General features: G+C 46.4%; 1 protein-coding gene across 2 annotated transcripts; it reads right to left on the minus strand.

The window, feature by feature from the left end:
* Nucleotides 1-12,207: 12,207 nt before the first annotated feature.
* On the minus strand, nucleotides 12,208-52,642 carry LOC141191534 (uncharacterized). 2 transcript variants are annotated; one of them, XM_073661427.1, is made up of 7 exons: nucleotides 52,582-52,642; nucleotides 25,468-25,617; nucleotides 25,163-25,342; nucleotides 24,951-25,074; nucleotides 24,770-24,867; nucleotides 16,695-16,785; nucleotides 12,208-14,645 (listed from the first exon to the last, which is right to left on the minus strand). In XM_073661427.1, exons 2-7 carry the CDS (start codon nucleotides 25,543-25,545, stop codon nucleotides 12,868-12,870), a joined length of 2,349 nt encoding a protein of 782 aa, XP_073517528.1. In that variant the 5' UTR covers nucleotides 25,546-25,617; nucleotides 52,582-52,642; the 3' UTR covers nucleotides 12,208-12,867. The 2 variants fall into 2 exon arrangements, with proteins under 2 accessions (XP_073517528.1, XP_073517527.1); XM_073661426.1 differs by having other exon boundaries at nucleotides 12,208-14,648.
* Nucleotides 52,643-72,089: the final 19,447 nt, after the last annotated feature.

The raw sequence follows: 72,089 nt of genomic DNA on the forward strand, positions 1-72,089 counted from the left end.
CTTCTGGGAGGGTCTTTCTGGACGGATCAAGGATAAGCTAGCCGGTCGTGACATCCCTTCCACCCTGGACGACCCCTTGTTATTAGCTACCCGGATTGACATCCATTTTTTGGAACGAGCTAAGGAGACTACCCAGGAGAGAAGATTTCCGTGTCTCGCTCCTGTATTCCAAAAGCCTGCCTCCCAACCAGCAATTCCCCGGGCATGCTCACCTGAACCCATGCAAATTGACCAAACCAAGATGGTCAAGTCGTGCCAGGAGACGCGCAGAGCCGAGGGGAGTTGCTTCTACTGTGGCAGTAAGGAGCATCTGATCCGTTCCTGTCCGGTGAAGCCGGGAAACTCCAGTGTCTAGGACCGCTTGGAGAGGTCGTCCTAGACAAGAGTAAATCCTCTCCGTCCTTGACTCTATCTGTTTCTATTTCCTGTGGTGAGACCCGCTTCTTTGAGACCGCTCACCTGGATTCCGGAGCCGCTGGGAATCTCATTTCTCAGGCCCTTGTGGAGCGGTATCAAATTCCTACCATACGTCTGGCTGAACCGTTGGCGGTCGCTTCCATTGATGAGAGACTTCTTCCGGAGACCATCTTGCTCATCACAGAGCCTGTAACCCTTCAGGTGGGAATGCTGCACTCGGAGAAGATCTCCTTTCATGTGCTGTCCGGTCTCTCTCACTCCCTCTTGCTTGGTCTTCCCTGGTTTCGGAGACATGAACCCGTCCTGAATTGGAGTTCAGGTGAACTGCTCTGTTGGGGGCAGGAATGCCATGAGTCCTGCCTGGTTCCGGTTCGTCCAGTTCGACCCCCGTCTACCCCGGCTAATCTACCTGGTCTGCCGGCACCTTACTGGTCCTATGTGGACGTCTTCAACAAGAAGGAAGCAGAGACTCTACCACCTCATAGGCCATATGATTGCCCCATCGACCAGGTACCTGGTGCTTCTCCTCCCCGTTGGCGAATCTACCCCTTGTGGCTGGCTGAGACCCGGGCCATGTCTGAGTACATAGAGGAGAATCTTGCTAGGGAATTCATCCAGAAATCTACCTCCCCGGCTGGAGCAGGATTCTTCTTTGTTAAGAAGAAAGATGGCTCACTACGTCCCTGTATCGATTACAGGGGTCTTAATCAGATTACTATCAAGAAAAAGTACCCCCTGCCTCTCATCTCGGAGCTGTTCGACCACCTTAAAGGCGCGAAGATCTTCACCAAGCTCGATCTTCGTGGGGCGTACAATTTGGTCCGGATCCGTCAGGGAGACGAGTGGAAGACGGCATTCAACACCTGGGACGGTCACTATGAATACCGCATGATGCCCTTTGGTCTCTGTAATACCCCAGCCGTCTTCCAGGAGCTGGTTAACGACATCTTCCGTGATCTCCTGTAATCTTGCGTGGGGGTTTACCTGGTCTTCTCTCCGGACCTGCCCACACACCGGAGGGATGTTTGTCAGGTTCTGCTAAGGCTCCGGCAGAATCGCCTATATGAAAAATTTGAGAAATACCTCTTCGAGCAGACCTCCTTTCTTTTCCTGGGCTATATTATCTCCGAGACTGGTTTGCGGATGGATCCCGAGAAGGTTTCTGCAGTCTTAAAGTGGCCCTTACCGGAGGGGTTGAAGGCGATTCCTGGGCTTCGCAAATTATTACCGCCTCTTCATCCCACATTTCTCCTCCCGGACCGCTCCCATCTCCACACTCACCCATAAGGGAGCAAACCCCAGGGAGTGGACTTCCGAAGCGGAGGAGGCCTTCGTCTCCCTGTTTCTGCCGGTTGTACTGTCATTTGGGTGGTCGCTGACCACTTTTCTAAAATGGCCCACTTCATCCCTCTGCCTGATCTCCCATCTGCATCTGTGCTCGCTAAGGACTTCATCCATCATATCTTTCGTCTCCACGGCCTACTCCTCCACATTGTGTCTGATCACGGGGTCCAGTTCACTTCGCACTTCTGGAGAGCTACGTGCAAGCTTCTGGATGTCTCCTTGGATTTTTCCTCTGCTTATCACCCTCAATCCAATGGTCAAGTGGAACGTATCAACCAGGTCCTTACCAGCTTTCTTCGGCACTTCGTCAACGCTCACCATAACGATTGGGTTGAGCTCCTACCCTGGGCCGAGTTCTCCTATAACAATCATGAGAGCGAGTCTACTTCCAAATCCCCGTTCTTTGTGGTCTACGGTCAACACCCCCGGATTCCGTTTCCCGTCTCTTCTTCAGTGGACAATCATGCTGCGGAGTCTCTTGTCAGTGAATTTTCTATTTGGGAGGACACTAGATCTGCACTTCTTCAGTCCTCCGAGCGGATGAAGAGACATGCTGATAACAGACGTCTGGATCCACCTCAATTCCGTCCAGGAGACAAGGTCTGGCTCTCCTCTAAATATGTTCGTATCAAAATACCATAGTATAAGTTGGGTCCGCGGTTCATCGGCCCATTCGAGGTTTTGAACCAAATCAATCCCATGGCTTACAAGCTAAAACTCCCGGCCACCCTACGGATTCCCAACTCCTTCCACGTATCTCTCCTCAAACCAGTTGTCCTTAATTCTTTCTCTGACGATCCAGGTACCACCCCAGCTCCGGTCTCCGCTGAGGACGTCTGTGAGGTAGAGAACATTTTGGCCACCAAAAGGGTAAGAGGAAAAACCTTTTTTCTGGTGGATTGGAAGGGGTTTGGCCCAGAAGAGAGGTCTTGGAAACCCAGGGAGAACATCCATGCCCCTCATCTTCTTAAAGAATTTCTTGCAGGCCTAAAGAAGAGGGGGCGTAAAGGTGGGGGGTACTGTAGCAGGGGGCAGAGACGCCGTCCTCCTTACCGCCGCGGTCCTGGTCCGGCGTCTTCTGGTCCCCCTGCTGCTGCGGCACGCAGCTTCCTGGGCACGGTGCATTAGCCGGGGACTCTTTAGGATAGCGCGTGTGGCCCCTTTAAGAGGGAGTGACCCTCTTAAAGGGGCCATGTGCGCCGTCCTAAAGAGTCCCCAACCAATGGCCGGAGGACTTCCCATATATAAGGCACCTCCTCCAAAATGGAGGTGCATGTGCAATGGTTGTTGTTCTGTATGCTAACACTTGCTTCAGCCCTCAGGTCCCGCTGCCTGTTAGTCCTGCTCGCCAGACTGCCTGTCAGTCCTGCTAGCCTGTCTGCCTATCAGTCCTGCTCGCCAGTTACCTGTTGTGCCCGCCTGCCTGCCTACCTGGAAGCACCTGCCAGTTACCTGTCGTGCCCACCAGCCTGCTTACCTGGAAGCACTTGCCTGTTACCTGTCGTGCCCGCTAGGTTGTCTACCCGGACCACCCATCAGCCTTCCTGCCGTGCTCATCCGCTGTACCGGTCAGTTCCTGCCATCTGACCCATGGGAGTCACCTGCTCTTATACAAGGTCAGTCCCAGAGTGGCACCTGGTCCCCCAGCTCGGTCCCTCCCTGGTTCACGGAGTCGATTGAGCCGCCGTGCGACCTTGAGTAGGTACTTAGTCATGCCCCTCTGGTCCCTCCTTGCACCGCAGCACAGAGGTTCCACCACCCGAACCCGCAACATTAACATAATGTGCATACAATTATTTAAATTAGAGTCCCATTCAAGTGTAAACGTATTTTCATTAGGAAATGTTTGTAGAACTGTCCATGTCCATAATGGATCCTTCTGTTTGTCTAATAGTTTGTAACATGAGCCGTTACCTTGATGATAGTCGATTGTAAAAGTATTCCATGATGTAGATATATAGATAATTCCCTCTGCAGCCGGGCTCTCCTTTGACAATTGCCAGACCGGGAGCCGATTCCAATGTACTGCTGCTGTATCCAAGATAAAACACTAGGGAGAAAGTAGTGCAAATAGGGTCTTACCCAACAAACATTTAAGAGTATTTGAATCATATTGTGCTAACCTGATCGGTATTCTTTTCTTTGGCGTTTTAAGTTTGATGTTCAGCTGCTGCAGATTCATGGGTTTGTCAAAACCGATGAATATCAGGATGTGGAGAAATTTGTGGATAATTCCCGTGCTGCTGGTTTATTGAAGACGTCAATTCAGAAACGTTTATTAAATATAATAATTGAATATGGAACGTGCAGATCTCTCAGATGTTTTTTTATATCAATTAATCTGTCTCTTTGTTTCTGCACTTCTATAGAATAATCTGGAAAGATCTAGATTTTGGACCCATTGATTGTTACATCTGGGTGATCCCTTGCCTGTCGCAGGATAATATCTCTGTCCAGGTAGCGTAAAACTTTAGCCAGCGCAGGTCTTTGTGGAAGCCCAGGAGGAAGATGAGCACCCTATGAGCTCGTTCTACAGCTTATAGGAGGGTTAAGGTTTCAAGCCTGATTATTAATTTCAGCCAGTTTTCAAAGAATTCAGTAGGAAAGGAGCCTTCTATTTTTTCAGGTACACCAATAAGTGGTATATCATTGAGCCTTGACCTATTTTCAAGTTCATCTGCTTTGAGCAGGGGGTTGGACCAGATGACCCAGGAGGTCCCTTCCAACTCTACCATTCTATGATTCTATGATTCTATGTTTCTGCCAGCTGTGCTGATATTTGCTGTTCTGCAAGCCTGTTCTCCTTGCTTTTATTGGCTATCTGGTCCTCAATGGCGCTAACTCTGCCTTCCACTGCCCCTCCTCTATTTTCTGCAGTTTGTGTCTGTGACGGATCAACTCCGTACTCCAAGATTTTGCCACATGGGGGTTGTCGTAGCGCCTATGCAGCTAATGGGACATAATGTTATAAAGTGGGGTGAATATTGTGGATCACATATTGTTGGACATTCTGTGATGTGACCGAAGCACTCCTGGCCCCCACCTTCCTGTGCTCACTTAGCAGTGGCAAACAGACAATGTGCTGATTAATGGGTTGTTGCATAACTGCTGTCTGGGAGCCTACTCTGGGTATTATTTGGTGAGAACAATGGGTGCTAAAAATAGCTTGTGTGATTCTCTATAAAACCTGCTTGTGAGAATAAAAGTTAGTCCATCTTGGAGACACTGTGCGATAGTCATATTTTATATATCCCAATGTAAGAAAAGCCTTTCCATGTCAGGGGTCTGCAGAAGAAGATTGGACATCTGCAGATGGGGTAACTAGCTCCCGTCACACTGGTGGCAGCGGTGCGATGCGGTCCATCTTCTTCAGGAACCAAGGACTGAATGGAAGACATCTACCGGAAGCTAAAGAGGAATACGCTGAAGAACCTTGTGGAAGCTAGAGGGTTAACCGCCAGCAACAAAACAAAAGCGGATTTGATAGCAGCCATTATGGAGCTCGACAACGCAACAACCTCCAACGGGAACGTGGAAGAGACTGAATTCCAGAGGGAGGTAAAGAGCAGACTGGCACTTTATGCTCCCAACCAGGCAGTACAGATCATAGATAAGGTGATGGCTGATACGTACTGATCTGGATGAAAAGATGGAGATGGAGAGGGCAGAGCGGATGGAGCTAGCCAGGATGGAGATGGCAGAGCGGACCAAGATAGAGCTAGCCAAGATGGAGATGGCGGAGCGGAGAGAGAAGATACAGCGAGCAGGGGGAGCCCTGGCTTCCTCCCCGGTACCAGCAGGAGTAAGCCACAAAAAGATCCAATACAATGCCTTCCGACAGTTGGGGGAGGCAGAGGAAGACATTGATGGCTTTCTGCAGGACTTTGAGCGGCAGTGTACCCTTCATAAAGTGGAGCCGGAGGATTGGGTCCAGATTCTGGCCAGAAAACTGACAGGCCGGGCAGCGGATGCCTATCGCACTGTATCGGATAAGGACTGTATGGACTATAAGCGAGTCAAAGAAGTGATCTTGGCCCGGTATGCACTAACACCACAGGCATACCGTCAAAAGTTCTGCAAAACCACAAAACGGGAAACGAATACCCACACAGAATGGGCCTGTAAACTATGGTGGTCACTGCTACAGTGGGTACAAGGTAGCAAAGCAGACACGAAGGAGGATGTCCTACAGCTCATCGCGTTAGAACGATTCTTTACTGGGTTAACTCCCGAGACGCAAGAATGGCTTCGGGACCGACGACTCTTGAGGAGGCCGCACGGCTGACCGATGAACATTATGATGCCAGGAGGGCCCAATTGTCAGGGTCCAAAACTGTCTCAAGGGGCCCTCCCATGGGTCTGGAGGCCCCTAAACAGAAGCTTGGCGGGGGACCCACCAATACCCCGGCCTACCAGAGTCCTCCTGGGGTGTGATGCCACACCTGCCATCAGCTGGGTCACCTGCAGAGACACTGTCCCAACCGGACCCAGCGCACCCAGTGGCCAAAACCGGAAATGGCTACCTTCAACCAGGCCGCTGTACACTGCTACCAAGGCGAAGCCAACCCGGCATCGGTGGCTATGGCTAATTATGGGATGGAAGAGATAGAGGGAGTGCTGCATGAAGTGGACCCTGTGCAGGCAGCCCAGGCAGATAATCGACAACAACATCGACAGTCGGTGTGGATTAATGGGAAACGGCTGCAGGGATTAAGAGATTCTGGAGCTACTCTGACCCTTGTGAAGTCACATCTCGCCCAAGGCCAAAAGACGGGTCGGACAGTGGCGGTCCGAGTAGCTGGGGGAGCCATACATCGACTGCCCACGGCCAAGATTCACCTGAACTGGAGGGGTCGGGGATGGCCTTGTCGAGACCGGCATGAAGAAGGATTTGCCTGCAGATGTCCTGCTGGGAAATGACTTGGGGCCCATGTTGTCTTCCTTCTCGGTCGCCCCCCTGGCTGAGACATATCCTGTGACTACCCAGAGACAAGCTCGAGCTGCGGAGGCGGAATCACACTCGGAGGAGGCCCAGGTAAGACACTACAGCCCTTCGCGTATTCCCATAGCCAGACACATTTCATGGGACACCCCAGCAGAATTTAGGAGGGAGGTACTAGAGGATCCCTCATTGCAGGGTTATCGCGGGAAGGCACAGGAGGGGAGAGGGGTACTGGAAGGTGAACAGTTTATATGGCATCAGGGACTCCTCTACAGGGGTTACAGAGCAAACTCACTCAGGGACGAGCCCCACTATAAAACGACAGCTGGTAGTTCCCAAAAAGTATAGGCAGGAGTTGCTGCGAATTTCTCATGACATACCCTTGGCGGGGCACCTCGGAGTTAGCCACACCAGGCATCGTCTGACACAAAACTTCTTTTGGCCAGGGTTATCCCATGATGTTCGTCAGTACTGCCAGACCTGTGACAGTTGCCAGCGCATTGGCAAGAGGGGAGATCGCTGCAAGGCCAAATTACATCCCCTTCCCATTGTGGAGGAGCCATTTAGCCGAGTAGCGGTCGATCTGATAGGGCCGTTAGCCAAACCCAGTCCATCAGGGAAAAGGTATATATTGACAGTGATAGATTACGCCACGCGGTATCCAGAGGCGGTTGCCTTACCTAACATACTGGCAGAGACGGTGGCGGCTGCTCTGCTCCAGGTTTTCTCACGGGTTGGATTTCCCCGGGAGATTATCTCGGATGAGGGCACCTAATTTACGGCAGAGGTGACCAACCAACTGTGGAGACTGTGTGGTGTAAAGTCCATTAGAAGCGCCCCATACCATCCGCAGACCAATGGGTTGTGCGAGTGCTTTAACGGAACGTTAAAACAACTCATTGGGACGTTCACCAGGACCTACAGGGACTGGGAGAAATTCTTGCCACACCTCCTGTTCGCCAATCGGGAGGTGCCCCAAGAATCTACGGGGTTCTCCCCAATTGAACTGTTATATGGGAGGCGGGTGAGGGGGCCTCTAGACTTAGTGCGGGAACTCTGGGAAGGGGAGGAAACCATAGCAGGAACCCCTATCGTGCCCTTCGTGCTGGAACTCCGGGACCGCCTGCAGGAGTTGACTCAGGCTGTGCGCGTGAACATGCAGGCAGCCCAATGGCGCCAGCTCGTATGGTAAGATCAGAGGGCTAGAGAACGCACCTTCGAGATAGGACAGAAGGTCCTGGTATTAGAACCGGTTAGGCAGAACAAATTCCAGGCCGCATGGCAGGGGCCTTACCGGGTAGTGGGGAAAATAGCCGACACCACTTACAATGTCGCCGATTGTGACGACCCCAGGGTTATCCGCATGTTCCACGTGAATATGCTGAAGCCCTACCGGGAGCGCCCTGAAAAGGTAGCTGCCATCTGCGCACCCGAAACAGAGGATTTAGCCGAACTCCCCTTGCCTGATGTCTTAGGTGAGAGGACTCAGTCGAAAACCTGGGACCAGGTACACTTAGGAGAAAACCTAGGGGCCCGGGAGAGCAGGCCGAGGCATTGCTGAGGCAGCGGCAGAGGATGTTCTCAGAGAGACCGGGATTCACCCGACTTGCACAACACAAGGTTGAGACACAAGATCAGACCCCCCTGAGACAACCCCCCCTTCCGCGTCCCGGAGTCTGTACGAGAAGGGATGCGACAAGAGATACAGGAGATGTTGCGTTTAGGGGTCATTGAGGAGTCAGATAGTCCCTGGGCGTCCCCTGTAGTGTTAGTGCCTAAGAAAGATGGGACTACCAGGTTTTGTGTAGACTATCGAAAGCTAAATGAGAAAACTGTGATGGATGCGTATCCCATGCCGCGTGTGGACAAGTTGTTAGACCGGCTGGCTGGGGCAAAGTATTTGACCACCATCGATCTATGCAAAGGCTATTGGCAGATCCCCCTAAGTCCTGATGCTATTCCCAAGTCTGCATTTCTCACCCCGTTTGGCTTATTCCAGTTTCGGTTTATGCCATTTGGGATGAAGAATGTCCCCGCGACCTTCCAGAGGCTGGCTGACCGGCTTCTGGTCTCCAGGACTATGCTTGTGCCTACCTGGATGACATCGCCGTCTACAGTGCGACATGGGATGAGCATCTAAATCACCTAGAGACAGTATTGGATAGGATCCACAAAGCCGGAATCACCCTGAACCCCAACAAGTGTCATGTAGGCAAAGCAGAGGTGCAGTATTTAGGACATTGGGTGGGGGGTGGAAAACAATGACCGGAACCCGCCAAGATTGAGGCCGTAGCCAAGTGGCCCACCCCACGTATTAAAACCCAAGTCATGGCCTTTCTAGGGACAGCAGGGTATTATAGGAAATATGTCCCCAATTACAGCAGCATTGCCAAGCCCCTCACTGATCTGACACTTAAGAACCTCCCCCGCCAGGTAACCTGGACCCCCGAGTGTGAGGAAGCCTTCCGCCAGCTAAAAGACGCTTTCACAAATACCCCGATATTGGCCGCACCCGATCCAACTAAACTTTACCTGTTCACACAGACGCATCTATGTTTGGGTTGGGGGCAGTACTGAGCCAAGTCGGGCCGGACGGCCAAGAACACCCAATAGCTTATCTGAGTCGGAAATTACTGCCTCGAGAAGTCAGCTATGCGGCCGTCGAAAAGGAATGCCTGGCAGTAGTATGGGCTGCCACGCAGCTCCAACCATATTTGTATGGAAGACAGTTTTCCCTCATAACGGACCATAACCCCCTGGTATGGCTTAATCGGGTCTCCAGGGACAATGTCAGACTACTACGGTGGAGTTTGGCGCTACAACCGTTAGACTTCACCATCCACTATAGACCCGGCAAGCAAAATGGTAACGCCGATGGACTAAACCGACAAACTGACCTGCTACCAACCTCATGAATCGTGGACCTCCTCCAGCTGATCCGTCGGGGAGTAGACTGGGCAGGCCGATCCTGTCCGGGAAGGGGGAGCATTGTGACGGATCAACCCCGTACTCCAAGATTTTGCCACATGGGGGTTGTCGTAGAGCCTATGCAGCTAATGGGACATAATGTTATAAAGTGGGGTGAATATTGTGGATCACATATTGTTGGACATTCTGTGATGTGACCGAAGCAATCCTGGCCCCCACCTTCCTGTGCTCTCTTAGCAGTGGCAAACAGACAATGTGCTGATTAATGGGTTGTTGCATAACTGCTGTCTGGGAGCCTACTGTGGGTATTATTTGGTGAGAACAATGGGTGCTAAAAATAGCTTGTGTGATTCTCTATAAAACACTGTGTGATAGTCATATTTTATATATCCCAGTGTAAGAAAAGCCTTTGTCAGGGGCCTGCAGAAGAAGATTGGACATCTGCAGATGGGGTAACTAGCTCCCGTCACAGTGTCGTATACCTGCTATCTCATCTTTAAGACCACCAAAATGTACATTGAAAGCAGATGGAGAGAATTTACAATGTACCACTGCAATGAAAACGTCTTTTAAAGTAGGTTCCTCAGGTACATGTATGTCCCATTGGTGCAGATTAGGCCGTCGGGCAGTGAGTATTGTACCACATGCAATTTTGTGGTCTTTTCATCCCCTTCAATGCGGCTGCCTCTCCCATCTCCTGCACACCCAACTCCTCCACTTGGAACCCATGCACAGGTGTGGGTAGCTGCTATAAGAAGGCCACTGTCACCTGATGAGACCTGCGTTTCTGTTCAAGCAAATTGCTACAGCCTGGCCACCACTTCCCTCCGCCTCGTCTCCCCTGCTCAATCTGTCTCCAGCATGACAACCGTGGTGTCATCTTTGAGCTGAGAGCCTGCTTGTCCCACAGTCTTTGTGTGGCTTTTCCTGGTCATTTTTTTTCCCTGGAGCAAAGTACCTCCACACTCAGAAAGTTAACTGGTAGATGTATGACAATTTTCAGGACGGTCGTCAGGTCTTATATAGGATAAATAGCTAGATGCTCGGCAGGAGCTCTGTGAGGAGCTGCCCACTTTCTAAAGACTATAATACTTTTCCAGCAACGGACCACCATTTTTGTTAATATTATTATTGTGTATTAGTGATTTACTTGTTATGTTTTATATAGTTCTGCTAACTTGTCTGTATGTGCACTAGATTCACTTGTAAAATGTCCAGCATTCCACTAATCTCATCTTTATCTCAGGAGTCCATTGTCTCAACAGCCAATAATCTCATTAGGGGACTGTAGATTGAGACACAGTGGAGCAGTCATCACAGGGGGTCTTACATGCAGTATCAGATGAAGGCTTCTAGACTATTTTTCATTGTTTTTAGCTAACAGTGAATGTTTAAGGGGGGAGCATGTGATCACTTCTGACCTGGGAGGGGACTGAGCCCAGTGGAAGAAAGGACAGACATGTTTGAGGGAGAGTTGTGTGGAAGGATTGAAAGGAAGAGGATGGAGACCGTGGACTTGGAAGGAGGAATGGATAAACATGTTACCATTATGGATTATGTTCTTTGGATTTACACTTTCTTACAAGGACTGCTGCTACGGGATACATGTGCTTTCATCGTTTTATCTGTCGTCTAGAGGATCATGGACTGTGGCTACAGACTATAGTAGCTGGAGATACGAAATCTGTGGGCCAACCTAAAGTTGGGAGACAGTGAGTATGGCCTTATACAAAGCCAGTGGAACTACTGAACCCAGATTGGGAATTTGAGGACTGAGAGAACGGTATTTTGGCCATTTTCTTGGAATTGCTTTGTTACCGTGGCTGTGATCAATAAAATGTTGTTGCATCGTTAACCTGCCTAGGTGATTACTTACAACCTACAACCTCAGATCTTTACAAGCTCCTACATCTGCTTGTTCACATATGTCGTCAGGGTTGTTGCATGAAAGTACTGCTGCTTTCTGTGTGAGTGGGATAGTCATGCAAGAGAATATTGCTACAAAAAAAAGGGACTGGCCTCTCTGACATTTACTTCAGAAAGGGAGTAAACTGTCCTGCATCCAGAAGTTGAGGATCCACCTAGGCAATGGTGGTAACAAAATCTTATCAAGTTGGGCCTAATGAAGAACTTTGCAAAGGCTATGGATAAAAATGTAAAAGCATTCATGCATCTGATTGATAATTTTCCAAGGTTAAGTGAAGCAAATATAAAAATAAAAGAAGGAGTCTTTATTGGACTTCAGATTTTTAAGCTTTTTCAAGATGAGGAGTTTCTTCAGTTGTTGCAGGGCAAGGAAAAGGCTGTATGGTCTAGATTTGCATTTGTGGTAACTAACGTTTTGGGAAACTCAAGGGCAGATACAGTAACTATGAAGAGTTGGTGTCATTTCTCCTCAAAACATATAAGGATCTTGGCTGTAACATGTCCTTAATGATTAATTTCTTACATTCTAGACTTTTCTTACACCAAACTGTGGAGTAGTGAGAGACGAGGGTTGTGAGAGATGTAACCAAGATATTGCAGCTATGGAGAAAAGATATCAAGGAAAAAGGAAATCCATCAACACTTGCAGATTACTGTTGCATAATTTTAATAGATGATCCGATACAGGAGTACAAGAAACAAGCAAAAAACAGTTGTCACTGAATGAGGACTAATTTTGTAGTGCAATTTCTGTAACTGTTTAAAATTCGCAATAAGGTTTAGACAGGTTTTAGTTATTTGAATTGTTCTAAGTTTTCTCTAAATAAATATCAGGAAAGTGGCATAACAAAATATTCTGCATCTGTATATTTACAAGAATAATAATGTTTCAAAGTACTGAAGCTTTTATCATTAATTATATGTAGCAGTAAAAGGAAAACTCAATTGTCCAATTTAAATTCAGGAGGTCAAACTCATTAAGAAATGGCTCAGTTCATAGCAGAACCTGACAACTTTTAAAAATATGTAAAACAGTGTTACATAATCTGAAAGGTCATTGAGCTAGGTTCTTCAGCTGCTCAGTAAGGAAGTGCAGCCTCTGTACAGGTCCCAGTACCTTCCTCTCCTCTGCACCAATCAGCTAAGTGTGGGGCTGGAGGAGAGAGCAGTTCTCTCACTGATCAGGAAGGACACTGTCTCTCATTGTTCTCGGTCAAAGGAAGCTACCTCCAGTCTATAGTATGCACTCATTTATTAGAAAGATTTTTTCTTGCTAAAAGTGTGTCTTTTCAAGTAAAACATTTTCCACATTAAGGATATAAAAAAAGCTTCTCCCCTCTATGACTTCTCTGATGTCTATCAAGATGCGCTTTCCGGTTAAAACATTTCCCACATTCTGAACAGGAAAAAGGCTTTTCCCCTGTGTGAGTTCTCTGGTGACTAAGAAGATTTGATTTCTGGTTAAAACATTTCCCACATTCTGTACATGAAAAAGGCTTCTCCCCTGTGTGAGTTCTCTGATGTGTAACAAGATCTGATTTCTGGGTAAAACATTTCCCACATTCTGAACATGAAAAAGGCATCTTTCCTGTGTGAGTTATCTGGTGTCTATCAAGATGCGTTTTCCGGTTAAAACATTTCCCACATTCTGAACATGAAAAAGGCTTCTCCCCTGTGTGAATTCTCTGATGTGTGATAAGACTTGATTTCACTGTAAAATATTTCCGACATTCTGAGCATGAAAAAGGGTTCTCTCCTGTGTGAGTTCTCTGGTGCCTAACAAGATTTGATTTCCCTGTAAAACATTTCCCACATTCTGAACAGGAAAAAGGCTTTTCCCCTGTGTGAGTTATCTGATGTCTAACAAGAGCTGATTTGTTGTTAAAACATTTTCCACATTCTGAACATAAAAAAGGCTTCTCCCCTGTGTGAGTGCTCTCATGTGTAACAAGATCTGATTTCTGGTTAAAACATTTCCCACATTCTGAACATGAAAAAGGCATCTTTCCTGTGTGAGTTCTCTTATGTCTATCAAGATGCGCTTTACGGTTAAAACATTTCCCACATTCTGAACATGAAAAAGGCTTCTTCCCTGTGTGAATTATCTGATGCTTGGTAAGACTTGATTTCTCTGTAAAATATTTCCCACATGCTAAACATGAAAAAGGCTTCTCTCCTGTGTGAGTTCTCTGGTGCCTAACAAGATTTGATTTCCCTGTAAAACATTTCTCACATTCTGAACATGAAAAAGGCTTTTCCCCTGTGTGAGTTCTCTGATGTCTAACAAGAGCTGATTTGTTGTTAAAACATTTCCCACAGTCTGAACAGGAAAAAGGCTTCTCCCCTGTGTGAGTTCTCTGATGTGTAACAAGATCTGATTTCTGGTTAAAACATTTCCCACATTCTGAACATGAAAAAGGCATCTTTCCTGTGTGAGTTCTCTGATGTATATCAAGATGCGCTTTCCGGAAAAAACATTTCCCACACTCTGAGCAGGAAAAAGGCTTCTCCCCTGTGTGAGTTCTCTGATGTCTATCAAGATGCGCTTTCCGGTTAAAACATTTCCCACATTCTGAACATGAAAAAGGCTTATCCCCTGTGTGAATTATCTGATGTTTGATAAGACTTGATTTCTCTGAAAAATATTTCCCACATTCTGAACATGAAAAAGGCTTCTCCCCTGTGTGAGTTCTCTGGTGACTAAGAAGGCTTGCTTTCCTATTAAAACATTTCATACACTTGAAACAAGGAAATCTATTCTTTGCTGTGTGAATTTTTTGATGTTTAAGAAAAAACTTTTTGAGGGGAAAACTATTTCCATATACTGACCGTGAAAATGGCTTCTTAGCTTTAGGAGCAGTTAGTTTTTTAATGCTTATTTTGTGACTTTGATTTTCCTTAGTAGTCGGTAATGAATCAGAAGATAGGACCTGTTTGAAAGGATAAGATGACAGATCTTTGCTGTGAAGGGATGATGGTAAATTTGGAGTAACAGCATTCCCTTCAATTGTATCCTGTGAGATCTCCAGCTCATCTGATTTGAAAATTGAAGATGTCAGCCGTCCCTCTGATCTCCTAGTACAGTTATCTGCTAAGTAAAAAAAATATATATTTGTATAAAATATTCTTGAAATTTATATTTTTGAACAGTTCTACTTAAACTGTTGGTACAAATGGCAAGTTATGTAAAAATATTGAATTATTCACCAAGACAGTCTGATAGAAAATCTCATAGCATGAACCAGTAGAGCTTGGTGTTCAACTGTTTGTTCATTCTGCCTCCCAAATATGAAATATGCGAAAATAATACCAATAAAAATTTCTACTCATCTCACAAAAAACAAGCCTCCACTCAGGCCCTTCATCTGTCAATGGAAAAACAGAGGTTTCCACATGATTAGTGGCTCAAAAACTCTTGAAAAGAAACATGGCTTCCATAAACCAATACAGCAAAATCCGCTCTTCCAAAGTCAAATATGATCCCTACTTAACTCAAATGGAAAGCACCGCACCCTACTAAAGCTCACGCATAATGCCGGAAGCTGCCTGATACAGCCTTGTTCTCCGCTGGTTAGGTCCTCTGTGTTCAGCTCCCGTGTTGTGTATTTTCTTCTTAGTTTCTTCTTGTGATCCCAGCCCGTTTACTGACTACTGTCTTCTGATTTCGTATTTTTTCTGCCCTCCTTGTTCTCATCCGGCAACCTGACTATTCTTCTTGTCATCTCACACCACAGAACAGCAGGCAACATTAAGTCCAATCCTAGGGGTCTTTGTGTAAGTACAGATCAATGTAGAGGGGTTAAAGGGTGATGGGCAAAACTTTGACTATAGACAATAACACATCTAATGGAAAGATAAAAAAAAAAAGCAACTAGTGGTGAAACCTCTCTGGGATAATTAAGAGTATGCATCTTGGTAGCTCCTGGCAATTTAAACTATAGTAAGGGCCAATATTTTCTGTCAGATGAGTATCAAGAAGAAATATACATTTAATGCAAACTTTTTATAATAGTGCAGAGCTGAGGTGTCTTAAATGTAAAACTCGGGCATTTGGAAGAGACAATGGAGACCTTTTTTGGAAGACTACCATTGAGTTACAGACTCACATAAGTGAGGCAGGCCAATCCCAACACAATCAAACTATCGTACAGAATGAACCTGTATAAAAAAAGAAGACAGAATAAAAAAAAAACACTTTACATCCCCAGCAAGAATGTATGTTTGGGAGAGGGGGACTCCAACACTAAATCAGAGTTGCACTTATTTATGGTAGACCGTTGGAGCTACTATGAGTCCTGACCAGAAGAGTAGAGAAAGTAGTAATGCTCCCCATTTCAGGATAAATTGTATGTAAATTCTTTAGGATCGATAATATAATTTATGACGTGGAGTGAATCCATGAAACCAGGGCTCGAGTCATGCCTACATATCTCCTGCAAGCATGAATACATTTTTTACAGCCATCAGCCACTCACAGCTTAGAGATATATCATGGCAAAGTTGTGACGTTTTTGTATACTTTATCTATTTGAAGTTATTTGGTTTAAAAATAAATTGAAAAGTCAGGGTAAAGGGAAACTCCGTTGTTATTATACAGAAATTCACACTTGGCCCTCACTGCACGTTTAATGTTGCCTATCATAAAAGCGAGGTTTGGTCATAAAGACTGGACCTGGTCTTGTAGGGACCATATGAGCACATTCAGCAGCACAGAAGGGAGAGAAGGAAGATTCATCTAATAAGATATCAGGGTTCTAAGAAGCCAACAGCGTCATTACCCTCTGCTTTTTCTCACAGGCCCATCATAATATTTTTCTTCAAGTGATTTTCTAACTTGTCAGCACTTTCTACATATGCTGTCATTTGCATTGGTAGTTTACAGATCTGGGCAGGTAACAGTCAGGATCTTCTAATTTCAGTTGGTAGGTGGATCTTCCAGGTTGTAAGTTCTATAGAAAAGGGATTTCAATGCCCAAAGTCATTTGAACTGTTTTTGGTGGAGGACAATATTTTGGTCTAGAGGCAAAATGGTGATCACACGATCGTGATACAGCTGGACTACATGACCAGTAAACCAGCCACAGCCGGTGACTGAGAAGAATCTGTGACTTCTCTGCATTTAGTGGTTACTACTCACCTGGACGGTTATCTGTAGGAATCTCCTCTTTACACCGCTCATCACCCCTCACATATGTCTTTGTAGTTTTAATATGGTTCAGATCTTCACCCTGAAACAAATATTGTACAAGTCACAGACAGATGGAGAAGTCACATATATGATCAGTAGTGATGAGCGAGTACCGTAATATCCGTAATCGCTATACTCATAATGAGTACTTTGCAATAATCGCGTATTCATTCCAAATAGCGAGTACAATGTAAGTCAATGGGAAATGCTGGACCCTACAAAGAGGTCTGGGGGCCTGAGGAAAAGGCAGGAATGGATAGGAAAGTGATGAAACAGAATGGGAAGAGCCTGGAGAATATGCCTGCATTTCTGACTCACATATGGTTTCTGGGAATAAGTTTGTCGCAGTATTACGCCACTTTACAGACACATAAGAACAACTACCAAACCTAACCTAAATTGCATTTAACAGGCCAAAAAGATTATGAAACAGTTTTTCCTGCACAATCACTTGTATATAAGGCTATATAAACTAGAGAAACCTAAAAAATATCCTTTTAGCCTTTGTTCACACATAATGTTGTGGCTTTTTTTCGCCTTTTACAATTGGGAGGGCCCTGAGTTATACATTTTGTAGGTCCCTCGGACATAAATCATTTTTCAGTTCGCTATTCCCCAGCAGTTTACAAGCACAGCTAGAAAGTACTAGTAGGTATGTAGATCTTTTACTTGAGAGGCCTCAGGTAGCTCTGTAACATGCGACTTGGAGGGACAGCTGTTACTTAGACATTTGGGCGGTCCCTCCATCATTGACACTCAGATAGTGGAATACATATTCAATAGCAGTTTACAATGTGCCCATTGTAGCGTTGGGCTTGACCCTCCTCCTCCTCTTCCACCACCACCACCATGTGATACTGCGGCCCTAAATTCAAATGTTCAGAGGCCTTTTAGTAGGCAGGAAAGCTGAGTTTTGTGAGAGCCCTCGTGTGGCCCTGTAACATACATTTTGAAGTGCCCTACTCTAGAGATTTTGGAGGTCCCTCGTGTACATCTGAGAGTGCCATCACTTACTCATATTGTAGGGCCCTCACTGTATTATTTAACTCATTTAGGGGCAGAGACTACAGAGAAAATATCCAAGAGAAATGGAGTACTAGTAGGTAGCAGTGAGTGCAGCCTGCGATCTTCAGGTATGGCTGAACTTAGTGAACCGGAAAAATAAAGCTGCACTAGTTAACTGGATGACGAGCTCAAATACAGTGCCTACAAGTAGTATTCAACCCCCTGCAGATTTAGCTGGTTGACACATGCGGAATTAACTTGGCATTGTGACATTTGTACTGTAGATCAGCCTGGAAGTGGGAAATGCACTGCAGCAAATTTTTTTTTTTTTTTTTTTTAAAACGTAAAAAGTTAATTCAGAGTGTCATTTATTATTCAACCCCTCAAACCACAAGAATTCTGTTTGGTCCCCCTAAAGTATTAAGAAGTAGTTCAGGCACCAAGAATAATGAGCTTCACATGTGTGGATTAAAGATCTCTTTTGCCAGCCTTTCCTGACTATTTAAGACCCTCCCCAAACTTGTGAACAGCACTCAGACATGGTCAACATGGGTAAGACAAAGGAGCATTCCAAGGCCATCAGAGACAAGATCGTGGAGGGTCACAAGGCTGGCAAGGGGTACAAAACCCTTTCCAAGGAGTTGGGCCTACCTGTCTCCACTGTTGGGAGCATCATCCATAAGTGGAAGGCTTATGGAACTACTGTTAGCCTTCCACGGCCAGGACAGCCTTTGAAAGTGTCCTCCCGTGCCGAGGCCAGGCTTGTCCGAAGAGTCAAGGCTAACCCAAGGACAACAAGGAAGGAGCTCCGGGAAGATCTCATGGCAGTGGGGACAGTCAATACCATAAGTAACGTACTCCACCGCAATGGTCTCCGTTCCAGACGAGCCCGTAAGGTACCTTTACTTTCAAAGCGTCATGTCAAGGCTCGTCTACAGTTTGCTCATGATCACTTGGAGGACTCTGAGACAGACTGGTTCAAGGTTCTATGGTCTGATGAGACCAAGATCGAGATCTTTGGTGCCAACCACACACGTGACGTTTGGAGACTGGATGGCACTGCATACGACCCCAAGAATACCATCCCTACAGTCAAGCATGGTGGTGGCAGCATCATGCTGTGGGGCTGTTTCTCTGCCAAGGGGCCTGGCCATCTGGTCCGCATCCATGGGAAGATGGATAGCACGGCCTACCTGGAGATTTTGGCCAAGAACCTCCGCTCCTCCATCAAGGATCTTAAGATGGGTCGTAATTTCATTTTCCAACAAGACAACGACCCAAAGCACACAGCCAAGAAAACCAAGGCCTGGTTCAATAGGGAAAAAGTCAAGGTGTTGGAGTGGCCTAGTCAGTCTCCTGACCTTAACCCAATTGAAAACTTGTGGAAGGAGCTCAAGAATAAAGTCCACATGAGACACCCAAAGAACCTAGATAACTTGGAGAAGATCTGCATGGAGGAGTGGGCCAAGATAACTCCACAGACCTGTGCCGGCCTGATCAGGTCTTATAAAAGACGATTATTAGCTGTAATTGCAAACAAGGGTTATTCCACAAAATATTAAACATAGGGGTTGTATAATAATTGACCCACACTTTTATGTTTAAAATTTAATAAAATTCAACTGAGCAACATAACTTTTTGGTTTGTAAGATTTATGCTTCTGTTCATAAAACCTACTCTCGTTTGCAGTTTGAAGGCTCTAACTTATTTGCATCTTATCAAACCAGCTAAATCTGCAGGGGGTTGAATACTACTTGTAGGCACTGTATATCACTTGTGCAAGTCAATGGACAAAGGATATATGGTGCTTCCCTCGAGGATGGATTGGTGAAGCTTCTCCAAATGGCTCAGTTATTTTTGATTGTTAATATTCCCCAGATTATATAGGAGGAGAAGACTTCTTGATATTGTACTACTTGGTCCAGTGCAGAATGTGCATCGTACTTCCAAAAATTACTCCTGGGGGCTGTGTCATAAGTGCAGGGACATTCCTTGACAAGGGCATCCCTTGTCAAACATTATCTACAATGGAGTACTGTAGTAGTTATGGCCCTCAATTCAAATTTTCAGAGGGCCATCAGTCGGTCATCAACAGTCAGTGTAAATTTCTATTGAATATGTATCCTCTATCTCAGTCACAATGTGGCACAAGCCAGGCATGTTTTTTGCCAAATGGGGTGACTGACAGTACATTTCTATTGAATATGTATTCCCTATCTCAGTCACAATGCGGCACAACCTGTGACTAGGGCCTCAAACTTCCAATGACAAATATTAGTTTGGTAGGACCACTGTACAATGTGCATAGGGTTTGTAAAAATTAGCCCAATGGGCTGAATCATGGTTGACGCAGGAAGCCACCATCCCAAGGGTCTCCAATCACAAATAGTAGTTAGGCTGGAGTAGGAATACTGTCCTGGTTTGTCCACTGCACAATGTGCATAGTTTGTAAAAATTAGCCCTATGGGCTGAGTCATGGTTGACAAAGGAAGGAATCTGGTTTTTATGAGAAGGGGGTGAGGTTAACAGCAGTAGCATGAATCTGCATGTTTGGTGAATTTAGGTTGGCTTGCTGTCATCTGGAGGGATTACAAACTGTGGAGATATCCAGTCCTTGTTGAATTTAATCAGAGTAAGTCTGTCTGCATTTTCCATGGAGAGGCGTGTGCGCCTATCAGTGATGATTTCCCCAGCGGAACTGAAAACACGCTCAGACACCACACTAGCAGCCGGGAAGGCCAGCACCTCCAAGGCATATAAAGAGAGGTCGGGCCAAGTGTTCAGCTTAGACACCCAATAATTAAAGGGAACTGAAGCGTCAGAAAGGACACACGTATGGTCACTTAAAAGTAATCCTTGACCATGTTCTGCAACTTATCCCTCCTTGGCATTTTTATAGGCACAGATAGCCCTTGCAGTTTTGCTGGTTTATTTAAAATTGGCCAATTTGGGCACATTTTCCCCCCACCTCCGTTGGAGCTTGGGTTCGTGTATCTCCCCATTATCCCTTGGTGTTGAAAAGAGCTGGTACCTATGCCACCATCATTATCTGAAGGTGATATTTTCAGCAACTGATCCACAAAGGCCCTCTTAAACGATTCCATTGTACAACCCCTGGCAAAAATTATGGAATCACCGGGCTCGGAGGATGTTCATTCAGTTGTTTAATGTTGAAAAAAAGCAGATCATAGACATGGCACAAAACTAAATTCATTTCAAATGGCAACTTTAGGCTTTTAAGGAACACTAAAAGAAATCAAGATTAAAAATGTGGTACTCAGTAAGGGTAATTTTTTTCAGACCAAGCAGAGGGAAAAAATTATGAAGTCACTCAATTCTGAGGAAAAAATTATGGAATCACCCTGTAAATGTTCATTTCCAAAACTAACACCTGCATCAAATTAGATCTGCTCGTTAGTCTGCATCTAAAAAGGAGTGATCACACCTTGGAGAGCTGTTGCACCAAGTGGACTGACATGAATCATGGCTCCAACACGAGAAATGTCAATTGAAACAAATGGGTGGATTGGACAACCTTTCAGGGTAGGATCTGGTGTCCGTCAGTGCTGTCCTCTTAGCCCTTTGCTTCACGCCTTTGCAATTGATCCCTTCCTCAGAAGGATCGATTGTGGATCGTTGGCAGGGGTGCGGATGGGCAGGGCGGCGCCGGAGGCTATCTTGAGGGTAGTGGCCTATGCGGACGATATCACCGTATTTGTTTCTTCGCAAGAGGAGGCAATGGTGGTGATGTCAGAAGTGGAGCGCTACTCTGAGGCATCCGGGTCCAAGGTCAACCAGGATAAGTGTGAAAGTCTCTGGCTGGGAGGCGGAGATCCCATGTTTGATCTTCTGGCCACCCTCCCCGAACCCCAAGAACACGCCAAAGTCCTGGGCACTGAATTCGGCAAGGGTGATTACCTCATGAAAAACTGGGAGGCCAGAATCAAAGATGTCGCCCAAAGAGTGGACCAATGGAAGGGTTGGTCTTTGAGCCTGAGGGAAAGGGTTGACCTGTGCAAAGCTTTCCTGCTCCCCTTGCTAATCTACCTGGGCAGCGTCTGTGTCTTGCCAAAGCCTCTCTGGACACGGGTCTACAGTCTGTTCTTCCAGATGTTATGGGGGAATAGACTGAACCTAGTCAAGCGGGAGGTCACTTACCGCACAAGGAGACTAGGGTGGTTGGATATGGTGAACCCCGTGGTGTTCCTAGTGAACACCTTCTTGAAAGTTAACGTGGCAAACCTCTGGAAGGAGAGGGCTCCTCCATGGGTATTATCCTGCAAGGGATGGTTTTAGCCATCAATCTTCAGGGGGAAGATTGAAAGATCCTCGCACACTGCATGGGCATCTCCCGGCTTATGTTATCCCGGTTCTCAAAATGATCCACCGGTGGGGTCTGGGAATATGGGGAGTGAGGTCCCTCCCGAGGAAACTCCTTGATAGGAGGGTCTTGCTTTCTCATTTTCAGAGTCCATTGGTCCTCAAGAACTGCCCAAGTCGGGATCTGGAGGTTGGGTTGAGTTTGTTAAATTCTAGCAGGATCCCCAAGAAGTACTGGGACTTGACTTGGTGCTGCTTCCAAGGTAAGCTGTGTGTAAGGGGCAATTTGAAGTACAGGAGCTCCGAGGAATTGCCCCCTGTGAGGCTTGTGCTAACATGCTGGAAAGCATGGAGCACTTCCTGCTTCATTGTCGCTTTAATACAGAGGTGTACAACAGGGCAGGAGATCCATTGGTTGGTCACGGCTGGCTACTCTGTCCTATGCCGGGTGGGCCTATGGAGCGTTCGGAGACCATGGGAGAAGGTACCGAACCACTTTATTCATAATAAGTGTAGTGGTCAAGTATTTCACGTGGAAAGCACGAGTTTTAGTTTTGACGCAGAGTAAAATCCTAAGTGCAGATGAAGTTTGTAGGAACATCCTAGGTGACCTGGTGAAGGTACGTTCTCTGAAGTATGAAAGACTGGCTTCCCAGAGGGCGGCCCGTCTCTGGAGGGGCTTTTCCTTCAGGGTGCCTTAGTCCGGTAGTACTCCTATATCCAGGTGGTGGGCTGATGTCTTTTGTTTTGTATTTATGTCTCCTGAATAGGTTTGCAAGCATCGAACTTGAGCCTTGTGAGAATGTAGGTTGCCTTTGCCCTGGCCTCTGCTCAACTTGGTATGGCAGATGCTACAGCCTACAATGTTTTTCTCTGAAGGACTTTCAGAAAAAAAAATTCCACACAGCAGCTGAACACCCCCTTACCCTGACTTGGCGGACAGCGGGGGTGCTCTTGGGAACAGTTGACCCAGTTCTCACTCTGGGCAAACCATGACCCCTTGGTGCCTGTGTTGGTGCTACATATCCATCTTCCTCTGTGTTGCTGTCATGGCTACGCATGCCAATGGTCCAGGTCGGATCAGTGGACTCATCATCGACTACCTCGTCTTCCATCTCATCCTCCTTCCCAGTTGACATTGTAGGCTGACCTGATAGCAACTGTGTCTCATCATCATCAGCCTCCACCTCTGGAGACAAAAAATAATGTTCCGCCAAGTGTCTTTCTTCTGGCCATAGGTCCTCAAATACATAAGCATCAATGCACGCCACCTCCTCTTGTCCCTCTTCAATGCTGCACAGTGATAGTCCAGAGCCAACCAAAGGATACATACCAAACAGATCCTCGGAGTGGCCAAGCTTGGGGTCATATGTCTCCTGTGACTGATAATGGTTGGAGGAAGGAGAACCAGCTTCAGGATTGGATGGGCCAGTCTTCTGTGTATCCACAGTAGACTGTGTGGTCGTGGAAGATTTGTTGTTGCCTGACAAATGCTTAGAGGCCTTTTCTGCTATCTGCTCTCTTTTCAGAATCTGCTCTCACTCTTGTGGCTTCCACACACGTTTACGTTCCAGACTGGGAAATTTTTCCAGGAACATAGTGGATGCATCAAGCTGCTTCTGACCTGACACAGACTGAGTGCCTTCTCACGCACCATTGACACATCCCTTAACAACAGACTTTTTTGGCATTTTGGGTTTTGTTGACAGATTTTCAGATGTTGATGGCACAAGCCAAGCTAGCTGTCATAGCCAAAATAGTGGTTCAAATGGCCTGGTGCGTGCTTTGTTGCAGGCAGTAGGAAATGTTTGGACTACTGCTTTGTGTAGGGCACAAAACACTTTTTTTAGTGGACTAATATGGACAGAAGGCAGGCTCTGACCCCTAAAACAGCAGGGAAAACAGACTGGTGCTAAAAAAAAAAAAAAAAAAAAAAAGGCAGCACAAAATGCTACTTCTGTGTGTGCTGGCAAAATATTGCTTTGCCTCTGACAGGAGGTGTTTTAATATGGACACTGGTAGAACGCTACTTAATACACTCCCTACCTAATACACAATCTCTCCCTCCTTGTACTCTGACTTTGTTGTGTGTCTTCAGCTCTGAAAAGAGCTATTTTTTTGAAGGTATTATGGAGCTAGTGAGCGGCTCCTTTAAACACAGAACTAGCATACACTGCAGGTAGCCCTTAAAAGGGCTTTTGTTTTACCAAGAGGCCTAAACACTCTCCCTAGCAGCTCAGCAATCTCTCCCTATGCTTATAGAATGCAGGCTCCAGATGCAATGTGCACAAAATGGCGACGACAGGGCTTGAATAGACCCTATGAAGCTGGGTGGCCAGCCAATCACAGTAATGCCACAACCAAGATGTCTGCGGCATTACTGTGAATGGTTATGAAGCCCAGAATGTTTAGTGGCTGCAAAGGAGGCGCCAAAACTGCAGGGCAGGACATTCGAATATAGCGAGGCGAACACAAATGCTCGCAATATAACAAGTAACCTGAACACTGTACTATCCGTGCGTATAGCGAATACACTCACTCATCACTAATGATCAGCTCTAATCCAGCCATCTCCACCATTCTCATTATACAAGTACAAACCATACAACTCTGGTGGATAAAACAAGACCGAACACAAGACCTTCACAACCGTATACACATCACAGGAGAGATCTCATGACACCTTCTCTCCATGTACCTGATAATCCTGAGGAATATTGGGATCTTCTTGTTTACAGTCCTGTGGAAGAAGAGGATGTGGACATCTCTCTGGTGTTGTCCTCTTACTGGATAGATCTAGAGGAAGCACATACAGGGACTGAATTCATTCCTTACATATAGACAATTAAAGGCTGTGTGTATTCAGTCCTGTCTATTACCCGGTGATGTGAGGGGCTGGGGAACCTCCATCTTGACGTCCTTGTACAGATCTTTGTGTCCTTCTAAATACTCCCACTCCTCCATGGAGAAATAGACAGCGACATCCTGACATCTTATAGGAACCTGACACATACAATGATAGTTATCCCTCCAATCCCTTCATAGCTTTACTATAAAATGTCCCAGCATTCCTCATTCCTAGCAGTGTCACCTCTCCAGTCAGCAGCTCAATCATCTTGTAGGTGAGTTCTAGGATCTTCTGGTCATTGATGTCCTCATGTATCAGGTGGTGAGGTGGAAGCTCCGTGATTGGGCTCAGGGGTCTTCTCCATCCCTCAGACACAGGGTCCTGACAGCGTTCACTAGAGGTCTTCTTCACTACTGTGTAATCCTGATTATGGAGAGACACATTCATAAATCTCACTACGAATATTTCCAGAATCCTCACCTCTCCAGTTCTGTCTGTTATTTCCATACATAAGAATGATGTAATGTGACGTCATCAGAATCTCTCACCTCTCCAGTAACCCAGAAGAGGATCTCTAGGGTGAGGTGCATTATTTTCTCAGCCATCTTGTCTGTGTCCATATTCATCTTTGATGCGTAATTCTGGAAAATTCTCTTATATAGAAGATATTCACTGAGAGGATCCGATATTGTAGAGACCTGAATGCGAAGTTGAGCAGATGTAACGGCACAAAAACCCTGTGTAATAATACAATTACTGGAGATAATAAGGGAAACATTTGAGGAGATTTATGTTTTACAGTATCTAGTTTTCTTCTTTACATCTACTAATAAAGCCTATATATTTTAGGCCACAGACAACAAGTAGTTTCTTCCTCAGAATCTGCAAGTGAATACCTTTCCCATAGACTCATCTTCCTTATTGCTAATTCTAATCTCATTTACCAACACTGGAATCGGCATTAGCAATACTGCAGGAGATATTGATTACACGTGATATGAGAAATAACTACTTTATGATTAAGACAAAATCTTCATCTTCCACTACGGCTCTAGATACATATTTGGCCAGAGTCTGTCACTGACTACATCACAACCGGCCGTCTATATGTTTCCCGTCTTCACCGGACTGTCATCTTCTATCACGTTAGAGCTCAGGTCTGATTCACACTTCGAAGTTTGAGGCATTTATAAAAGCTTGTTTGTAAGACCACAAAGACAGGAGTTATTTGATACCAAAATTTCCATGTACAGTGTTTTATGGGGTTTCAAAACAAAGTGTGAATATCAAATTGAAATCATTGCTGTTGAGATTTTGTGCAAATTTCAACGCCTCCTCCTGTGTGCCTCCCCATATCAGGAGGAGTTCGTCGATAAATCGACCGTACCATATGATTTTTTGGGCTGTAAATATTGCTCTCAAGGTAAATGTGTTGCTCCTCCTATTTGGACATTAATCCAATGACGGTGAAAATTTGCTGCCCATACTTACTCCCCTCCTTTGTAAGAAAAAAAAAAAAATTTGATTGTCAAAGCAGAAATAATTATGATCCAGAAGAAATTTAACTGACATGTTAATGAAATCTTTTATTTCTACTGTATACGTGCTATAGGTATCCAAGTATTAGCTCAGGCTAGTTAATGCTACACTGTGTGGTATGGATGAATATAGAGCTACACATGTGGTCAAAATTGTTAGTACCCCTCGTTTAACCCCTTACTGGCCTGGGGTATATGAGTACGCCCCAGGCCATCACCCCCGGTTCAGCACGGGCTTCGGCGTTGAGCCCGCACTGAACCGGGCACATTTCAGCTGATTCTTACAGCTGACATGTGCCCGCAACAGCCTCGGGTGGAATCGCGATCCACCCGCGGCTGTTAACCAGTTAAATGCCGCTGTCAATCTCAGACAGCGGCATTTAAAAGGGCCGCGCCGGAAGTGTGTCACTTACCAAGCCCATTGGTGACCCCGTCATGTAATCGCGGGTCACTGATGGGTGGGCATGGCAACCCAGGGTCTGCAGCAGACACCAGTGGTTGTCATGAAAAGATTGCCATAAGTGCCACCTAGTGGTCGGCGCTAATAGCACAGGAGCATTTCTGCTACATAGAGGTGATCTGCTCATCGCCTCTATGTAGCAGAGACAATCAGACAGTTGCTGCTTCTAGTCTCCTATAGAGACTATAGAAGCAAGCAAGAAGTGTAAAAAAATGTTTTTAAAAATATAAAAAGTTTAAATCACCCCCCTTTTGCCCCATTCAAAATAAAATAATAAAAAATAAACCCCACACACACATATTTGGTATCGCCGCGTTCAGAATCGCCCGATCTATCAATATAAAAAAATAATTAATCCGATCGGTAAACGGCTTAACAAGAAAAAAATTCCAAAAGCCAGAATTACGCTTTTTTGGTCGCCGCAACATTGCAATAAAATGCAATTATGGGCGATCAAAACATCGGATCTACCCCAAAATGGTATCAATAAAAACGTCAGGCAAAAAATAAGCCCTCGCCCGGCCCCAGATCCCGAAAAATGGAGACGCTACGGGTCTCGGAAAATTGCGCCTTTTTTTTTGGAATTTGGAATTTCACTACTTAAATAAAAAAGAACCTATACATGTTTGGTGTCTACTAGTGTTGAGCGAACATGCTCGACACTGCTCGGTACTCGCCCAAGCATCACGCTACTCGGGATGTTCGGCGAGCACCGAGCATTTCCGGGTTACTCGGGCGGGAGCTCGGGTCTCCGCCCAGCATGTTTGGCGCTCTTTACAGAGCCAATGAACATGCAGGGATTGCCAGCCAGTCACTGTAATGCCGCAGCCATGTTGTTTGTGGGCATTACAGTGATTGGCTGGCCGCACAACGTCACCTCGAGTATTTAAAACCGGGCGCTGCCATCTTGGACACAGACGCCCGGGATTAGCTAGTGTAGGGAAAGTGCTGCTGAGCTAGGGAGAGATTTATACTGCAAAATAGTTAGTGTAGGGTCTCTAAAGGCTGCCAGATCAAACAAACAGTCCTTCTCAGGACTAATATCCATCTCAGATATCAGGCAGGCAGGCTGTATAGGAGACGGAGTGGTTATACCAGCTGCATTACAGTCCTGTGTGCTCCTGTTGCTGAAATTTCTGGACTTCGCTCCAGGTCTCGGGGGGCCAGGAAAAATCCTTTTTTCTCATCTAAATCCTCTTTTTTTTCCCTCCTTCACACTGTACAAATACCCGTCTTATTAACCTTTTGGTGTCCCCCCCAAAAAAAAAAAAGTGTGTCTGTGACAGTTCAGACACAAATATATCTGTTTAAAAGAGTCTGGTGTAGGCCAGAGAAACAGAAGTGTGGTTTTGCAGTTCCACAGTTCAAACCTCTGTATTATCCACTTTTGGGCCATTTTTACATAAAAAAAAAACCGTTTGAGTGTGTCGCACACTGTTCAGCCGCAAGTATATATATTTAAAAAAGTCTGGTATACACCAGTAAATTATAACTGTTGTTTTGCCGTTCCATGGTAAAAAATCTCTATTATCCAGCTTTTGGTATTTTTTCCGTTAAGAAAAACAGTAACGGTTCCTCCCTGATTGTTCAGATTGTTTAAAAGAGTCGGGTGTAGGCCAGAGAAATAGAACTGTGGTTTTCCTCTTCCACGGTTGTAATCTACTTTTTATTACCCTTTTTCCATTGATAGGTGAAAATGTGCCACAACCAACAGCCACATCTTCTCACTCCCAGTTCTTGACCGAATTACTAGGGAAACACAGAACAACACCAGTATTGCGACCTGATCAGTGTGAACAGGTTATTAATTGGATAGCAGATAATACTTCCAGTTACCTGGCCACCACCAGCTAAGGTCGGTCTTCCACACGGTCAAATGTTAGTCGCCGTGAGTCTCGACCGCATACTCCTCCTCACCCTGATGCTCCTTCCTCCCACCATGCCGAGTGTCGTCAGACAGCAACTGATCCCACACTGGGACACTCTGAAGAGCTGTTCACTGGTCCATTTCCAGATTTGTGCCCCTCGCCTGCTCCGCTTGAAGTTGTGGAAGGGGAGATCCCATTTAGCGATGCCCAAATATTTGAACAGCCACGGCCACAGGAAGTCGACGCTGGCAATTTGTCACAAGAGGTGGACGATGACGAGACAATTGCCAGGAAGTGAGGAGGAGGATCGTGGTGCGCAAGTGGAAGAGGAGGAGGTGGTGGATGATCTAGTAACTGACCCAACGTGGCAGGAGGACATGCAGAGCGAGGCCAGCAGCACACAGGGTGAGGGAGGCAGAGTACCCCAACAGGCAGGAAGAAGCAGTGTGGTGGCCGCATACAGAAGGCAAGCAACAGTTCCCCATAACACCAACATAAAGGACATTGCCAGTACAACCTGTAGGTCTTCCAGAGTCTGGAATTTTTTTAAAGACTCTGCTGATAACCCCAAAAAAGCCATTTGTACCACCTGCCAGGCCAGCATCAGCAGGGGTGACAAAACTACCCCTCTGACCACCACCAGCATGATCAGGCACATGGCAGCAAAGCACCCGACTTTGTGGGGTGAACCCCAGGGTCCACGACCAGTGTCAGCGGGTGTCACCACTGCTTCTTCCACTGTTGTGCGTGCAATAGAACCCCCTGTTGTGTGTGCAAGGCAATCCCCTGTCCATACTGCATGCAAAGATGCCCCCTACTCTCAGTCTTCACTTGTTATGGCAGTTTCTCAAGAAACAGCATCAACGTCCACGTCCCACCGCAGCGTTCAATTGTCCATATCCCAGACCTTTGAACGAAAGCGGAAATTCGCAGCCAACGCCCCACAGGCCACAGTCCTAAATTTGCACATTTCACGACTGCTTGCGTTGGAAATGCTGCCTGTTAAGCTGGTGGAGACGGAATCCTTCCGCAACCTTATGGCGGTGGCCGTCCCTCGGTACTCGGTCCCCAGCCGACACTATATTGCCCGGTGTGCCATCCCCGCAATACACAAGCACGTGTCCCAAAACATCTGCCGTGCCCTGAACAACGCAGTTACTGGGAGAGTCCACCTGAAAACGGACACGTGGACAAATGCTTGTGGCCAGGGACGGTACATCTCCCTGATGGCATACTGGGTAAACATAGTGGAAGCCGGGACCCAGTCGGATCTTGGGACGGAACACATCCTCCCCACACCGAGGATTGCGGGCCCTATGTCAGTCAGAGTTGCCCCCACAGTGTACAGCTCCTGCGCTTCATCATCCTCCTCCTCCTCATGTTCAGCCTCCATCTCAGATATCACCACATCAGTTACAAGCTGGAAGCACTGCAGTACTGCCTCCGCCAAGCGGCAACAGGCTGTGCTGAAACTCATAAGCTTAGGTGAGAAACCTCAAACTGCTTGTGAGTTGTGGACAGCTGTGAAAGAGCAGGCAGATCTGTGGCCGAGACCGCTGAACCTACATCCAGGCATGGTCGTGTGTGACAATGGCAGTAACCTGGTGGCGGCTCTGAGGTGAGGCGAGATCACACACGTACCATGCCTGGCTCATGTGCTTAACCTCGTGGTTCCACGGTTTCTTAAATCGTACCCAGAGTTGCCAGATCTGCTCGTCAAAGTACGCCGCCTGTCAGCTCATTTTCGCAAGTCAGCTAAAACTTCCGCCGCCCTTGCTGTATTGCAGCAGCGTTAGCAGCTTCCGGCACACCGACTGGTGTGTGATGTCCCCACACGTTGGAACTCTACCCTCCACATGTTGCAAAGGATTTGTGAGCAGAAGAGAGCAGTTGTGGAGTACCAGCTGCAACAAGGCCGTCGATATTGAGGTCAGACTCCACACATAAGACCTCAGGAGTGGACCTGGATGTCTGACATATGTATCATCCTAGAAAGAGAAATCTGACAGATTTGGGCAGTAAATATGTAATACACTTATTATATATGTTATATTCCATTGTATTGTATCACCCACCTCGGACCAAACAATGACATGCATAAAAGGGGAAGAGCGAGAACTCAAAAAATTGGTGATCCATCACAATTGTATATAAAAGGTATAAATTTTATTAGAACATCACAATTGGGGTGAATAAACACATACAAAGTCACACTGTGGATTAAAATGATGCACACAGTGGAGACAGAAATTTCATACAACTATGATTGTCATGAGATGTACAATAATCAGATTACCAATATTCATAGTGTAGTAGGTATTCCTAACATGGTAGGCATCTGTTCACATTGCCCTGCACACTAATGCTATGAAACATATATCACATTACAGTACTTAATATAAATCATGTCTATCACATATATCACATTACAATAATCAGCCTGTGGGCAGGTGGATATCACCATATACAGCAGGAATTACCTCAGAATAGACTGTCACGTGCGCACCAACCCCGACGCGCGTTTCGGCGACCAGCCTTTGTTTATTCACCCCAATTGTGATGTTCTAATAAAATTTATACCTTTATATACAATTGTGATGGATCATCAATTTTTTGAGTTCTCGCTCTTCCCCTTTTATATATGTACCATCCTGACAAACTTTGAGGAGTCCACCAAGATGGTGAGTGGCGATGACGCCATCATTAGCGTCAGCATCCCACTTGTCTGTCTTTTGCAACGCTCTCTGCAGAGAATTAAAGAGGAGGCATTGCAGCCAGAGTATGATGAGATGGATCAAGAAGCTGTAGCGGGCGATTACACACAGCCCAGCCTCATCTCATCCCAATGTGCATTGGGGGACAATGAGGGAGAGGAGGAGGAGGAAGAACAGGAGCTGGTATCATGCGCTGTAGATGGTAGTACCTGTACAACTGTCATACCGTCGGTTCAGCGTGGGTGGCCTGAGGACAGGGGGAGGAGGAGGAGGAGAGCATGGTCAGTCGTCAACTTGGTGAGGTCACGGAAGTCTTGCCCGTTACCAGTCTGGCAAGCATGGCTGACTTTATGTTACGCTGCCTTAACTGTGACCCTCGCGTTGTCAAAATGTTGGGTGACAGTCATTACTGGTTGGCGACACTTTTAGACCCCCGCTACAAGGAGAACAAGGAGAACTTTTACTCTCTTATTCCTGAGGAGGAGAGGTCTACAAAAATGGGGCAGTACCAGAAGGCCCTTGCTGCAGAACTGTTAAAAAAATTCCCATCTGAACACGCTAGCGGCAGAGGTCACAGTTCGTTGCCCAACCAAGGCGTACATGCGAGAGAGAAGCAACTCCAATCCAGCAGAGGCAGGGGAACACTGTCAACATTCTGGGACAGTTTTCTCAGACCCTCCCTTCGGACAGACCCTGAGGCGCGGGGTACTCTCACAAGGAGTGGAAAGTTTCAAAAGATGGTGAGGGAGTACCTTGCCGACCGTACCAGCGTCCTCCGTGATTCCTCTGTGCCTTTTAATTATTGGGTATCCAAGCTGGACACTTGGAATGAACTTGATCTGTACGCCTTGGAGGTCCTGGCCTGCCCTGCCGCTAGCGTGTTATCGGAGCGTGTTTTTAGTGCAGCTGGGGGAATTATAACGGATAAGCGTACTCGCCTGTCAACTAACAATACTGACAAGCTGACCCTTATCAAAATGAACAAGGGCTGGATTGGGCCAGACTTCTCATCACCACCAAATGACAGCAGAGTAACATAAAGTCAAATCCACGGTGTTATTTCGGGAGGTGTATTCTCATGCACCACTTCACACCCACACATGGGTATACGCTTCCTCATTTCAGCTGTTTTTTGCTCTTCTCCTTATCCTCAGCCTCCACCACCACTATACCACCAGGGTGACAGTGGTCCGTGTTGCCAGCATTGCGAGTTCCTCCGTCCTAATTTTTGGCAGCTTTTGTTTGGAAGGCATAAGCAAATACTATGGGAGACCCACTCCCCAATAATGGGAATAATATTTTTAAGATGCTGTACTGTATGGCTCTTGTAAGGGGCATTAAAACCGTCTTGTTAAGCTACTGCGACCTCCACCACTCTTCCATGGGGCATTAAAACAGTCTTGTTAAGCTACTGTGACCTCCACCACTCTTCCAAGGGGCATTCATATTGTGTTTATATTCCACTGCGACCTTCACCACTCTTCCAAGGGGCATTAAAACCGTCTTGTTAAGCTACTGTGACCTCCACCACTCTTCCATGGGGCATTAAAACCGTCTTTTTAAGCTACTGTGACCTCCACCACTTTTCCAAGGGGCATTAAAACCGTCTTGTTAAGCTACTGTGACCTCCACCACTCTTCCATGGGGCATTAAAACCGTCTTGTTAAGCTACTGTGACCTCCACGTCTCTTCCACGGGGCATTGATATTGTCTTTTTATTCCACTGCGACCTCCACCACTCTTCCAAGGGGCATTGATATTGTCTTTTTATTCCACTGCGACCTCCACCACTTTTCCAAGGGGCATTAAAACCGTCTTGTTAAGCTACTGTGACCTCCACGTCTCTTCCACGGGGCATTGATAGTGTTTTTATTCCACTGCGACCTCCACCACTCTTCCAAGGGGCATTGATATTGTCTTTTTATTCCACTGTAACCTCCACCACTTTTCCAAGGGGCATTAAAGCCATCTTGTTAAGCTACTGTGACCTCCACGTCTCTTCAAAGGGGCATTAAAAGCATCTTGTTAAACCACTCTGAACTCCACAGATCTTCCAAGGGGCATTGAAATGTTGTTTTTAATTACCTCTAACCTCCACGACTCTTCCAACGTGCATTGCATTTGCTCCTAATTTTAGTCAGCTTTTGCTTTTCAATGCAAAGGCGAAAACTAAGGGAGACCCACTCCCCAATAATGGGTAGAAGGTTTTTAGCATGCTGTAATCCACGTGTTTCAAGAGGCATTGCAGTTCCTCATAATTTTTGGAAAGCCTTCCATGCACTGCTTAGGCCAACAGTGTACAGGAGACCCAGTTGCTATAAATGGCAAAAACGGTTTAGTTAAGGCCCTCTGACCTCCATGTCACTTCAAAGGGGCATTGGAGTGCCTCGAAATTTTTGGTAGGCAATGGGCATTGCACTCACTGTATGCCCTATAACTGTGTAGCCGAACAGCTCAGTTTGTTACAGAAACATATCCTACAAGACATGTGTGGTTGACTGGCCTGATATTGATGTGAATGGTCCCTGTTCGTCCTGCTCTTTCTCCTTTGCCACCACCTCATCCATCATTTATCACCTGAAGCTTTGTTTTAACGGGAGTCATAGAACTGGGATAGTAGCAGGAAAACATCCAGCAATCCTCGGAGGAGGTAAGATATGCGCCAAAACGCTGACCACCTCAGGCCTAGCCGCTGCTACATACATGCGCTTGCATTCCAAGAAAACAAAGCAGATGCTAACTTCTATCATCATCATGCTCCTCACCTTGGCACTCTCAACTCCTCTGATGGAGAAGCAAGGGCCCACAGGAGGAGTCGGGTTCTCTGGTGGGCTCGTCCAATGCGGCCCTAAAGCAGGCCAGTCTAAGAAAAGTGTGTGGGTCGGTAACAGGAGAAATAGGGGCGGCTGGGGACCGTTTATGGTCAGTGAGATGGACCATCCCTGGCCACATTCACTTGTCCACTTGTTTGTGGTTAGGCTGTCCTTCCCACTAAATGCACTGGGGAGGGCACAGGTAATGTTTTGGTATGCGCTCTTGTGTATAAGGCGCACCGGGACAAATAGGGGCGGCTGGGGACCGTGTGTGGACACCTGGCCGCGGGGCGGCTGGGGCCTGAGTGTGGACACCCGGCCGCCGGGGACTGAGTATGGATAAAAGGGCCGCTGACGCAGCCATGACATGGTGGCCGGTGTCTGTCTCCACATGCCTAAAAGGCCCAATTTCAAGTGCAAGCAAGCTAGCAGTATGGTATTGCAGCATGCGAGTGGGTGGGTGGTTGGCTGCATATTTGTGCTTGCATTGCAAGGAATGTGGGAGGTACAACTGAACACTGCCCTGGGACAAGGACTTGCACGGGGATAGTTGCAAGTCTGCATCTTCTGATGCGGCAAGGATGACTTCTGATGGGCACACTTTTAGGCAGTGACATGGGTGTCAGAGATGCTTCCAGGGGTCTTCTCCATGCTGTTCCCATGTCTTTTCAGCACTGTATGCATGTGTCACACAGCACATGGCCAAATAAGGTTGTAAAATGTTAAAATGACATTTCCCGGTGAATGCATTTGTCACGGTTGAAAGCAATGCAAAAGTGCAAAAACGCATGAAAAATGCTACTTGTGAACATAGCCCAAGGTGTGGAGGAGTATTTTTGTCTTTGGTTATTTATTTTACCTTATACACAAGTCTTTACCCTGGAAAGGAAATTCCTTAACATATTTCACAGGAAAACCGTTTGAGTTTAGTTTTTGAACGTTTTATTGTGAGCCCGTAAAAGTGGCTTAATACCTCTGACCACGTTATTGACAGCAGTGACCTGGGGGTCAGAAATGCTTCCAGGGACGATCCCCTTGCTGCCCCCCTGTCTTTTGAGCATGGTCACTATCGTTTTGGTCACTTTTTAGGCTTTCTACAGACTGCCGGGGGTGCCGCCGCAGAAAATGCTCGGGTCTCCCATAGACTAACATTGGGCTCGTTGCTCGGGTCGAGTACCTGAGTATCACGGTGAGCTCGGCCCGAGCTTCAAGCACCCGAGCATTTTAGTGCTCGCTCAACACTAGTGTCTATGAACTCATAATGACCTGGAGAATAAGAATGGCAGGTCAGTTTTAGCATTCAGTGAATGTGGAAAGAAAAAAAAGAAAAAACAACTGTGGAATTGCATTTTTTTTGCAATTTCACCTCACTTGGAATTTTTTTCCCCGTTTTCCAGTACACAATAGGGTCAAACTAGTAATGGTGTTTAAAAGTACAACTCGTTCCCAAAAAAATAAGCCCTCACATGGCCATATTGACCGGTCATGAAGGGGTTAATGAAAGAAAAACCCACAATGGTCACAGAAGTAACTTGAATCTGACAAAAGTAATAAATTAAAAATCTCTGAAAATGAAAGTCAGACATTGTTGTTCAACCCTGCTTCCACAGAATTAAAAAAAAATTAAACTCATGAAATAGGCCTGGACAGAAATTATGGTACTCTTCACTTATTATTTTGTTGAACAACCTTTTGAGGCAATCACTGCAATCAAACGATTCCTGTAACTGTCAATGAGACTCCTGCACCTCTCGACAGGTATTTTGGCCACTCCTCATGAGCAAACTGCTCCAGTTGTCTCATGTTTGAAGGTTGCCTTTCCCAGACGGCATGTTTCAGCTCTTTCCAAAGATGCTCAATAGGATTTAGGTCAGGGCTCATAGAAGGCCACTTCAGAATAGTCCAATGTTTTCCTCTTAGCCATTCTTGGGTGTTTTTAGCTGTGTGTTTTGGGTCATTATCCTGTTGCAAGACACATGACCTGCGACTGAGACCAAGCTTTCTGACACTGGACAGCACATTTCTCTCTAAAATCCCTTGATAGTCTTGAGATTTCATTGTACCCTGCACAGATTCAAGACACCCTGTGCCAGATGCAGCAAAGCAGCCCCAGAACATAACAGAGCCTCCTCCATGTTTCACAGTAGGGACAGTGTTCTTTTCTTGATATGCTTCATTTTTTCGTCTGTGAATATAGAGCTGATGTGCCTTGCCAAAAAGTTCATTTTTTGTCTTATCTGTCCATAGGACATTCTCCCAGAAACTTTGTGGCCTGTCAACATGTAGGTAATAGTAGAGAAGATATCTGGCACCACCTCTGCTTTAAATACACTTTTCCTTCAATATGGTGAAACTCCTGGATATATGGTGGTGCATGTCCAAGTGAACAATCAAGTAGTGCAAATGCAGAAATAAAGGTAGCACTCACCAGTGGTTCCAAGGATGTCCTTTATTTGTACTCACAGTACATATTAACTAGCGGCATCGGACGGAGATTCCTGAGGGTGTGCGGGGGAGTGAGAGAGAGGACGATGGCCGTTTCGCTCCCTTCCGGAGCTTCAAAGGGTCCGCTAGTTAATATGTACTGTGAGTACAAATAAAGGACATCCTAGGAACCACTGGTGAGTGCTACCTTTATTTCTGCTTTTGCACTACTTGATTGTCATCATGTAGTTTGGCAAATTCCAGTCTGGTTTTTTTTATGATTTTTTTTTTTTTAACAATGGTGTTCTCCTTGATGGTCTCCCATGAAGTCCACTTTGGATCAAACAACGACGGATGGGCCGATCTGATACTGATGTTCCTTGAGCTTGAAGTTCACCTTTAATCTATTTAGAAGTTATCCTGGGCTCTTTTGTTACCATTTGTATTATCTGTCTCTTTGATTTGTCATAAATTTTCCTATGCTTGTCAACTCTTTCCTTTGCTTCCTCTAGTCCATGTTGAATGTGGTGCACAACATGTCACCAAACAGCACAGTGAGTATCTGTAGCCCTATATACAGACCCACTGACTGATTACAAGATTGTAGACACCAGTGATGCTAATTAGTGGACACAACTTGATTTAACATGTCCCTTTTGTCACATTATTTTCAGGGGTACCATCATTTCTGTCCAGGCCTATTTCAAGAGTTTAATTTTTTTCAAAATTCTGTGGAAGCAGGGTTGAAAAGCAATGTCTGACTTTCATTTGTTCATTTTCATAGATTTTTAATTTATTATTACTTTTGTCAAATTCAAGTTATTTATGTGACCATTGTGGGTTTTTCTTTCATTAAATGAGGGGTACTAACAATTTTGACCACGTGGGTATTACATCGCATGATAGCCAGTGATAATTTTCTTGCTATAGAAAAATCTTCAAATACAGTAGCCACAAATTTAGAGTCCCTAATGTAGCTGGGAATTTCGTGCACTAGTGGTTGAAGATAGAAATCTATCCACACACCCAGTCTCTAAGTCTCTAACCTAAGCCCGCTACTATTGGTCTGAGTGGTGGTGGAAATATGTTTTTGTGGATCTTAGGAAATTGATATATAGGTATGAAAGGTTGTTCCACATAGAGCTGTTCTGCAAGTTTTTTTTATCCAAGGCTCCTGTACTCAATCCTTCTTGTAGCAATATATATAATTCCATATTGAAATCATTGGTGTGGTCTCTGGTTAGTTCCAAATACACATCCGTGTTTCTTTTTTCTTAAATTAATCAAATTGAGCTTGAGCTAAATAGATTTTAATACCACTTTTGTGCCCCACTTGTCTGCTTGTCGCACTGTCAAATCCATATTAGTTTTGAGTTCCCTCAGGGCAATTTTTTCTTTTCTAGTTAGATTGTTATTTTTATTTCCCTTATGAGTGATTTCATTTTTTTAGAGAAACCAAATCGTTTTCAATAAGATCCTGAAAGTGGTCTAAAACCATAGAACGTGACTGAAGTGGATTAAAGGATGGATTTCCCCTATGAAACAGACTATTCAGAGAGGTATCAGACTTCATAGATTCCCTCTCCAATGATTTCAATTATAATAACACCTTTTGTTCTGAAAAAGATTTGTTAGGAGTAATATCAGAACTAACTGTTACAACATCAGTAATATTTTCAACATCATTATCAGAGCTATCAAAATGACATTTCACAGTAAGGGTCCGCGCCAGTCTATTAACAACCAAAATTGCTCTAAATACATCAAACTCATTGGTAGGGGCAAAACTTAGGCCTTTCACTAAAAGTCAGAATTGTTCCTCTGATAACACAAAACTGGACAAATTCCAAATTGGTAGCTTAAATAGTGGTGGTTTCTCTTCTGGGTGGTATATCTGTTTCCGCTTGTGTTTGTGGACCCCCTTCCTCCGTTTTAGATGTATTTTGTGGATGTTCAGAATAAAATCTTCCATCTTCGCTAAATTAGCTTTCAGTTTGTCATTACTGCTAGTCAAATCCTTGTTGTGCACAAATTTTTCCAATGAGGATTGGATACAAAAACTAAAACAGAAATAAAAAGTAAGTTCCAGCTCCTCATATTTCAGGATTAACCCATCAACTTCAATGAACAATCGCTAAGGATGCAGTTCCACTCTGCTTGAAATGTCTCATCATACAGGGTTGAGGCCATTTTTTTTAGCCTTAATCCCCTCTGTATCATCTCCTTTTTCACATACATTTCCAATTCTTGTAATTAGAAAAAAAACATGCAAAAAGCACAAGACACATTTTGTTACTTTTTAACATGTTAAAAATTTGCCTTTTGAGCACCAGAACAGATGTACACCGCAGGGATGGCACAGGTATGGCTGCTACACCAACCCTGGCAGTTTAACCACTTGCTGCAAATGCAAACATGGCATCTAAGAATGTTTGACAGAGTTCGGCTCAATGTCCCTCCTCTCCAAGTACTCAATAGTATGGGGCTGCCTCGTTACTATGATACTTAAATGCCTAATAATGGTGTCTGGGCCTGCAATGTACAAAAGTCTAATAGGCCGGGTCAGAGGCAACGTCCAATAAGTTACTTTTTAACGCCTCCAAACACATTAGACTAAAACACACGCCCCCAGGAAGAAGAAGGTGCGCATCGGGGCTTCCTCCTACCCAGTGGCTGCGACTATCCTAGATACTAATCCAATACATTTATCTATGCTCTTATAGATTTATATGGTAGTTCTTTTAACCCCTTCAGCTTTTTAGCTGGTATGTCTATTGCACGCAAGACACTTTATGCATTTATCTATATGCTGTATTATAAGCATTTACTTATTAATATATACATATTCCTTATAGATTTAATTCTGTTTTTTTGTTACTTAAACTACTCTAGTAGTGCATGATCCATTGTCCTGTTACCATTGTGGGTCTGATTAATTTTTATATATTTCATTGTACTAGGAATATGTTGTAATAGAACCACAATGTTATATACTATCCACTTGGTGGCTACACTATAATTATTTATTATTTATCGGTCGACCATGACAGCACCACGAGAGAGGGAATCCGCCCACCAAGGACAGGAACCCTACAGGCTTAAAAGGGGGCGGCCCTCCCTCTCGCCTCAGTTTGGTTTCCTGTCCTTGATGGAGGAAGCCGGTCGCAGGCGAAAGAACGTGGATAGCGACGGCTGTCGATCCTGCGCCCCTGTCTGGGGACGGCAGCTCCAGCGTTGGCCTATGCTCGTGCGCCCCTATATGGGAGAGGCACAGCATCCTGAGCACTGGGGGTTCCTTTTGCAGTGGGGCTGCGCCCCTGTCTGGGGTGGCATCCCCTTTTCTGCCTCAAGCCAGGTGCGCCTCCAGTGGGAGTGTAGGCCCTGGCTGAGCCCCAAAAGTGCGGTGGGGTCTGCATCCCGAGTGGGGGTGACAGCCCATCATCACCCTCCGTAAGTATGGGGAGGGGGGGCGAGGGCCAAGGCGATTGTGTCCCCTCGCCCTGCCCTGGGTGAACGCAGCGCGGGGCATCGCTAAAGCGCAGCTTACCTGAGGGAGCGCTGACAGCATGCGTCCTCGCGCGAAGCTCGTGCGGCGCGTACTTCCGGGTTTCGGTAAGTCGCGGCCCGATGACGTCACCGCGACTCGGCGATCATGTGACGGTGGCAAAAGAGCGCGAAATTAAAAAAAAAATGGAAAAAGTGTGCTGATGCGCTGCTAGAGGGGAGGAGTCAATACCTATTTAAACTATCAGGTAACATGGCTCAGTGCTTCCCAAAGCTTCACTCTTTCATTATGGAGTCTGAAGGTGTCCAGTTGCAGCAGCAGCAGGTGGAGCAGCCGCCATCTTCACCATCTCAGCGGCTGTCTGGGGAGCCCCAAAAAACGCATCGCGCACGTGGTTCTGGTAGCCGGTCCTCAGGAAAACGGAGCTCGGGGGCAAGGTCTGGTCACCATACCTCCGGTAGAACGGACGAATCTGCAGCCTCTAGGGAAGGTCCCCCGGCTGAGAAGGGTCCTTCCTCCAATCAGGTACCAGCTGTTTTTTCTTCCTGAGCCGCCTGGGTAAGTGATCTTCGAGTAGGTTCACTTAGTAATATGGTATCCCTTCTCCCCTTCTAAATTTTAACAGGGGAAGAAATGTAAAGCCAAGGCAAGGCATATACAGTGTGCGCTATGCAAGTCTCTTCTTCCTGACGGATACCCTAAAAAGCTATGTCAGTTATGCATAAATCAGACACTGGCAGAAGAGGGTCCTGCTCTAACTTCTGGTTTAAAAACCTTAGTTAAAACAGAGATTCGCAAGGTCCTCTCCAAGAGAGTTAAAGAGAAAGTGAACTCGGACTGTCAGATCCCCTTAGTCTTGGATGACCCCCTATCCTCTCCCTATGAGTCGGATTCAGATAATGCAGCCTTTTCCTCAGCTTCCTCCTCTGATAGTGGTGTGGGACAAAATTGCTTCCCCCTTGGTGAAGTGGACGGATTAATTAAAATGGTTCGGTCCACTATGGGCATCACAGAGGCCAGGCAGGAGAAGTCAGTCCAGGACGTTATGTTCGGGGGGCTGGGTCAAAGGAAGAGAAGGAGTTTTCCGTTGAACGAAAAGATTCAGGGCTTAATCCTTAGTGAATGGAAAAAAACGGAAAGGAAGGGCGCTCTACCTCCATTCTTCAAAAGGAAGTACCCCTTTGAGGAATCGGCCTCTTCCTCCTGGGAAAAAGCCCCCAAGATAGATGTGGCCATTTCCAAAGCCTCTAAGAGTTCCTCCCTTCCGTTTGATGATATGGGAGCTCTTAAAGACCCCCTGGATAGAAAGGCTGATTCTTACCTTAGAGGGACCTGGGAGACTTCGGCGGGAGCCCTAAAACCCGCGGTGGCAGCTACTTGTACCGCCAGGTCCCTAATGATCTGGCTGGACCAGCTTGAAGCCCATCTTAAAAACAATACCCCCAGGAAGGAAATCTTGGCAGACATGTCTCTTCTTCAGGGGGCGGCAGCCTTTCTAGCGGACGCATCGGCAGATTCTGTCAGATTAGCAGCAAGGTCGGCCGCCATGTCTAACTCGGCCCGGAGAGCCTTGTGGCTAAAATGTTGGCCGGGGGACATTCATGCGAGGACAAGACTCTGCGCTATCCCTTGTGAAGGGGGACATCTTTTTGGGTCGGTTCTGGATGAGCTACTCGATAGAGCAAGTGACAAAAAAAGGGGCTTTCCTAACTATCTGCCCCCACGTACAAACGTCCTTTTCAGAAAAGAAGGTTTCTATGTAATAAGCGCCAGAAGGGTCAGGATAAATGGGAAGACCGTAGACCGAAAGGTAAAGGGCTCCTGTTCGGATCCTCTTCTGCTAGCCAAGGCCCCCGAAAAGCGAGCCAATGACTCGCGGCCCAGGTAGGGGGGAGGTTATTGGGCTTCTTATCTGCCTGGACAAATATTTCTTCTAATAATTGGATCCTTGTTCTGGTAGGTTCCGGCCTGAAACTCGACTTTCAGCGAGTCCCTCGTGGGAGGTTAGTCCTGACCCCAAACCGGTCCTCAACACGGGAGCAGATGGCCCTACAAGTGGAGGTCCTGAATCTGGTCCATAAGGACGTCTTAGTGGAGGTCCCGATAGCAGAAAAGGGACTGGGGTTCTACTCACCGTTATTTTTGGTCACTAAACCTGACGGATCCTTTAGGTGTATTATTAACCTTAAGGCCCTGAATAAATTTTTGTTAATTCCCACCTTTAAAATGGAGTCCATTAAGTCTACTAGAAAACTATTGTTTTCAGGCTGTCACATGGTAGTTTTGGATCTAAAGGATGCACATTACCATATACCTATACACAGAAGCTTCCAAAAATACCTTAGAGTGGCCTTGGTCATAGGGGATGAAATCAGACATTTCCAATTTGCGGCCTTGCCATTCGGTCTCGCTATAGCCCCTAGAGTATTTACGAAGGTGATAGCGGAGGTGATGGCTCATGTACGGGAACATAATGTATTAATTATCCCTTACTTAGATGATTTTTTGATCATTGGGGACTCAGCCTCTCAATGTGTCTCCCATCTTAAATTGGTCTCCTATATTCTGGAAGACCTGGGCTGGATTCTAAATCTGGAGAAATCCAGGGTAGTCCCTTCGAGAGTACAGCAGTTCCTAGGTATCATGCTAGACTCAGACCTCCAGATGTGTTTCCTTCCAGAAGCCAAAAAACAGAAGGTCAAAAGGCTGGTGGAAGGAGCTCTTGCGAACCTGGTCATGTCCCTTAGGGCTGCAATGTCCTTACTTGGTACCCTAATATCTTGTCTGCCGGGGATAATGTGGGCACAATACCACTCCAGAGTTTTACAGTGGGACGTCCTGCAGAATGAGGTCTCGTTACGTGGGCACTTGGAGAGACGGATGTTCTTATCTCCTCGGTCTATTGACTCTCAACAGTGGTGGGTGAATTTAGAAAATTTATCTCAAGGAGTTCCCTGGGTGGTCAGAATATCTGAAATAATTACAACTGACGCAAGTCTACATGGATGGGGAGCTCACTTGGGGGATATGATTGCCCAGGGGTTCTGGTCGGACGCTGAGAGAGCTCTTTCCTCTAATACCAGGGAACTACTGGCAGTTGATAGGGCTGTTAATCATTTCTTACCATTCCTTCACAATAAGAACATTAGGATCCTGTCCGATAATAATATAGCAGTAGCTTATATTAACCATCAGGGGTGTACTCGTGCTGGATCGCGAATGAGAGTGGCGGATCATCTCTTTCAGATCTCGGAACGCCATCTCCTCTCTTTGACAGCCCTCCACATCAAAGGGAAAGAAAATTCAAAGGCAGACTTCTTAAGCCGTCATTTTTTAAGGCAAGGCGAATGGGAACTAAAACAGGACATTTTTTCCCTATTAGTCCGGAAATGGGGTCTTCCGGTGGTGGATCTCTTCGCCACAAAGCAAAACCGGAAGACAAAGGTTTTTTGCTCCCTAGATCCGAGAGAAAAGCCCCTGACAGAAGACGCTCTCCAAATCCCTTGGAACTTCAGTCTGGCCTATGCCTTCCCACCGTTAAACCTTCTGCCTATGGTGCTAAGAAAGATCAGAGAGGACAAGGCAAGGGTCCTCTTGATCGCCCCCTTTTGGCCCAAAAGGCCCTGGTTCTCATGCCTGAGGATCATGTCCGTCTCGGACCCTTGGGTCCTGCCCCACGTTTCGGATCTCCTCAGCCAGGGTCCAGTGCTCCATCCGCGAGCTCCGGGCCTCCACTTGATGGCGTGGAATTTGAGAGGTCCCTGCTAGAACTAAAAGGTTTTTCCCAGAGTCTAGTATCTACTTTATTACGTAGTAGAAAGCCTGTCACTACCAAAATTTATGCAAAAATTTGGAACAAGTTTTTATCCTTTTCTAAATCTTGGCATTGACCTGGTCTCTAATCAGAGCTGCTGTTAACCTGCGATTTCTGACGATGGTGACTCGGATAAACTTATCCTCAGAAGCAGAGGTGACTCTTGGTCTTCCTTTCCTGGGGCGGTCCTCATGTGAGACAGTTTCTTTGTAGCGCTTGATGGTTTTTGCAACTGCACTTGGGGACACTTTCAAAGTTTGCCCAATTTTTCGCACGGACTGACCTTCATTTCTTAAAGTAATGATGGCCACTCGTTTTTCTTTACTTAGCTGCATTTTTCTTGCCATAATACAAATTCTTACAGTCTATTCAGTAGGACTATCAGCTGTGTATCCACCAGACTTCTGCACAACACAGCTGATGGTTCCAACCCCATTTATAAAGGCAAGAAATCCCACTTATTAAACCTGACAGGGCACACCTGTGTAGTGAAAACCATTTCTGGCAACTACCTCTTGAAGCTCATCAAGAGAATGCCAAGAGTATGCAAAGCAGTCATCAAAGCAAAAGGTGGCTACTTTGAAGAACCTAGAATATAAGACATATTTTCAGTTGTTTCACACTTTTTTGTTAAGTATACAATTCCACTTGTTAATTCATAATTTTGATGCCTTCAGTGTGAATGTACAATTTTCATAGTCATGAAAATACAGAAAAATCTTTAAATGAGAAGGTGTGTCCAAACTTTTGGTCTGTACTGTATGTGGTCAAATATAAGCACATTAGACTGAAGTTGCATGAAAGCACTGATTTCGGGGTTTGGTTGACTATATAATGTATTTGGGGGCCTCCTGACAGCTGATGTCAGGGCAGAGAAGGATTTGGCATCCTGAATTTCAGAGGCTAATCCGTTTGTTCTTCCTGTAAAAAATCCTCCACTAGAGGAGTCTGGAGGCAACTCTCATACAGATCACAGGAAAGCTGGAATATTTGTGTGTATGGGAGAGTCAGGAGAGATAGCCGTCTGCCAAATGACCATTCAGCCAACACTTATCTCTTGTGTATGGGGCCGGTAGTGTTACATGACAAGCAGTGATAGTACACAGCACTACAGTAGAACAGTGCATCATCTGAGAAAGCAGAGGCTTGTATGTTGTATGATCGCACTAAAGAGAGTTGTTTAACCCCTTAGTGACGGAGCCAATTTTGACCTTATTGACCAAGCCAAATTTTACAATTATGACCAGTGTCACTTTATGAGGCATTATCTCCGGAACGCTTCAACTGATCCTACTAATTCAAAGATTGTTTTTAGCGACATATTGTACTTCATGATAGTGGTAAAATTTATTCGATATGACTTACGTTTATTTGTAAAAAAAAATTGGAAATTTGAAGAAAATTTTGCAATTTTCAAACTTTGAATTCTTATGCCCCTAAATCAGAGTTATGTCACATGCTTCACAGGAACTGAAGCAACGTGGAAGTAAAAAATAAACATTTAACTTTTTTCACATAAATTTTACTTCAGACCCAATTTTTTTTTATTTTCACAAAATAATAATAGAAAATGGACCACAAAATGTGTTGTGCAATTTCTGCTGAGCATGCCGATATCCCATATGTGGAGGAAAACCACTGTTTAGGTGCACGGCAGGGTTCGGAGGGGAAGGAGCATAGTTTGACTTTTTGAAAGCAAAAATGGCTGGAAATAAGACCGGACACCATGTTGCGTTTGGAGAGCCCTTGATGTGCCTAAATAGTGGAAACCCCCCATAAGTCCCCCCATTTTGGAAAGTACACCCCTCATGGAATGTATCTAGATATGTGGTGATCACATTGAACCCCCAGGTGCTTCACAGAAGTTTAGAGCATAGAGAAGTGAAGATAAAAAATTCAACTTTTTCAACAAAAATATAATTGTAGCCCCAAATGTCTTTGTTTTCACATGGGTAACAGAAGAAATTGAATCCCAAAATTTGTTGTTCAATCTCTCGAGTATGCTGATACCCCCTATATAGAGGAAAACTATTGTTTGGGCGCACGGCAGGGCTCAGAAAGGAAGGAGTGACGTTTTGGAATGCAGACTTTGATGGAATTGTCTGCGGGTGTCATTTCGTGTTTGGAGAGCCCCTGATGTGCCTAAACAGTGGAAAAGCCCAACAAGTGGCCCCATTTTGGAAACTACACCCCTCAAGGATTTTATCCATGGGTATAGTGAGCATTTTGAACACACAGGTACTACACATAATTTGATAACATTAGGTCGTCATATGGAAAATTGTCATTTTTTTCACGAAAATATTGTTTTAGCCCCAAATCTGTAATTTTCACGATGGATAATAGGTGAAAATGGATCCCATAATTTGTTACATAATTTATTCCGAACGCAATGATACAACACTGAAACATGGAAATTATATTTTAGTGGTAAAAATATTATTATTGTATTTGCTTCAAATTTTCAGGTACACAAGGGTTAATAGGTGAAACTGGACCCCATAATTTATTGCACAATTTCGTCCGAACACAGTGATGCCCCATATGTCATCAGAAATACTTTAAGGCCACACGTCAGGGCTGAGAAGGCAGGAGTGCCATTTGGCTTTTGCAGCACAGATTTTGGTAGAATAGTTTACAGGCGACATTTGCAGAGATCTGAAGGTGTCAGAACAGCATAAAAACCCCAAAAGTAACCCCAATGTAGAAACTGCACCTCTCAATGAATTCATCTACGGCTGCAGTGACTATTTTGTAAAATCCAAATCAGGCTTTTTTTGGAGAATTGCAAATCTTCCAGTTTAATGCCCACACATTGTGCCCCCATACAGTGTAGTGCCCCCATATATTGTAGCGCCCTCATACATTGTGCCCAGCTTGTGCTTCTGGCGATACGCACCCATAAACTGTTAAGTGCTCTCCCCCCACTATGACAATGTCAAACATGTGGTCGCTTATTGTGGTTTAGGCACAGTGTGGCTCAGAAGGAGGGGCATTTGGATTTGGGAGAGCAGAATCCAATGGATTTTAATCGAGGGGGAAGGGAGCCATGTCGCTTTTCAGAGTTTGTTCTACCAGTAACGTGGGAACCCCCTATTAGTTCCAGTGACAGATAATGGACCTCAGTGGGGCTGGATTTGTGCGGGATAAATTAGGGTTTTTTATTGGTAACATTTTGGGACACATAATAGATTTTTTGATAGCTTCCTGAATAAGGATGTAATCACAAACTTGTGCTCAACTCTGAGCACTTACCGCGGGGTTTCCGTGTAAATTCCACAAAAATGCGATTCAAACTAAACCCTTAATAGACCCACCCACCATAAAGAGGCAGATGGAGACACTTTGCGCTCTGTTTGGCATCAGCTCCGGTGGTCTCCATCTTTTTAGGCGTGCACAGATCTGTGGTCACCCACACTTGTGCGCTAAAAAGAAGCTTAAAATAATGGAAGACCACTGGTACAGAGACGAGTCCAAAGTGACTTCATCGGCCTCATAAGTGAGTGGTTCCGTCCGGGGTTTTGTCTGAATCTCGGTTTTGGGTAATTTACATGGAAATCCCGACGTAAGGTCTCAGTGGAGAGCGCAGGATAAATGTGAGTTGAACCTTATTCCGATTTTTGTAAGGTAGAATGAACAAACAGACAGCAGTACAAGAATAGTTCTTATTATTATTTTTGCACCGTTTTCTGTAACATAGTTTTTTTGTTTCTTTTGTTTAAGGTTGAAGGAAGACTAGGTCCATCTAGTTCAACCCATAGCCTAACATGTTGATCCAGAAAAAAAACCTGCGAGTCTGAACTGAAATGTAAATTCATGTGCATGCAAAATGTAAATGCATGTTCACATAAGGCCACTAGACAGAGAAAAACCAAAAACAAGCAAAATACCCAAATAACTGAAAGTAAATGGATAAATCGCACAGTGCAAAAAAATAATAAATAATAAAGGGTATTTAGTTAACATAATTTTGATCAAAATAATGTAAAAGCTATCCTGCCACGTTAAGGCAACCCTTAAGGGACAGTCCTAACTAATATTAAAAACCTTACCATTTGTCAAGTGACATACATATGGAAAAGGGCAGAGAGACTGAACCCCTAGTAGAAGCATAAGACTAAGTCCATCTAGTTCAACCCATAGCCTAACATGTTTATCCAGAGGAAGGCAAAAAAAAAAACCATGTGGCAAACACTAAGCTCGACATTAAAAAAAATTTCTTCCTGACTCCATACGACAATCAGACTAGTTCGCTGGATCAACGCCCTATCAAGGAATCTAGTATATATTGTTGAGGGAGGGCAATGGCCCTTCACGGTTGACCAAGTGAGTGTCAAATTATTATGTTGATTGCGCAATCCAACAGGGAACCAGACGGAGACAACAGTGCTCTGTATGGGAGGATTCAAAAGAATCTCTGATCCCGTTTATTTTGCTTAGTATTTTATATTGTTTTGAGTTTATCAATAGCCAATGCCCTTCAGCCATACTACAGTACTACAGGCTGTTAGTGCAACCTGTAATATTATACTTTTCAAGAAAGGGATCCATGCCCTTCTTAAATTTTAGTAGTGAATCACTCATTACAACATCATGCGGCAAAGAGTTCCACAGTTTCACTGCTCTTACAGTAAAGAATCCGAGTCTGTGATTATGATTAAACCTTCTTTCCTCCAGACGTAGAAGATGCCCCCTTGTCCCTGTCTCAGGCCTCAGAGTAAACAGATCAGTAGAAAGTTCTTTGTACTGTCCCTTCATATACTGGAACATAGTAATAAGATCACCCCTAAGCCTTAGTTTTTCCAAACTAAATAACCCCAAGTGTAATAACCTGTCTTGGTATTGCAGACCCCCCAGTCCTCTAATAACCTTGGTCGCTCTTCTCTGCACACGCTCTAGTTCAGCTATGTCTTTCTTATACACCAGAGACCAGAACTGTACAAAGTATTCTAAGTGTGGTTGCACTAGTGACTTGTATAGAGGTAAAATTATGTTCTCCTCATGAGCATCTATGCCTCTTTTAATGCATCCCATTATTTTATTTGCCTTTGCAGCAGCTGCCTGACACTGGCCACCAAACGTGAGCTTGTCGTCCACCAATACACCCAGTGTTTTACAATTAAGCATATAATTATACATTTTATTTCCTCTGCCCAAGTGCATTACCTTACATTTATCCAAATTAAAGCTCATTTGCCATTTATCAGCCCAAGCTTCAAGTTTACATAGATCCTCCTGTAATATAAAATTGTCCTCCTCTGTATTGATTACCCTGCAGAGTATAGTGTCATCTGCAAATATTGAAATATTACTCTGTATGCCCCCTACAAGGTCATTAATAAATATGTTAAAAAGAAGCGGGCCCAATACTGACCCCTGTGGTACCCCACTGTTAACTGAGACCTAGTCTGAGTGTCTTCCATTAATAACCACCCTTTGTTTCCTATCACTGAGCCAGTTCTTAAGCCACATACATATATTTTCCCCTATCCCCATTGTTCTCATTTTATGTATCAACCTTTGGTGTGGAACCATATCAAAAGCTTTTGAAAAGTCCATATACACAACATCCACAGCATTTCCTTGGTCCAGTCCAGAACTTGCCTCCTCATAAAAGCCGATCAGATTAGTTTGACAGAAACGGTCCCTCGTAAACCCATGTTGATATTGGGTCATAAGGTTATTCTTCTTCAGATACTCTAGTATAGCATCTCTTAGGAAACCCTCCAGGATTTTACCCACAGTAGAGGTTAAGCTTACTGGCCTATAATTTCCAAGTTCAGTTTTTGTCCCGTTTTTGAATATTGGCACCACATTTGCTATACGCCAGTCCTGTGGTACAGACCCTGCTATTATGGAATCTTTAAAGATTAAAAATAATGGTCTATGACATTACTTAATTCCTGCAGTACTCGCGGGTGTATCCCATCCGGGCCCGGGGATTTGTCAACTTTAGTGATTTTTAGACGCCGCTGTACTTCCTGCTGGGTTATCCAAGTGACATTTAATGGAGAATTTTTGTCAATACTGATCATGTTTTCTGTCATGCGATTTTCTTGTGTAAATACGGTTGAAAAAAAATAATTTAGCATATTGGCTTTTTCCTCATCCTCATCCACCATTTCACCCAGACTATTTTTAAGGGGGCCAACACTATCATTTTTTAGTTTTTTTACTATTTATGTAGTTAAATAATATTTTGGGCTTATTTTTACTTTCTCTGGCAATGAGTCTTTCTGTCTCAATCTTTGCTGCCTTGATTTGGTTTTTACAGAATTTATTTAATTTTCTGTATTTAATGCCTCATCACTACCTACTCGCTTTAGTTCTCTAAATGCTTTCTTTTTGTCACTTATTGCGCCCCTTACAGCTCTATTTAGCCATAGTGGTTTCCTCCTATTTCTAGCATGTTTATTCCCATAGGGTATATATTGTGCACAGGTCCTATTCAGGATGCTAATAAATGTCTCCCATTTGCTTTGTGTAGTTTTATGTCTCAGGATATCATCCCAGTTTATTGCACTAAGATCATCTCTCAACCATTGGAAATTTGCCTTCCCGAAGTTTAGTGTCCTTGTAACCCCTCTACTACACATCTTATTAAAGGATACATGAAAACTTATTATTTTGTGATCACTATTACCCAAGTGACCCCCAACTCGTATATTTGATATGCGGTCTGGCCTGTTGGTTAATATTAGGTCTAGCAGTGCCCTCCTTCTAGTTGGGTCCTGAACCAGTTGTGAAAAGTAATTATCTCTCATGGTTGTCAAAAACATATTATCTTTGCTTGATCTACAGGTTTCTGTCCCCCAATGTATTTCAGGGTAGTTGAAGACCTCCATAAAAATGACTTCTCCTTGAGTCGCTGCTTCATCTATTTGCTTTATGAGGATATTCTCCGCTGCTTCCATTAATTTTGGAGACTTATAACAAACCCCTATCAGCAATTTATTAATTTTTCCCCCTCCCCTTATCTCCACCCACAGGGACTCTACATTTCCATTAGATTCACATATATCCTCCCGCAAGAAGGGTTTTAAGGATGATTTTACATACAAACACCCCCCCCCCCCTCGCTTGTTTGTATGGTCATTTCTGAACAGACTATAGCCCTGTAAATTAACTGCCCAGTCATGGCTCTCGTCCAGCCATGTCTCGGATATCCCCATCATGTCATAATTATTTTCCAACAAAATTAATTCTAATTCCTCCATTTTGTTGGTGAGGCTTCTGGCATTAGTGTACATGCATTTTATGTATCTCTCTGTACCTCTATTCCTTCTTACTATACTGACTGTCCTAACCCCACCCCCAAATTCTTTATTTGTGCCCAGGTCACTATCTGTACTATCTTCCCCACCAATAAAATGAATCCCCCCCCAATCCCTAATTTAAACACTCCTCCAACCATCTAGCCATTGTCTCCCCCAGCACAGCTGCACCTTCCCCATTGAGGTGCAGCCCGTCCCTAGCGTAGAACCTGTAGCCAACTGAGAAGTCGGCCCAGTTATCCATGAACCCAATGGGGGCATTACACTGTGTTGGGGCATCATACATACTGTATAAGGGGCATAATGGGGGCATTACACTGTGTGGGGCATCACACATGCTGCATAAGGGGCATTACACTGGGGGGGCATCATAAATCCTGCATAAGGGGCATAATGGGGGCATCATACATCCTGCATAAGGGGCATAATGGCAGCATTACACTGTGTGGGGGCATCATACATCCTGCATAAGGGACATAATGGGGGCATTACACTGTGTGGGGCATCATACATACTGCATAAGGGGCATAATGAGGGCATTACACTGTGGGGGGCATCATACTGCATAAGGGGCATAATGGGGGCATTACACTGTGGGGGCATCATAAATCCTACATACGGGGCATAATGGGGGCATTACACTGTGTGGGGGCATCATACATCCTGCATAAGGGACATAATGGGGGCATTACACTGTGTGGGGCATCATACATACTGCATAAGGGGCATAATGGGGGCATTACACTGTGGGGGGCATCATACTGCATAAGGGGCATAATGGGGGCTTTACACTGTGTGGGGGCATCATACATCCAGCATAAGGGGCATAATGGAGGCATTACACTGTGTGGGGGCATCATACATACTGCATAAGGGGCATAATGGGGGCATTACACTATGTGGTGCATCATACATACTGCATAAGGGGCATAATGGGGGCATTACACTGTGTGGGGGCATCATACATACTGCATAAGGGGCATAATGGGGGCATTACACTGTGGGGGCATCATACATCCTTCATAAGGGGCATAATGGGGGCATTACACTGTGGGGCAGTAAAGGGGCCCTGTACTATGAGAACAATACGTTTCCTTCCTTCCTGTCTCCATAGTTGGATCGTATGTATGTATTACAGGAAACAGAACAAAAACCTTATGATTCTTATAAAGGGGCAACACAAGACCCCAAAAGAGTCTCCGTGCTGAAGGGGTTAATGCCCCCTGCGCCCAGTAATGGGGTCTCCACATACCTCCACCTGCAGAGCCGCCACCACATATATGGCTGCTCTGTGCGCACAGGAGCTGTGATGAGGTCACAGGAGGGGAGGAGTCAGGGGTCACATGATCAGGGGCCTCAGTGGATGCAGGACTCTGCTGTGCTGGTTGTCATGGTGCTGGATGAGCTGAAGTTTATGTGTGGGGTCAGGAGGGGTTTACAGTGTGGATGTAGCAGAGCCGCGTGTGTACGAGGTGTACGGAGCAGAGCCGCGTGTGTACGAGGTGTACGGAGCAGAGCCGCGTGTGTACGAGGTGTACGGAGCAGAGCCGCGTGTGTACGAGGTGTACGGAGCAGAGCCGTGTGTGTACGAGGTGTACGGAGCAGAGCCGCGCGTGTACGAGGCGTACGGAGCGGAGCCGCGTGTGTACGAGGTGTACGGAGCAGAGCCGCGTGTGTACGGAGCGGAGCCGCGTGTGTACGATGTGTACGGAGCAGAGCCGCGTGTGTACGGAGCAGAGCCGCGTGTGTACGAGGGGTACGGAGCGGAGGCTCGTGTGTACGAGGTGTACGGAGTGGAGCCGCGTGTGTACGAGGTGTACGGAGCGGAGCCGCGTGTGTACGAGGCGTACGGAGCGGAGCCGCGCGTGTACGAGGCGTACGGAGCGGAGCCGCGCGTGTACGAGGCGTACGGAGCGGAGCCGCGCGTGTACGAGGCGTACGGAGCGGAGCCGCGCGTGTACGAGGCGTACGGAGCGGAGCCGCGCGTGTACGAGGCGTACGGAGCGGAGCCGCGCGTGTACGAGGCGTGCGGAGCGGAGCCGCGCGTGTACGAGGCGTGCGGAGCGGAGCCGCGCGTGTACGATGTGTACGGAGCAGAGCCGCGTGTGTACGGAGCAGAGCCGCGTGTGTACGAGGTGTACGGAGCGGAGCCGCGTGTGTACGAGGTGTACGGAGCGGAGCCGCGTGTGTACGAGGTGTACGGAGCGGAGCCGCGCGTGTACGAGGTGTACGGAGCGGAGCCGCGCGTGTACGAGGTGTACGGAGCGGAGCCGCGCGTGTACGAGGTGTACGGAGCGGAGCCGCGCGTGTACGAGGAGTACGGAGCGGAGCAGGGCGTGTACGAGGTGTACTCAGAGGAGCCACGTGTGTACGAGGTGTACGGAGCGGAGCCGCGTGTGTACGAGGTGTACGTTGCGGAACCGCGTGTACGAGGCGTACGGAGCGGAGCTGCGTGTGTACGAGGCGTACGGAGCGGAGCCGGGCGTGTACGAGGCATAAGGAGTGGAGCCGTGTGTGTACGAGGCGTACGGAGCGGAGCCGCGTGTGTACGGAGCGGATCCGCGCGTGTACGAGGTGTACGGAGCGGAGCCGCACATGTACGAGGCGTACGGAGCGGAGCCGCGCATGTACGAGGCGTACGGAGCGGAGCCGCACGTGTACGAGGCGTATGGAGCGGAGCCGCGCGTGTACGAGGCGAGCGGAGCCGCGCGTGTACGAGGCGTGCGGAGCGGAGCCGCGGGTGTACGAGGCGTACGGAGCGGAGCCGCGGGTGTACGAGGCGTACGGAGCGGAGCCGCGGGTGTACGAGGCGTACGGAGCGCAGCCGCGCGTGTACGAGGCGAGCAGAGCCGCGCTTGTACGAGGCGAACGGAGCGGAGCCGCGCGTGTACGAGGCGTACGGAGCGGAGCCGCGCGTGTACGAGGCGTACGGAGCGGAGCCGCGGGTGTACGAGGCGTACGGAGCGGAGCCGCGGGTGTACGAGGCGTACGGAGCGGAGCCGCGCGTGCACGAGGCGAACGGAGCGGAGCCGCGCGTGTACGAGGCGAGCGGAGCGGAGCCGCGCGTCTACGAGGCGCACGGAGCGGAGCCGCGGGTGTACGAAGCGCACGGAGCGGAGCCGCGGGTGTACGAGGCGTACGGAGCGGAGCCGCGCGTGTACGAGGCGTACGGAGCGCAGCCGCGCCTGTACGAGGCGTACGGAGCGCAGCCGCGCCTGTACGAGGCGTACGGAGCAGAGTCGTGTGTACGAGGCGTAAGAAGCGGCGACGCGTGTGTACGAGGCGTACGGAGCGGAGCCGCGTGTGTACGAGGAGTACGGAGCGGAGCCGCGTGTGTACGAGGCGTACGGAGCGGAGCCGGGTGTGTACGAGGCGTACGGAGCGGAGCCGGGTGTGTACGAGGCGTACGGAGCGGAGCCGCGTGTGTACGAGGCGTACGGAGCGGAGCCGCGTGTGTACGAGGCGTGCGGAGCCGCGCGTGTGTACGAGGCGTACGGAGCGGAGCCGCGTGTGTACGAGGCGTACAAGCGGAGCCGCGTGTGTACGAGGCGTTCGGAGCGAAGCCGCGTGTGTACGAGGTGTACGGAGCGGAGGCGCGTGTGTACGAGGTGTACGGAGCGGAGCCGCGCGTGTACGAGGTGTACGGAGCGGAGCCGCGCGTGTACGAGGTGTGCGGAGCGGCGCCGCGCGTGTACGAGGTGTGCGGAGCCGCGCGTGTACGAGGTGGGCGGAGCGGAGCCGCGCGTGTACGAGGCATGCGGAGCCGAGCCTGTACGAGGCGTGTGGAGCCACGAGTGTACGAGGCGTACGGAGCGGAGCCGCGCGTGTACGAGGCGTACGGAGCGGAGCCGCGCGTGTACGAGGCGTACGGAGCGGAGCCGCGCGTGTACGAGGTGTACGGAGCGCAGCCGCGCCTGTACGAGGCGTACGGAGCAGAGCCGTGCGTGTACGAGGCGTGCGGAGCAGAGCCGGGTGTGTACGGAGCGGAGCCGCGCGTGTACGAGGCGTGCGGAGCGGAGTCACGCATGTACGAGGTGTACGGAGCGGAGCTGCGTGTGTACGAGGCGTGCGGAGCGGAGCCGGGCGTGTACGAGGCGTGCGGAGCGGATGCTGCCCCTCTCCAGGAGCGATCACAGCAGCACGGCATGAGACATTCTTGTACTACACTGACTGTCCTGACAGAACACAGCTCGTCAGGACATAGCCCCGACCTCCAGCGACAGCCGGACAGTCCCATTGGATCGGGGACGGTTGGGAGGTTTCTGTATATAAGTTGTGTGTGATAATTGTAGAATTATTAATGTCTTAGCATAAAAGGATGCACCGGAGTGTTTGTGCCGGGGTCCACATGCATGGAGGGGTTTGAGGCGGTGCTGGCTGTATTATGCAGACGGCATCTGCCTGTAACAGTAGTAACCAGAAACTACTAGAAACTCTGCACCAAAATGAAGCAAATCCTTATTCTGGGAGCTTCGCCTTGTACGTAACACCCCCGGATCCGGTACAAGCCGGGCAGATGTTCTCATTCTTGTCATTTTCTGCTTAAGGTTCTGCGGTTTTCTGGCCAACTATAAAAAAGAAAAAGCGTAAAACAATATTTGTTTCTGCTGCATTGACATAAGTACAATCTTTCATTATATATAAATCTATTACACGTCGGGTCAATGCTGTAAAGGACATTAAAGTGCCATGGTTGTGGTTGTGGTTTTTGGGTCTCTCTACTTCCCTCCCAAAAATGCAATCAGAAACTTGTAACTACTGATCTCTCCACAAGAAAAAGCCGACAACTCCATCAATGGGATCATTTTATAAAATTAGGTCTTCGCAAGATGAAAATGGTCTCACAAACCACATTCTTTTTAAATGTTCATAAAAAAACCCCAAAACAAGCAAAAATAATAACCTTACTTTGATTTTTTCCCCATTTTTCAATACTTTATGTGCTAAATTGAATGTTGTCATTCCAAAGAACAACTAGTCCCACAAAACACAAGCCCTCCGTCTATGTGAATGAAAAAACAAAGTTATATTTTTTGGGAAAAAGGGGAGGAAAAAAACATAAAATTGCTCTTGTCAGAATAATGTAATTGCTATATATATATATTTTTTAAAAATGGAATAATTTTACCCCAAAATTGTGATCTGTTATAATATTATTATTCTTGATGCGAGATTAATCATTAGTCTGTAAATAAATCCAAACATCTGAAGATGTAGAACAATATATCTCTGATTCTCTTCTGCCAGGATAAGCGCCTCCTTTCTGTCCTTTCTGTGATGGAGAAAACGCTTGAAAGATTCAGAAAGTCCGATGAGTTTTTGGAGCTTATTGTAAAGGGTCTTAATGACGACCTGGGAAAGAAACCACCAGAAACAAAGGATCCAACCAGGTAAGTTCTAATGATCCCATCTGATAAAATGATCAGCTTTATTTCCATGGGATTGTTCTGTAGAAGAGATGGGACCTGCAGCATTTTGATGCTGAACTTCACTATGTATAGATGTAGCAAAGCTTAATGTGACAATTCACACACCGCATTGATACATTGTCTCAGAAGGTTAGCTCTCATAAGAGAATTAACATCACTTATAGTGGAACTAAACTTACAATTTGTTTTCAGAATTGTGAAAATTATGGCACTTTGCAAAGCACTTCATTAGTTTCTTTGGCGTCATATCCATAAAATGATGATATTAAAGTGGCCTCCAGACCCTGCTTTTCCCCAGTGCAGGAGCGTTGCTGGGGTCCTAAGAGATCAGGGACCCCAGCCCCAAAGTACATGTTTCCCCATATAACCTCCCCGCCACTTAAAAGAGGATTTTTACATATATAATTACAGTATACCACTGTTACTAATCTAAAATACACTATACAAAGACCAATATTCCCAAAATTACTACTATACAAGGCCAAAATGATCCTGCTACACAATGTCCTCTACCATCACCACCACACAGTGAGTCCATATATGAAAGAAAACCCCGCAGGGTAAAAGACCATCAAAGGAGTCCAGGGAGTATAAAATCTATCATATTTATTCAGCAATAGAAGAATAGGATGATGGGGGAAGGGACACAACACATATGTGATTGTTAGACATGTAAGCGAAAAAAGCAAGGCACGCAAGGAAGGGGCCATTCCAGGTATAATGGCTGTCTATAGTATCATCATGGGTATACTAAAATATCCCAAAATAGACACCGCATATATTCCACTGGGGGCAACAGTCATCATATGCAGGTGCATCTCACTAAATTACAATATCATCAAAAAGTTAATTTATTTCAGTTCTTCAATACAAAAAGTGAAACTCCTATTTTATATAGAGTCATTACACACAGAGAGATCTATTTCAAGTGCTTATTTCTGTTAATGTTGACGATTATGGCTTACAGCCAATGAAAACACAAAAGTCATTATCTCAGTAAATTAGAATAATTAACAAAAAACACCTGCAACGGCTGCTTAAGTGTTTAAAAATGTCCCATAGTCTGTTTCAGTAGGCTCCACAATCATGGGGAAGACTGCTGACTTGACAAATGCCAAGAAAGCAGTCATTGACACCATCCCCAAGGTCCCAGAGTCTGGAGGAAGAGTGGAGAGGCCACAATCCAAGCTGCTTGAGGTCTAGTGTGAAGTCTCCACAATCAGTGATGGTTTGGGGAGCCATGTCATCTGCTGGTGTAGGTCCACTGTGTTTTATCAACACCAAAGTCAGCGCAGCCGTCTACCAGGAAATTTTACAGCACTTCATGCTTCCCTCTGACGACAAGCTTTTTGGAGATGGAAATGTCATTCTCCGGCAGGACTTGGCACCTGTCCACACTGCCAGAAGTACCAATACCTTGCTTAAAAACAACAGTATCACTCTGCTTAATTGGTCAGCAAACTCACATGACCTTAACCCCATAGAGAATCTATTATAGAGAATCTATGGGGTATTGCCAAGAGGAAGATAAGAGACACCAAACCCAACAAAGCAGATGAGCTGAAGGCTGCTATCAAAGCAACCTGGGCTTCCATAACACCTCAGCAGTGCCACAGGCTGATCGCCTCCATGCCACGCCGCATTGATGCAGTAATTGATGCAAAAGGAGCCCCGACCAAGTATTGAGTGCATTTACTGAACATACATTTCAGTAGGCCAACATTTCGGATTTTAAAAACATTTTTCAAGCTGATGTTATAAACTATTTTAATCTACTGAGATAATGACTTTTGTGATTTCATTGGCTGTAAGCCATAATCAGTGGCATACCGCCAATGGTGGCAGGCCACACCACTGCTATGGGGCCCGTGAGCCTCGGGGGAGCGAGGAGGATAGGTGAGTATTGGGGGGCTGGGAGGTTGCGGTGGCGGAGAAGCGGGCACACGCAGTAGCGGCTGCTGTAGCTACCACGTGTGCCCGCTGCTAAAGGGACATGAATATTCCCTCTTCTCCACTTCCATGGGCGTGGAGAAGAGGGAATATTCATTCTCTTTAGTAGCGGGCACGGAGGTGCGCTGAGCCGTGGCTCCTGCTTACAGTGCCCGCTACTAAAGAGAATGCATATTCACGCTTGTCAATGCTCATAGTCCCGGCGTGGAGAGGAGTGAATATGCCGGCAGCAGCACCAGCTCACCTCGACAACTGAGAGCGCGAGCTGCTCAGATACCAACATGAGCTGCTGGCAGACAGAACACAGCAGCTCTGGAGCAGAGGTGAGGAAGGAAGGTGAGTATAAGTGTTTATTTTTTGTGTGTGCAGTGATGGGACCACACATACCAGGATTGGGGGGTGAGGAGGCCATACATACCAGGATTGGGGGATGAGGGGGCCATGCATACTAGGATTGGAGGATGAGGGGGCCACACATACCAGGAATTGGGGGATGAGAAGGCCACACATACCATTCCTGACCCCATTTCTGGCGATTGGATATTTCTCTGGATCTCGTGTATCCTGCTGCATATTGCTGTATATAGCATAGGCTTACGTCATGTGAACAATGGCCAAATAGCTGTTGGCTGAGAACTCGTCCTGTATGATAAAATCTGCGATGGAGGTTCCTAATACGGCTTCCAACGAAGATTTGAAATCATCCAAATGTGTATAAGAACTAGCGAGTGATAAAGAGACAATGGCTGGTAGGTAATAAGTCATTACCTGTCTGCCAATATCTTGTTCTGGAAGACTTCAAGATATCATGTATTACATATTACATATTATTCTGAAAGAGCACCATGTAATACCACGTGTCCTGGAGAGGCCACTACGTCCAGCAAAACACAGCTGATTGCTGAGGGTGTTCACTGCCGGACCCCCGACTATCAACTGATCGGCTGCAAGTCCTCATTTGGGGACAGGAGTTGTTCACACTTGGCATATTTTGTGATTCATGAGGGGAGGACAGTAGCCGGATATAGACTTTTTCTATAAAGTCAGATTAAAGGGGTTTTCAGGAATGTTGTTATTTAATATATAGGAGGTTCCCAGTGGTAGAGAAAACACCCAGAGCTTTACTTGTTATTATATATTTTTTTCTTGTTGCAACGACTGAAAATCTGTAATTCTGGCATTTTATTTAATGTTCTAGTTACGCCGTTTACTAAATGGATTAATTTATTTTATATTTTGATGGATCTGACTTTTACAAACGCAGCGATACCAAATATGTGTATTTTTTAAATGTTTTATATTTCTTAATTTTTAATGGGGGGAAAACTGGGATGATTTGAACATTTATACTTTTTTCATTTTTTTTTTACTTTTCACTGTATTTGTTAGTCTCTTTAGGGGGCTTGAACCTGCAATCATCTGATTGCTTGTGCTATATACAGCATTGCTATATATAGCAGAAATCACGGTCTCCTATGAACACTTGCAACAGGCTGGCTGTCACAGGAATACAGTGATGACAGACAGTGTGCAGTGATGGGGCCACACATACCAGGATTGGGGGGTGAGGAGGCCCCACATACCAGGATTGGAGGATGAGGGGGCCATGCATACGAGGATTGGGGGTTGAGGGGGCCACACATACCAGGATTGGCATTGTGAGGAGGCCCCACATACCAGGATTGAGGGATGAGGGGGCCATGCATACCAGGATTGGGGGATGAGAAGGCCACACATACTAGGATTGGGGGATGAGGAGGCCACACATACCAGGATTGGGGGATGAGGAGGCCACACATACCAGGATTGGGGGATGACGAGGCCACACATACCAGGATTGGGGGATGAGGAGGCCACAGATACCAATATTGGGGGATGAGGAGGCCATACATACCAGGATTGGGGGATGAGGGGGCCAGGCATGCCAGGATTGGGGGATGAGGTGGCCACGCATACCAGGATTGGGGGATGAGGGGGGCCACGCATACCAGGATTGGGGGATGAGGGGGGGGGCACGCATACCAGGATTGGGGGATGAGGGGTGCCATGCATACCAGGATTGGGGATGAGGTGGACCATATATACCAGGAATGGGGGATGAAGAGGCCATGCATACCAGAATTGGGGGATGAAGAGGCCATACATACCAGGATTGGGGGATGAGGAGACCATTCATATTAGGATTGGGGAATGAAGAGACCATGCATACCAGGATTGGGGGATGAGGGGGGGCCATGCATGCCAGGATTGGGGGATGAGGGGTGCTATGCATACCAGGATTGGTGGATGAGGGGTGGCCATGCATACCAGGATTGGTGGATGAGGGGGGCCATGTGTACCAGGATTGGGGGATGAGGTGTGCCATATCTACCAGGATTGGGGGATGAGGGGTGCCATACATACCAGGATTGGTGATGAGGGACCACAAAAACCAGGATGGTGAAATTTTCCAGTAGCTGCTGCATTTCCCGCCCTAGGCTTATACGCAACTCAATACTTTTTCCCAGTTTTTTTGTGGTAAAATTAGGGGCCTCGGCTTATACTCGGGTCGTCTTATTTAAAACATACGGTATTTTAAAATCAGTGAGTACGTGGTGCCCATAATACGGCAGGACTGTGTGGTACATTATACTATATGGGGGCTGCATTTTACCCTTTGGGGTGTGAAATATACTGTATGGAGGACTATGGGGAGTGCATTATATTCTATCGAGTACCATGGGAAGTTCATTATACTATATGGAGGATTATGGGGGGTGCATTATACTATATGGAGGATTTTGGAGGGTGCATTATACTATATGGAGGATTATGGGTGGCATATTATACTATATGGAAGTCTATGTGGGGCCATTATGATATTTTGAGGGCTATGTGGGGGGCCGTTATACTGTATGAAAGCAATTATACGGTGTGAAGGTTTGTGTGGGGTCCATCATACTGTTTGGAGGGCTGTGTGGGGCCATTATACTGTTTGGAAGGCTAGTGTGGGCCATTATACTGTATGTAGGCCCATTATACTGTATGGAGGGCTGTGTGGGAGTCACAGTTGGGGGAATCATACTGTGTTAGGGTCACCATACTTTGCCTTGGGAGTTGAAGTGGGGTACAATAAGGTCATTATACTGTTCATGTAGAGGCTAATGTGGAGGAATGCACCATGGGGGTATCATACTGTGTTTGGGGGGCACTTTTATTGGCATCATACTTCATGGGGGCAATGAAAGAGGGATCTAGGACTTCAGTAGGAGGAAAATTAGAAAAACGAAGTAAAGGCTGGAAAGTTGTGAGATCGGCTCTTCTGTGACACAGACAAATATTTCTTTATTTAGGAGCTGAAACTCCTAAACCCTTCATCCAATTTTAATATGGATACCCTCAAATGAAAGCTGAAAGTCTGAACTTCAAATGCATCTGAATTGTTTTGTTTAAAATTCATTGTGGTAATGTCTAGAACCAAAATTAGAAAAATGTTGTCTCTGTCCAAATATATATGGACCTAACTGTATAAGAGGTGTGTGTGCCATCATACTATAAGGGGCTATGGGAGTCATCATGCTATATATAAGGGGCAGTGGGGCCATCATATTATATAAAATGGGAGTGGGGGCCATCATACAGTATATATTGGGCTGCGGGGGCCATCATACAGTATAAAGGGAGCTGTAGGGGCCATAATATAGTGTACAAGTGGGTGTGGGGGCCATCATACAGTATATATTGGGCTGCGGGGGCCATCATACAGTACTGTATATATGGGGCTGTGAGGGCCATTATACAGGATATAGGGAGTTGTAGGGACCATCATGCCAGTTATAAGGAGTTGTAGAGACCATCATACAGTGCATAGGGAGCTGTGGGGACCATCAGACAATGCATAGGGAGCTGTAGAGACCATCATACAGTGCATAGGGAGCTGTGGGGACCATCATACAGTGCATAGGGAGCTGTGGAGACAATCATACAGTGCATAGGGAGATGTGGAGACCATCATACAGAGCGTAGGGAGCTGTGGGGACCATCAGACAATGCATAGGGAGCTGTGGAGACCATTATGCAGGGCATAGGGAGCTGTGGGGACCATTATGCAGTGCATAGGGAGCTTTGGGGACCATTATACAGTGCATAGGGAGATGTGGGGACCATTATGCAGTGCATAGAGAGCTGTGGGGACCATTATGCAGTGCATAGAGAGCTGTGGGGACCATTATGCAGTGCATAGAGAGCTGTGGGGACCATTATGCAGTGCATAGGGAGCTGTGGGGACCATTATACAGTGCATAGGGAGATGTGGGGACCATTATGCAGTGCATAAGGAGCTGTGCGGACCATTATGCAGTGCATAGGGAGCTGTGGGGACCATTATGCAGTGCATAGGGAGCTGAGAGGACCATTATGCAGTGCATTGGGAGCTGTGGGGACCATTATACAGTGCATAGGGATCTGTGGGGACCATTATGCAGTGCATAGGGAGCTGTGGGGACCATTATGCAGTGCATTGGGAGCTGTGGGGACCATTATGCAGTGCATAGGGAGCTGTGGGGACCATTATGCAGTGCATAGGGAGTTGTGGGGACCATCATACAAAGTGTAAGGAGCTGTGGGGACTATCATACAGTACATAAGGAGCTGTGGGGGCCATCATACAGTGTATAAGGAGCCATGGGGACCATCATACAGTGTATAAGGAGCCGTGGGGACCATCATACAGTGCAAAAGGAGCTGCGGGGACCATCATACAGTGCGTAGAGAGCTGTGGGGACCATCAGACAACGCATAGGGAGCTGTGGAGACCATCATGCAGTGCCTAAGGAGCTGTGGGGACCATCATACAGTTCATAGGGAGATGTGGGGACCATCATACAGGGCATAGGGAGCTGTGGGGACCATTATGCAGTGCATAGGGAGCTGTGGGGACCATCATACCGAGTGTAGGGAGCTGCGGGGACCATCATACAGTACATAAGGAGCCGTGGGGACCATCATACTGTGTATGAGGAGCCGTGGGGAGCATCATTCAGTGCATAAGGAGCTGCCGGAACCATCATACAGTGCATAGGGAGCTGTGGGAACCATTATGCAGTGCATAGGGAGCTGTGGGGATCATTATGCAGTGCATAGGGAGATGTGGGGACCATCATACAGGGCATAGGGAGCTGTGGGGACCATATGCAGTGCATAGGTAGCTGTGGGGACCATCATACCGAGCGTAGGGAGCTGCGGGGACCATCATACTGTGTATAAGGAGCCGTGGGGACCATCATTCAGTGCATAAGGAGCTGCGGGGACCATCATACAATGCATAGGGAGCTGTGGAGACCATCATACAATGCATAGGGAGCTGTGAAGACCATCATACAATGCATAGGGCACTGTGGGGATCATCATACAGTGCGTAGGGAGCTGTGTGGACCATCATACAGTGTCTTGGGAGCTGTGGGGGCCATCATGCAGTGTATAGGGATCTGTGGGGACCATCATACAGTGGATAGGGAGCTGTGGGGACCATCATACAGTGTCTAGGGAGCTGTGGGGACCATCATGCAGTGTATAGGGATCTGTGGGGACCATCATACAGTGCATAGGGAGCTGTGGGGACCATCATACAGTGTGTAGGGAGCTGTGGGACTATCATACAATATACAGGGTGCTATGGGGGCACTCAGGACATTATTTCTTTTAAATGGGTGCATCATCAGAAATTTCTTCTTTCACCACCCCGAAATCATCATCCATAGACTTGAAGAAGAACTTTGTAGTTGGGTGTAGTTTGATTGTGGCTTTAAGGGGGCATTATTACTTAAAGGGGATACTCAACGGTATTTGTTGCTTGGAGGGAACACTTCAGATATTGAAACTTTCATAAGAGCATATCTGGCATTATTACTTGCTAGGTAGCACAGTGGGGTCTTTACTACTTTCTATGGGGTGCTATTATTTTTATAGGTTCCCTCTATCTGGCACACAGTCTTTGTAGCATTAATTGGTGGAGGGTAATCATAGTAATGACATAATTTTTGAAGTATTGAGGTTCCTATTCCACGTCGGAGGAGCAGGCAGCATGGGGAGGTTGTGCAGGGTGGGAATAGATGGGGACGGTGCTGGAAATGTGAGAAGTCAGATGGTCTTTGTACAGTGTGTTTTTTTATGTAGAGGCAATGGTCATATCATAATACTATGTACTCACTGTGTAGTGTTGATGGTAGAGGGCAATGGTGTACTGTAATTATATATGTATAGGTCCTCTTTTAAGTGGCGGGGAGGTTGTATGGGGAAACACCTACTTTGGGGCTTTGGCCCCTGATCTTTTACGACCCTAGCAACGTCCCGGCATACAAGGGATATGGGGCACAAAGTGTTCTGGACGTTTCCTTTACAGTATGAAGCATTTTCCACACAGTATCCTTCCTGTGTAATATACTCCAGGACTGGTGAGGCGCACTGTCGCTCCCTATTTCACCATAACTCGGCCTCAGCGCTGCAGTGCTGATCAGCAGGTCTGCTTACTTGTTCTTCGGTTTCGCGCACTATGTCTTCCACTACTGGCGCCCTTGAACCCTTGCACTCGTGACTCCCACTAGTACATCATATTCAGTGCTGCTTTGGGGTCCGTAACTCGGCCTCCAATCCAAGGACCCTTCTCTGTAAGGCCACTCTGTCTCATCGGTCCAAAAAAGTCGGGCACACTTCATGGCCGCCTCATATGGAATGAATGGAGCAGCATTTTAGCATGCGGACCACCGTTCCAATCTAAAGGGGATGAAGGTTCCTGTAGATTGGAGCTTGTTTTCATCGGACAACCCCTTTAATTTTTCACACACTGTTTCTGCATTAAGTCTATTTTTTGGTAAATATTCGATGACCTGGTGTAATTTGTGATGTGTTGTTGTTCACCTGAGGTTGTATTGACCTCATTTTATAACTTCTAAGGACCAGACTTTTTTTAATATATCCTGAATAGAACACAATAGAATTGTATGGAAAACATTATTGTGTTCTTCACAATTCAAGGCGACGTGTCCTTATGAGATCTTTTTCTTGAAGGTATATGGCCCTCAGGTTCTTTATCACCATGCAATCTGAAGAGCCAACTTAGACTAAGAGTGGCCACCACTGGGCGTACACCATGGTGCAGCAAGGGCTAGCAATCTGTCCCTCCAATTGTGTGGGTACTTATTGCTTAGGGAATGTCAGTCCAATTCTTCTTTTTAAGAGGGTTCACTGTCTGTGCATCTCTGTGCCCGAAGAATATTAACCTGGTGTTACTGTATCACTGCTGGTCCAAGTGGCAAGCACATGGTTCTCTTAGAGACAGGACCCTTGTTTAAACCCAAGTAGACTTGAATTAGAAAGGCCACTGGTCTGGACCAGGACTCTGGTTGTGTCCGGTGATGGCGGCATGCACGGTTTCTATGTACGTGTCTGTGTGTAGTCAGAAAAGAATTTCAGGGTGGCCTAATAACTGCAAGGACCGACGGAGGTGTTGGAGAAAAGTAAACGAGTGGCTGCAGAACGGTTGGTAAATGTGGGCCAGTTCATGGGAATATTGGCCACTGATGACTGAGGCCGCCCTCCTGGTTTGGTCCTGGAGCCCCCCGGCCACTTGTTGAACATCTTTCCTGTTTTTTACTGTTACACAAGACCCTGTGTCTCCTGTATTCTGCGGCTGCGTCCCGTTCTTCAGTCTTCTTTCTGTAGCATGGTGTGTACGACGTCCTGGATACAATGTTACTGCTCCATCACAGACTGAACCCCAGAACAATTGTCATGGAATTTGGTACCAGAGTTCTCTCTGTGTATGGAGCCCCCATATTTTGTGATTACTCTTATCATTCTCACTGTGGAAGGTGAAATCCAGGAAAAAAACCACACAAAACAATATATATATATATAATTAATTTTTTTATTGAAATAGCAATAAGCAACATTGTAATGAAAATATTACTGGTCCTTTAAGAAATTAAACTATGGTCACAGTCACTGTCAGATTGGCCCCGGTGGAGACCACAAAACGAGCTGCGGTCATTGGGGACCACCTGAGAGTCATTGGGACCCAAAGATCCAGAAGAAGGCAAAGAAACCCCCCCAAAAGAATTCTGATTCAGGGGGGAAAAAAATTCCTTCCTGACCCCATTTCTGGCGATTGGATATTTCCCTGGATCTCGTGTATCCTGCTGCATATTGCTGTATATAACATAGGCTTACGTCATGTGAACAATGGCCAAATAGCTGTTGGCTGAGAACTCGTCCTGTATGATAAAATCTGCGATGGAGGTTCCTAATACGGCTTCCAACGAAGATGTGACATCATCCAAATGTGTATAAGAGCTAGCGAGTGATAAAGGAGACAATGGCTGGTAGGTAATAAGTCATTACCTGTCTGCCAATATCTTCTTCTGGAAGACTTCAAGATATCATGTATTACATATTACATATTATTCTGAAAGAGCACAATGTAATACCACATGTGTCCTGGAGAGGCCACTACGTCCAGGAAAACACAGCTGATTGCTGAGGGGGTTCACTGCCAGACCCCCGACTATCAACTGATCGCCTGCAAGTCCTCATTTGGGGACAGTTGTTCACACTTGGCATATTTTGTGATTCATGAGGGGAGGACAGTAGCCGGATATAGACTTTTTCTATAAAGTCAGATTAAAGGGGTTTTCAGGAATGTTTTTATGTAATATATAGGAGGTTCCCAGTGGTAGAGAAAACACACAGAGCTTTACTTTCTCCTGCTGCTCCAGCTCTGGATCTTCAGCGCTTCCTGTGCTCTATTGTGACAGGCTGCAGGGGTGATGGCTCAACTTCAGCACACATCATTGCTGCAGCCAATCACTGAGCTTAGAAGCTCTGTCAGCGTGGCCCACTGAGCCAAGTGATTGGCTGCAGAGCTGCAGTCATGATGTCACCCTTGAAGCCAGTGACTAAAGATCAGCGGCAGCGGTGAAGTGCTGGAGCTGGAGCAGGAGGTAGTAAAGCTTCATCTCTTCTACTTAAGTGACGATTTATAGGGTTAATATTTAAGTGATGAAAAATAATTTGCTTGTGTCGCCACTTTCCGAGATCTGAAAGCCGCGGCGTTTTCATGTTTCGGGAATGGGGCTGCGTGAGGGCTCGTTTTTTGCACCCCAGACTGATGGTTATATTGATATCATTTTGGGGTATATACAATGTTCTGATTGTCTGTTATTATTTATTTTTTTCTTGTTGCAACGACTGAAAATCTGTAATTCTGGCATTTTATGTAATTTTCTAGTTACGCCGTTTACTAAATGGATTAATTTACTTTATATTTTGATGGATCTGACTTTTACAAACGCAGCGATACCAAATATGTGTATTGTTTAAATGTTTTATATTTCTTAATTTTTAATGGAGGGAAAACTGGGATGATTTGAACTTTTATACTTTTTTAATTTTTTTTACTTTTCACTGTATTTGTTCGTCTCTTTAGGGGGCTTGAACCTGCAATCATCTGATTGCTTGTGCTATATACAGCATTGCTATATATAGCAGAGATCACGGTCTCCTATGAACACTAGCAACAGGCTGGCTGTCACAGGAATCCAGTGATGACAGACACAGGGATCTTCAGTGATCAAGTCACGGGTGCGCCAATGAAGAGATGGAATGGTGCACCCCCTGCTGGCGCACATTAAATGCCGCTATCACACACTCATAGCAAGATTTAATAGGCTAACTGTCGTGGGCAGAGCTCCGCTCAACCTGCGACTGTTAGAGGCATATGATTGCTGAATAGCACAGCCATCATCTGCCGAGAAAGATGCAGACTCGGCGTGTGAGCCTGCAAGAAATGCAGGGAGCAGAATTATGACGGATATAGTCCTTCATAAGTTAAGATGCATTTCTTAGTTAAAGAGTGACCGTCATTAACTGTATTTTCTAGACTATATGACGCACTTTTTAACAACAAAAAATCTTGCTCAGTATTGTGTGCGTCCTATAGACCAGAAGCAGCGTCCTATCAAGTATGCTTATCATGTGTCTGGCACCTGCCGGAGCAGATTTCAGCTGATCGTGGGGGTGCCAGGTGTCAGACCCTCCGATCTCATACTGATCAGCTATCTTACAGATAGGTCATCAATTCTTAAGTTCCAAATAACCCTTTAAGGGGACTGGGAATGAAATCACCACCAAGGCACCAACGGAATAATAAATATGTCCTTGTATAAACTGTTGGTTCATTATAAGCTCGTTTTCTACACAATGTAGAAATGAATGATTTATACAGGGGCATCTTTATAAACTCATTACACAGTGGTATTTCACAATGGTGGTGGTTTAGGGGCCTGAAATGAAGTGATGGGTTACCTTTAATACATCCATGAACATTCACACACATACACACTCACTTCAACACACACATACATACACACACAAACACACAGACACAAATACACACTCACCTCTATACACATACAATAAACACACACCCCTTCAGTGCTGCAGTGCTCAGTACACAAACACACAGACCGTTAGTCCAGGGACACACAAACCATCACACAGCCACCCCTTTATTGAAGGGGTCACAGACACACATCCCTTTGGTACTGAGGTCACACAAACAGACACCAACACACACCTTCAGTGCTGGAGCCACACACACAGCCCTTCAGTGCTGCATTTCAGGGGACATGTACACATGTGCCAAACACACGTGCACACACACCTTCAGTGCTGCAGTGTTGAAGACAGAAACACACTCCCCATTAGAGCAGGGACACACAAACCATCACACAGCCACCCCTTTATTGATGGGGCCATAGAGACACACCCTTTCATTGCTGGGTTCACAGACACACATCCCTTTGGTGCTGAGGTCACACAAACAGACACACACCTTCAGTGCTGGGGCCACAGACACAGCCCTTCAGTGCTGCATTTCAGGGGACATGACACGTGTGCCAAACACACGTGCGTACACCCCTTCAGTGCTGCAGTGTTGAGGAAACAAGCACACACCCCATTAGTGCAGGGACACGCAAACCATCACACAGCCTCCCGGTTATTGATGGGGCCATAGAGACACACATCTTTATTGCTGGGGTCACAGACACACATCCCTTTGGTGCTGAGGTCACACAAACAGACACAGACACACACTTTCAGTGCTGGGGCCACACACACAGCCCTTCAGTGCTACATTTCTGGAGACATGTACATGTGTGCCAAACACACGTGCACACTCCCCTTCAGTGCTGCAGTGTTGAGGACACAAACACACACCCCATTAGTGCAGGGACACACAAACCATCACACAGCCACCCCTTTATTAATGGGGCCATAGAGACACAGCCCTTCATTGCTGGGGTCACAGACACACATCCCTTTGGTGCTGAGGTCACACAAACAGACACACACCTTCAGTGCTGGGGCCACCCACACAGTCCTTCAGTGCTGCATTTCAGGGGACATGTACACGTGTGCCAAACACACGTGCACACACCCCTTTAGTGCTGCGGTGTTGAAGAAACAAGCACACACCTCATTAGTGCAGGGACACGCAAACCATCACACAGCCTCCCCGTTATTGGTGGGGCCATAGAGACACACATCTTTATTGCTGGGGTAACAGACACGCATCCCTTTGGTGCTGAGGTCACACAAACAGACACAGACACACACCTTCAGTGCTGGGGCCACATACACAGCCCTTCAGTGCTGCATTTCAGGGGACATTTACACGTGTGCAAACACACGTGCACACACCCCTTCAGTGCTGCAGTGTTGAGGACACAAACACACACCCCATTAGTGCAGGGACACACAAACCATCACATATCCACCCCTTTATTGATGGGGTCACAGAGACACCCCTTCATTTCTGGGGTCACAGACACACATCCTTTTGGTGCTGAGGTCACACAAACAGACACAGACACACACCTTCCGTGCTGGGGCCACACACACAGCCCTTCAGTGCTGCATTTCTGGAGACATGTACATGTGTGCCAAACACACGTGCACACAACCCTTCAGTGCTGCAGTGTTGAGGACACAATACACACCCCATTAGTGCAGGGACACACAAACCATCACACAGCCACCCCTTTATTAATGGGGCCATAGAGACACAGCCCTTCATTGCTGGGGTCACAGACACACATCCCTTTGGTGCTGAGGTCACACAAACAGACACAGACACACACCTTCAGTGCTGGGGCCACATACACAGCCCTTCAGTGCTGCATTTCAGGGGACATTTACACGTGTGCAAACACACGTGCACACACCCCTTCAGTGCTGCAGTGTTGAGGACACAAACACACACCCCATTAGTGCAGGGACACACAAACCATCACATATCCACCCCTTTATTGATGGGGTCACAGAGACACCCCTTCATTTCTGGGGTCACAGACACACATCCTTTTGGTGCTGAGGTCACACAAACAGACACAGACACACACCTTCCGTGCTTGGACCACACACACAGCCCTTCAGTGCTGCATTTCTGGAGACATGTACATGTGTGCCAAACACACGTGCACACAACCCTTCAGTGCTGCAGTGTTGAGGACACAATACACACCCCATTAGTGCAGGGACACACAAACCATCACACAGCCACCCCTTTATTAATGGGGCCATAGAGACACAGCCCTTCATTGCTGGGGTCACAGACACACATCCCTTTGGTGCTGAGGTCACACAAACAGACACAGACACACACCTTCAGTGCTGGGGCCACACACACAGCCCTTCAGTGCTGCATTTCAGGGAACATGTACACGTGTGCCAAACACACGTGCACACACCCCTTCAGTGTTGCAGTGATGAGGAAACAAGCACACACCCCATTAGTGCAGGGACACATAAACCATCACACAGCCACCCCGTTATTGATGGGGCCATAGAGACACACATCTTTATTGCTTGGGTCACAGACACACATCCCTTTGGTGCTGATGTCACACAAACAGACACAGACACACACTTTCAGTGCTGGGGCCACACACACAGCCCTTAAGTGCTGCATTTCTGGAGACATGTACATGTGTGCCAAACACACGTGCACATACCCCTTCAGTGCTGCAGTGTTGAGGACACAAACACACACCCCATTAGTGCAGGGACACACAAACCATCACACAGCCACCCCTTTATTGATGGGGCCATAGAGACACAACCCCTTCATTGCTGGGGTCGCAGACACACATCCCTTTGGTGCTGAGGTCACACAAACAGACACACACCTTCAGTGCTGGGGCCACCCACACAGTCCTTCAGTGCTGCATTTCAGGGGACATGTACACGTGTGCCAAACACACGTGCACACACCCCTTTAGTGCTGCGGTGTTGAGGAAACAAGCACACACCTCATTAGTGCAGGGACACGCAAACCATCACACAG

Source organism: Phyllobates terribilis, unplaced genomic scaffold, assembly GCF_046119375.1.
Source record: "Phyllobates terribilis strain yellow unplaced genomic scaffold, ASM4611937v1 Scaffold_47__1_contigs__length_9908305, whole genome shotgun sequence".
Lineage (NCBI taxonomy): Eukaryota > Metazoa > Chordata > Amphibia > Anura > Dendrobatidae > Phyllobates > Phyllobates terribilis.

Bases quoted from the DNA above. Each gene is read 5' to 3' on its own strand.
- LOC141191534 (XM_073661426.1), bottom strand. From the start codon at position 25,545: ATGAATATGGACACAGACAAGATGGCTGAGAAAATAATGCACCTCACC. The intron at 24,868-24,950 runs GTAATAGACAGG...TGCTTCCTCTAG, and splicing joins CCAGCCCCTCACATCACCGG to ATCTATCCAGTAAGAGGACA. The intron at 14,649-16,694 runs GTGAGTAGTAAC...TTTTTTACTTAG, and splicing joins TCCTACAGATAACCGTCCAG to CAGATAACTGTACTAGGAGA.